This window comes from Piliocolobus tephrosceles, chromosome 20, assembly GCF_002776525.5.
Source record: "Piliocolobus tephrosceles isolate RC106 chromosome 20, ASM277652v3, whole genome shotgun sequence".
Classification (NCBI taxonomy): Eukaryota; Metazoa; Chordata; class Mammalia; order Primates; family Cercopithecidae; genus Piliocolobus; species Piliocolobus tephrosceles.
In genome coordinates, this window is record NC_045453.1 from 18722038 (window position 1) to 18786813 (window position 64776).

At 51.5% G+C, this 64776-nt stretch overlaps 3 protein-coding genes and 1 pseudogene across 6 annotated transcripts in view; 1 reads left to right on the top strand and 3 right to left on the bottom strand.

The window, feature by feature from the left end:
- PLTP (phospholipid transfer protein) overlaps nucleotides 1–713 on the bottom strand; it is a 28940-nt gene extending 28227 nt beyond the window's left edge. The window contains exon 1 of the mRNA XM_023197079.2: nucleotides 606–713. The gene's annotated coding sequence lies outside the window, so the exon portion shown is untranslated. The remainder of the gene's footprint in view (nucleotides 1–605) is intronic.
- Nucleotides 714–10407: 9694 nt separating this feature from the next.
- On the top strand, nucleotides 10408–24065 carry PCIF1 (PDX1 C-terminal inhibiting factor 1). The gene is made up of 17 exons (XM_023197047.2): nucleotides 10408–10594; nucleotides 13549–13716; nucleotides 15082–15224; nucleotides 15316–15440; nucleotides 16573–16710; nucleotides 16907–17037; nucleotides 17153–17307; nucleotides 19148–19295; nucleotides 19392–19475; nucleotides 19720–19819; nucleotides 20914–21076; nucleotides 21742–21914; nucleotides 22060–22146; nucleotides 22231–22415; nucleotides 23114–23207; nucleotides 23305–23480; nucleotides 23566–24065. Exons 3-17 carry the CDS (start codon nucleotides 15101–15103, stop codon nucleotides 23795–23797), a joined length of 2115 nt encoding a protein of 704 aa, XP_023052815.1. The 5' UTR covers nucleotides 10408–10594; nucleotides 13549–13716; nucleotides 15082–15100; the 3' UTR covers nucleotides 23798–24065.
- Nucleotides 24066–24667: 602 nt separating this feature from the next.
- ZNF335 (zinc finger protein 335) lies at nucleotides 24668–48982 on the bottom strand. 4 transcript variants are annotated; one of them, XM_023197044.2, is made up of 28 exons: nucleotides 48871–48982; nucleotides 47958–48208; nucleotides 45877–46117; nucleotides 44711–44788; nucleotides 44147–44452; nucleotides 43907–44047; nucleotides 42067–42213; nucleotides 39874–40126; nucleotides 39609–39786; nucleotides 38252–38364; nucleotides 36744–36762; nucleotides 36499–36615; nucleotides 36332–36408; nucleotides 36091–36251; nucleotides 35092–35324; nucleotides 33718–33811; nucleotides 33487–33581; nucleotides 29547–29806; nucleotides 28418–28529; nucleotides 27969–28343; nucleotides 26467–26609; nucleotides 26233–26387; nucleotides 25992–26095; nucleotides 25826–25903; nucleotides 25499–25582; nucleotides 25349–25414; nucleotides 25185–25266; nucleotides 24668–25095 (listed from the first exon to the last, which is right to left on the bottom strand). In XM_023197044.2, exons 2-28 carry the CDS (start codon nucleotides 48156–48158, stop codon nucleotides 24968–24970), a joined length of 4041 nt encoding a protein of 1346 aa, XP_023052812.1. In that variant the 5' UTR covers nucleotides 48159–48208; nucleotides 48871–48982; the 3' UTR covers nucleotides 24668–24967. The 4 variants fall into 4 exon arrangements, with proteins under 4 accessions (XP_023052812.1, XP_023052814.1, XP_023052813.1 ...); XM_023197046.2 differs by lacking the exon at nucleotides 48871–48982 and having other exon boundaries at nucleotides 24668–25092; nucleotides 47958–48698; XM_023197045.3 differs by lacking the exon at nucleotides 48871–48982 and having other exon boundaries at nucleotides 43907–44044; nucleotides 47958–48697.
- A 4106-nt stretch (nucleotides 48983–53088) lies between these two features.
- Nucleotides 53089–54021, bottom strand: LOC111530047 (annotated as a pseudogene).
- Between the last annotated feature and the right edge of the window lie 10755 nt (nucleotides 54022–64776).

The window sequence follows — 64776 nt, forward strand, 5'->3', positions numbered from 1 at the left end:
TAAACATCCTGGCTCTTGGCCACTCCGACTGAAGTGCAAGAATGAGCATCATGGCCGGGCGCGGTGGCTCACGCCTGTAATCCCAGCACTTTAGGAGGCCGAGGCAGGCGGATCACAAGGTCAGGACATTGAGGCCATGCTCACCAACATGGTGAAACCCTGTCTCTACTAAAAATACAAAAATTAGCTGGGCGTGGTGGCGTGTGCCTGTAATTCCAGCTACTCAGGAGGCTGAGGTAGGAGAATAGCTTGAACCAGGGAGTTGGAGGTTGTAGTGAGCCGAGATGGCGCCACTGAACTCCAGCCTGGCGACAGAGCAAGACTGTCTGGGGGAAAAAAAAAAAGCGCATCACAGGGAATGGGTGGGAGAGTGGAGGGGACCACCACAGGTGGCCCCACCCCTATTTTGATATAACCAAACGCCACGAGGGATGCTAAGCACTAACCCAGAGCAAGGGCTGAATTTGGACTCCAAGGTCTTGGTAAGACCTGCACCTCCCTTGCTCCCTGGCTGTGCTCAGGTTGACTGGCTCTCCAAATACACCCGCCCTTTCTATACCTCCAGGCCTTGGCACAGGCTGCGCCTTCCCCTTTTCCTCGCCTACCTGGAAAATCTATTCTTCCAGCAAGAGTCTGTTCATTGTCATCTCCTCTGAAGCTTTCTCCTTTGTGTGCACACCACCCGCTGCCCCTGCCATCCCTCCAGAGCCCTTATCTCCCAGTGGCGGAGATATCTCCCAGTGGCGGAGGGTTCATGTATATGTCTGCCTCCCACACTGCTCTGCGGGCTCCCTGAGACAAACCGTCTGTCTGTCTTACTTATCGCTTATTCTCAAGAGTCTAGGACAGGCCAAGGGAAGAAATGGAGAGAACAGTACACCACATCAGACGCTTTCAAGGCCAGGAAGACCAATGGAGACGCCCCCATTGCTCTCATCTATTCTTGGCCTAAATGGCTTCTCTCATCTGGTCCCAGAATGGCCCAAGAGCCACTCCCTGTGGGAACCACAGTTTGGGGTGGAAGCCTCCTTTCCGCAGCTTTCCGGGGGCCCGGCCCACTTGCCTTGGAAACTCCCTTCGCGTGATTTAAACCGCAGTGTAGGGTCTATGGGTAGCTCAAGCTCAGCCCAGGCGGAGGCAACCCGGAGTGGGATCCAGCTAGAGTCTCCCTTCCCCAACTGCCAGGACCTCAGGGGATGAAATGTGTGGCTCCCTCTCAGCAGCTGCTTGCTGTAGCGGCAGAGAACAAGGGGGTTAAGCGATGTGGCATCCTGAGCTGGTTGTTTATGTTTCTGCTTTAGAGTGGAGGCTGGGCTTGGTCCTGAGTTGAGGCAGGGGTCCTCAGAGACCCTCGCAGCTAGTGACCAGCCAGGAGTGGTGACATAATTTTCAGGGCTAGGGCCGGACGCGGTGGCTCACGCCTGTAATCCCAGCACTTTGGGGGGCCAAGGTGGGTGGATCACCTGAGATTGGAAGTGTGAGACCAGCCTTGCCAACATGGTGAAACTCCGTCTCTACTAAAAATACAAAAATTACCTGGACCCAGTGGCACGTGCCTGTAGTCACCTCTATTGGGGAGGCTGAGGCAAGAGATTGCTTGAACCTGGGAGGGGGAGGTTGCAGTGAGCGGAGACTGCACCACTGCACTCCAGCCTCGGTGACAGAACAAGACACTGTCTCAAAAAACAATATTCAGAGCTCAGGGAAAAATGAAAATGTGGGACTTTTGTTCAAAAATTATTAAGATTTTTAACGGTGACAGTTGAACATTAAACCAAACCTTTCTTTTTTATTATTATTTTTATTTTCATCTTGTTTTTATTTTTTGAGACAGGGTCTAGAGTACAGTGGTGCAATTATGGCTCACTATAGCCTTGAACTCCTGGACTCAAGCAGTCACCCCCTGCCTCAGTCTCCCAAGTCGCTAGGACTGCAGGAGCACCAGTGTGCCCAGCTAATTTTTTTTTTTTGGTAGAGATGGGGCTCTATATTGCCCATGCTGGTCTTGAACTCTTGGCCACAAGCAATCCTTCCACCTTGGCATCCCAAAGTGCTGGGATTACAGGCATGAGCCACCACACCCAGTAAGCATGGGCCTTTCTAAATCTATGCAGCCAGCCCTGGTGCCAGGCAGAGGAGCCCAGCTTATCCCAACCACCTCTCTCAGCCCAGACCTATTGTCTACCCATGCTTCTCAGTTCAAAAAGTAGCTGGAGAGATGGAAAGCCTCAGGATCTTTGCTCAACTGCTCATCTTTATATCGGGAATAAAAGACTCCAGGCTACTGACAGAGGCTCAGCCACAACAGGCAGCTCACGCTTTTCTCGGCATCCCATAGGGTACTGTTGCCTTGGTGTTCCCACCACAGAAACCAGAGCCTGGAATAGAAACGGGGATACCTGGCCAGGCACAGTGCCTCACGCCTGTAATCTCACCACTTTGAGAGGCCGAGGCATGCAGATTGCTTGAGGTCAGGAGTTTGAGGCCAGCCTGGTCAACATGGTGAAACCCCTGACTCTACTAAAAGTATAAAAATTAGCTGGGCCTGGTGATGTGTACCTGTAGTCACAGCTACTCCGGAGGCTGAGGCAGGAGAATCGCTTGATAATCGGGAGGCAGAGGTTACAGTGAGCCAAGATCACACCACTGCATTCCAGCCTGTGCGACAGAGTGAGATCCTGTCTCAATAAATAAACAAACAAATAAATAAAAAACAGGCTACCTGAAAAAGCCACCTAGACTTCAACCCAGTGTGGTCTGTTCATGGTCATCAAATATTTACAGAGGGTCAGGCACAGTACTGCGCATGGGGTTACAAGGGTGAACAAGCCCCAACCCCCACCCTTAAGCAGCCCACAGCCTAGTGGATGAGGAAAATTGACAAACATTATGAGCTTAGGCCATCGTGGGAGTACAGGAGAGGGAACCTGTCCTAGCCTGGGTAGAATGAAGTTCAGGGAAGGCTGCCTGGTGGAGGCAACATCTAGGCTAAGACTCGAAGGCTGAATTAGGCCAAGAGGGGAAGAAGAGTAATGGCAAACAGCATATACAGACTCAGGAGCTGGACACAGTGGCTCATGCCTAAAATCCCAACACTTTGGGAGGCTAAAGCAGGAATATTCCTTGAGGCCAGGAGTTTGAGATCAGCCTGAGCAACACAGTAAGATCTTGTCTCTACAAAAAAAAATTTTTTTCATGAGCCAGGTGTGGTGGTGTGTTCCTGTAGTCCCAGGAACTGAGGTAAGAGGATCACTTGAGCCTAGGAGGTCAAGGCTGCAGTGAGCCTGTACAAAGGGAGCTTGGGCTCAAAAACGAACGAAATAAAGAAACAAAAAACCAAAAAGACAAAGGATCAGGGTCATGAGAGAACCCGGCACATTTAGGGAAATTATGAAGTAGTCCATGGTAGCTGGCACTGGATCAAGAAGAGATGGTTTGAAGGTTCAGATCATGAATAAAATGAATGTGTGTAAAGTGCCTGACGCTGTGCATAGTAAATATTCTGCCATGGTAGCTCATTATAATTCTAGTTTTGTAAGCCAAATTAAGGGTTTGGGATTTTGTCCTGTAGTCAATGGGGAGACATTAAAGAGTTTTAAGCCCAGAGTGACTTGATGAGACTTGCCATATAGCCAGATCCCTGTGGCCCCTTGGTGGATTATGAACTAGAACTCAGAAGGCCAGTTTGGAAATTAACAGGTATGGCCAAGCACAGTGGTTCACGCCTGTAATCCTGGCACTTTAGGTAGCCGAGGCGGGAGAATTGCTTGAGCCCAGAAGTTAAAGACAGTCTGGGCAACATAGTTACCACATCTCTATCTTAAAAAAAAAAAAAAAAGAGAGAGAGGCTGGGCATGGTGGCTCACACCTATGAACTTAGCACTTTGGGAGGCCGAGGCAGGTGGATCACCTGAGGTCAGGAGTTCAAGATCAGCCTGGCCAAAGTGGTGAAACTCTGTCTCTATTAAAAATACAAAAATTAGGCAGGCGTGGTGGCACTTGCCAGTAATCCCAGCTACCTGGGAGGCTGAGGCAAGAGAATCACTGGAACTTGGGAGGCAGAGGCTGCAGTGAGCTGATATTGTGCCACTGCACTGCAGCCTGTGTAACAGAGTCAGACTCAATAAATAAATAAATAAAGCCAGGAACGGTGGCTCATGCCTGTAATCCCAGCACTTTGGAAAGCCGAGGTGGGCAAATCACTTGACGTCAGGAGTTCGAGACCAGCCTGGCCAACATGGAGAAACCTTGTCTCTACTAAAAATACAAAAATTAGCCGGGCGTCGTAGCGCGCGCCCGTAATCCCAGCTACTTGAGAGACTGAGGCAGAAGAATCACTTGAACCCGGGAGGCAGAGGTTGCAGCAAGCCGAGATCGTGCTACTGCACTCCAGCCTGGGCGACAGAGTGAGACTCTATCTAAAAAAATAAACAAAAATAAAAATAATTTTTTAAAAAGAAATTGAGAGGTATGGCAGGTGGGAGATTTCACTTAGATCCCTTAACAATAGAGTAGATATACAGTGGAAAACAAAAAAACAGCAATGAAAATGAACTCACCATAGCTATATGAAACAACATAAATGAGTTTTCCAAGTGTACTCTTGTGCAAAAGAAGCCAGACACAAAATAATACTGTATAATTCAATTTATATAAAGTTCAAGGAACAGGCAAAACTTCAGTGTTTAGGACACATTCTCAGGTGGTACAACTCCAAAAGCAAGGAAGTGATTATCACAAAAGCAGTTGGAACAGCAATTACCCTGCAGGGGCCTTCTGCTTGAGTGTTCAGTACCACGGCATGGGTGATGCTAACCCAGGTGCTCACTTTTTGATAAATCATTCGGTTTTACATTTATGTTTTGTGCACTTTTCTATATGTGTGCTATTCTTTTTTTTTTCCTTGAAACGGAGTCTCGCTTGTTGCCCAGGCTGGGGTGCAGTGGTCTGATCTTAGCTCATCGCAACCTCGGCCTCCCAGGTTCGAGCGATTCTTCTGCCTCAGCCTCCCGAGTAGCTGGGACTATAGGCATGCGCCACCATGCCCGGCTAATTTTTTGTATTTTTAGTAGAGACGTTGTTTCACTATGTTGGCCAGGCTGGTCTCAAACTCCTGACCTCGTGATCCGCCTGCCTCGGCCTCTCAAAGTGTCGGGATTACAGGCGTGAGCCACCGTGCCCAGCCTATTTTGTATTTATTTTTTTGAGACAGGGTCTTGCTCTGTAGCCCAGACTGGAGTGCAGAGGCGTGATCATGGTTCACTGCAGTTTTGACCTCCTGGGCTCAAGTGATCCTCCTACCTCAGCCCCCTAAGTAGCTGAGACTAGAGGCATGTGCTTCCACACCTGGCTAACTTTTGTATTTTTTGTAGAGATGGGGATTTCACTATGTTGCCCAGGGTGGTCTCAAACTCCTGGACTCAAGCAATCCACCCACCTCCACCTCCCAAAGTGTTAGAATTACAGGCATGAGCCACTGCACCCAATTATTTTTTTTTTTGAGATGGAGTCTCGCTCTGTCGCCCGGGCTGGAGTGCGGTGGCTGGATCTCAGCTCAATGCAGGCTCCGCCTCCCGGGTTTACACCATTCTCCTGCCTCAGCCTCCTGAGTAACTGGGACTACAGGCACCCGCCACCATGCCCGGCTCGTTTTTTGTATTTTTTAGTAGAGACGGCGTTTCATCGTGTTAGCCAGGATGGTCTCGATCTCCTGACCTTGTGATCCGCCCGCCTCGGCCTCCCAAAGTGCTGGGATTACAGGCTTGAGCCACCGCACCCGGCCAGCACCCAATTATTTTTAAGACATGATCTCTGTCGCCCAGGCTGGAGTGCAGTGGCACCATCGTAGCTCATCGCAGGTTCGACATCTGGGGCTCAAGTGATCCTCCCACCTCAGACTCCCAAGAGGCTGAAACTACAGGCCCATGCCACCATGCCCAGCTAATGTTATTTAAAAAATGTTTCAGAGTCTTGCTACATTGCCCAGCCTGGTCTCTAACTCCTGACCTCAAGGTATCCTCCCACTTGGCCTCCCAAAGTGTTGGTGATTACAGCCTTGAGCCACTGTGCCAATCTATTATACGCCATTCTTTTTTTTTTTTTTGGAGACAGAGTCTTGCTCTGTCACCAGGCTGGAGTGCAGTGGTGCGATCTTGGCTCACTGCAGCTTCTGCCTCCCGGGTTCAAGTGGTGTCCCTGTCTCAGCCTCTGGAGTAGCTGGAACTACAGGTGTGTGCCACCACGCCCGACTAATTTTTTTGTATTTCAGTAGAGATGGGGTTTCACCATGTTGGTCAGGATGTACTCCATCTCCTGACCTCATGATCCACCCGCTTAGGCCTCCCAAAGTGTTGGGATGTTGGGATTACAGGCGTGAGCCATCACACTTGGCCCCATATGCTATTCTTTTTTTTTTTTTTTTTTTGAGACGGAGTCTTGTTCTGTTGCTCGGGCTGGAGTGCAGTGGCCGGATCACAGCTCACTGCAAGCTCCGCCTCCCGGGTTTACGCCATTCTCCTGCCTCAGCCTCCCGAGTAGCTGGGACTACAGGTGCCAGCCACCTCGCCCGGCTAGCTTTTTGTATTTTTTAGTAGAGACGGGGTTTCACCGTGTTAGCCAGGATGGTCTCGATCTCCTGACCTCGTGATCCACCCATCTCGGCCTCCCAAAGTGCTGGGATTACAGGCTTGAGCCACCGCGCCCGGCTTGCTATTCTTAACAATAAAAAGGTTTTAGAAGTTTGTCTTCGGGAGGCTGAGGTGAATCACCTGAGCTCAGGAGTTCAAGACCAGCCTGGCCAACGTGGTGAAACCCCGTCTCTACTAAAAATACAAAAAAACCAAAAAAACAAAAAAACACTAGCCGGACGTGGTGGCGAGCATCTGTAGTCTCAGCTACTTGGGAGGCTGAGGCAGAAGAATCACTTGAACCTGGGAGGCAGAGGTTGCAGTGAGCCGAGATCGCGCCACTGCACTCTAGCCTGGGCGACATGAGCGAGACTCCTTTCCAAAAAAAAACTGGGCTGTGTGTGGTGGCTCATGCCTGTAATCCCAGCACTTTGGGAGGCTGAGGCAGGAGGATCGCTTAAGGCGAGGAGTTCAAGGTTACAATGAGCTAGGAGTGCACATCAGTCTGGGAGACAGACTGAGACCCTGCTTCTAAAAAAAAAAGCAGCAGGGGTGGTAAAAGCCAGCTCTAAGGTAGCCATTAGGATGGTGAGAAGAAGTTGGTTTTTGTTTTGTTGGAGTTTTGCTCCTGTCACCTAGCCTAGCGTGCAATGGTGTGATCTCAGCTCATTGCAACCTCTTCCTCCCGGGTTTAAGCGATTCTCCTGCCTCAGCCTCCTGAGTAGCCGAAATTACAGGCCCTTGCCACCATGCCCAGCTAATTTTTGTATTTTCAGTACAGATGGGGTTTCATCCTGTTGGCCAGGCTGGTCTCAAACTGCTGCCCTCGGGTGATCCACCTGTCTCACCTCCCAAAGTGCTGGGATTACAGGTGTGAGCTACCGCACTCAGCTGAGAAGAGGCTGGTTTTGACTACATGTGGAAAGTGAGCAAAGGGAGAAGATTAGGCATGTATCAGGTGAAAAGCAGTGCTGAACACTGTGAGGTAGAGAATCCTTTAAGATACTGCACTATCCAGGCCAGGCGCGGTGGCTCACACCTGTAATCCCAGCACTTTGGGAAGCCGAGGTGGGCGGATCACCTGAGGTCAGGAGTTCGAGACCAGTCTGACCAACATGGAGAAACCGTCTCTACTAAAAATACAAAATTAGCCGGGTGTGGTGGTGCATGCCTGTAATCCCAGCTAATCGGGGGCCTGAGGCAGGAGAATCGCCGGAACCCTAGATGCGGAGGTTGCAGTGCCATTGCACTCCTAACTGGGCAACAAGAGTGAAACTCTGTCTCAAAAAAAAAAAAAAAAAAAAACATTGAACTATCCAGGGCCACTGTGTCAACTCAGGCCAGTCATTACCCTGAATCCAGATCCCTTGTTCACAAAACAGGGAGGCCAGTGTGGGTTAATGGAACCAGCCTTGCATTTTGGTGTTGAGAACTCTGGGCTTAAAATGCCAGTTTTCTTGTTACTTGATGGCTGTGTGAACGTGGACAATGACTTAACCCGTCCCTCACTCCAACCTGTTTGCTCCTGTGCAGATCTGAGGTAATAATTCACAGGATTCCATGATAAAACAGAAGACTAGGCACTTGGGATGTCTGGTTATCAATTAAGATAATCTGAACAATGAATGAGAAAATACTTTCAAAACATAAAAGAATAGATAAAAGGCTGGGCGCAGTGGCCTGTAATCCCAGCACTTTGTGGGCAGATCACGAGGTCAGGAGTTTGAGAGCAGCCTGGCCAACATAACGAAACACCGTCTCTACTAAAAACACAAAAAAAATTTAGCTGGGCATGGTGGCGTGCTCCTGTAATCCCAGCTACTTGGGAGGCTGAGGCAGGAGAATTGCTTGAACCCAGGAGGGAGAGGTTGTAGTGAGCCGAGACGGCGCCACTGCAACCCACCCTGGGCTCCGGCGATTACAAAAAAAAAAAAAAAAAACGGATTAACAATTACTACACGGTTTTTAAACTTTAGTGAAAGCGCGGACTAGCTGGGGGGCATGGGCTTGGAAAACTGGGCATTCCGTACGTCAAGAGTGACCGTGTAGTTTACTGTCCAAAGCAAGACTTTTGAGACAGGAGTCTCGCTCTGTCGCCCAGACTGGGGTGCAGTGGCGCTATCTCGGCTCACTGCAACCTCCACCTCCCTGGTTCATGTGATTCTCCTGCCTCAGCCTCCTGAGTAGCTGGGATTACAGGGATGCACCACCACACCCAGCTAATTTTGTATTTTTAGTAGAGACAGGGTTTTGCCGTGTTGGCCAGGCTGGTCATGAATTCCTGACCTCAGGTGATCCACCTGCCTCGGCCTCTCCAAGTGCTGGGATTACGGGGGTGAGCCACCACACCCGGCCCAAAGCAGGGTACGTCTGAGAAATGAGGCAATATTAGTAATTATGCCAGCACAGGAGGCATAAATCAAAACTGCCACCCCACCCTGCCAGAACTTAGGGCCCAGGAGTCTGGTTTCCCATCAGGCCTCTTATCTGAACTGGAAGCTCTGCGAGGGCAGGAACTGCCGTTCCTATATAGGGCTTATTTCTGGAGAGCTCAAATCTACTTAAAGCAACGCTCACACCACTGTGAGACGATCACGTCTAACACTGATTCATCACTTAGGAAGAGACAAGTATTGTGCTGAGGACTCCACATGCATCACCTGAGTTAATTCTCACCAAACTTTTATGAGGTAGGCGGATTTATTATCTTCCACTGAGGAAACTAAAATTCAAATTGGTTAACTCCGTCAAGGCCACACATTTTGGGTGGAAGAGCAGGGATTGAAATCAGATGAGTATCTGAACCCTTGTTCTCAATTACTACTCATACCAGTGCCTCCGTTTTTGTTGAGCCTCCCCCTGCCTGCCCCCACGCTGGCGTGCAGCCGGGACCACAGACATCCCAGAGGCTGCCCAGCCGGGGCACCTACAGCCAGCCCCTGGCTTCACACAAGCGCCGGTCTGACAGCAGGTGGCAAGCTTGTCCTCTCAAGCTAGCACTGGAAGGGCTGCTTACTGGGGAGGCCGGAGATGGGTGGAGCTACCATTCTGACGCCAGCAGGCCCCTACCAAAAAGAATCCTGCAGGGAGCTGGATGAGGAGCACCTCACAGCTGCCAGTTCCCTGCCAGGCTACCCTCTGTAGCCGGTTTGAGGGCTCAGTGAGGCTTTGAACTGCAACTAACGGCCACAGATGTCAAAGTTGGAAAGGCCCTACGATGCATTTAGTTGATTTCCCAACTTTGCCCAAAGCCATCTCTATTACTTGCCCCCCAAGGCTGGTTTAAGTTGCTTCTACTCAAGAGCATTTACAGCCTGAGTTCGATGTGTATGTAGCCCAGGCATGGGGCAGGGCTGCACAACATTCCGACAGCATGCAGCACAGAGGCCCAGAGAGGGAAGGAGACTGGCCGGAGGCGGCAGAGCCGCGCGGGTGCCAGGACCCAGGTCTCCGCTACGTCCGGAGCCTGCGTCACCAGGACTCCTCCCCTAGGCCGGGGGCCCAGCCCGAGACCCCAGCTGGTTCTAAGACAGCCCCACGCCCCCTAGTGCGCACGCTCAGTAAGACCCCGCCGCGCACCGCCCACATCCGGCCCCTGCGTGTGAGCTCGCGGGGGAAACTGAGGCGAGGGCGTGCCAATGAATTCATTCCTTCCTCAGTCCACCCGCAGGCCTACAAAGCTCTCTTCCCATCCTCAGCGCCACAAGACACAGCAGGGACGGATGGGAAGAAGGGGAGGGGGCCGAAAGCAAGGTGGGTGCGAGGAGTCAGCCGATCCTGCCACACTCAAGATGGCGGCACGGCAGTGGCGAGGTCCCTCAGAGGCGGTACCAGCGCATGCGCAGCGCGGAGTCCCGGCCCGGGACACAAGATGGCGGCAGCGGCGCTGGGGAGGGCGAGGCGGAGGCGGCAAAACGGGCGGTCGAGCAGAACGTGTAGCCGCGTCCCCTCGAGTCCGCTCCGGGCAGGTAAGAGTCCCAGGAAGCCATGGTCCCGCAGCGAGCCGCGCCAGGGTCTGGGGATCCGAAGCTGGGCGGCGGCGGCCCCTCCGGCGCTTTCTGCTCGGGGCTGCCTCTTGCCCCATCTCTGTTGCCGCCGCCATCTTAGACCCGCGGGTGGGCAGCCGCGCCGGTGGCCGAAGTGAGGGAGGTGGGCCCGAAGAGCCCGAGCGGAGCGGCCTCTAGGGCCCCTCCGCTGCTGCTGCCGCCGCCGCCACCGCCTTTGTGTCGGGCTCCGACTCTGAGTCGCCTCAGCCCGGGGGCGGGAGCGCGCGGCGGGGCGGGGGGCGGAGCCCGGGAGATGGGCCGGCGCGCGCGCGCGCCAAACAGCCCACCCTCGCTGAGGTGAGGGGAAGGTGCGCGCGCGCGCGCGCTGGGATTTGCCACTTTTCGCCCTCGCGCCTGCGCACTTTGTTCACCCTTTTGACTCCTCCCTACTGGGCCGGAGAATTCTGATTGGTATATTGCGGAGATGGTTCCGCCCCACCTGCCTCCAATCCCGGATTCGGGCTCTGGCTTCTGGTGGGTTCTTCGGGTTGCGCAGATACAGTTGTTTATCCTTGAGTAGCGGTGATTCTCAAACTGCGGTATGCGTGGGGGTCGGGAAGCCACAGGATAAATAAAAATGTTATCTTAAGAGCAGTTATGTCTTACTGGGAGCGCACAATGCTGGACTCTACACATAACGGTCGAGTGATTCCGGTTTATAAGCCGGGAAGCAGAAGGGCCTCGAATCCGGGTCTGTCCAACCCCAGGGCTGGTACTTCGGTCACAGACCTGCTGCACTCAAGTCACATAGGGAATTAAAAATGGTTTTAATCGCAAAAAATGGCTAAATTTTTTCAAATGGTGTGAAAAAATGAGTCATCCTGTCTCCCAGTCATTCTTAGGGTGCGTTTTAAAAATACAAATTCTTGTGTGCCTCCCCTCCGTATTTCTGGCTCCTGAGATGCTCAGTGAGGCACAGGCGTCTTAATTTTTTTTTTTTTTTTTTTTTACAAACTCCGAGATGATTCTGATGCACAGCTGGCTTTGGAAATACTGCAGTGTCCCCATTTAGCCTCACACTAAGCTGTGCCGCTTGTGCGTATTCTGCGAAGTTCATGTACCCACTACATCAATATCACAGGATATTTCTTGGGAAAAACGTTTTTCAATAAAGGCGAACAAGATGTGTCATATAAGGCGTTTGCATGTTTTTATTTTTGCAAGACGTTCAGAGCGTGTCTTTTCATTTCCTGTGGGAGGCTTGGGATTGTGTTCCCCAGATCAGTGATATGTGTGTTTGTTGATTTTTCTCTGGTCTAAGGGTATTTTATTTTTTAAGAGACGAGGTCTTGGCCGGGCGCGGTGGCTCACGCCTGTAATCCCAGCACTTTGGGAGGCCAAGGTGGGCGGATCACCTAAGGTCAGGAGTTTGAGACCAGCCTGGCCCACACGGAGAAACCCCGTCTCTACTAAAAATACAAAATTAGCCAGGTTTGGTGGCGCATGCCTGTAATCCCAGCTACTCAGGAGGCTGAGGCAGGAGAATCGCTTGAACCTGGGAGGTGGAGGTTGTGGTGAGCCGAGATCGCGCCATTGCGCTTCAGCCTGGGCAACAAGAGTGAAACTGTCTCAAAAAAAAGATGCACTAAAAAAAAAAATGAAAAAAAAAAAAAAGAGATGAGATCTTGCCCTGTCACCCAGGCTGGAGCACAGTGGCATGATCATACCACTGTGTGATCATGTGCAGCCTCGAGCTGCTGGGCTCAAGTGACCCTTCCACCTCAGCCTCCTGAGTAGCTGGGACTGCAGGTGCATTTTTTTTTTTTTTTTTAATTTGGGCCTGGCGCAATGGCTCACACCTGTAATCCCAGCACTTTGGGAGGCCCAGGTGGGTGGATCTCTTGAGGTCAGGAGTTCGAGACCAGCCTGGCCAACATGGTGAAACCCCCGTCTCTACCAAAAAATACAAAAAATTTAGCCAGGTGTGGCTCATGCCTGTAATCTCAGCTATTCAAGAGGCTGACACAGGAGACTCGCTTGAACCCAGGAGGTGGAGGTTGCAGTGAGTTGAGATCATGCAGTGTACTCCATCCTGGACGACAGAGTGAGACTGTCTCAAAACCAAAAAAAAGTTTTATTTGTCGTAGAGCGGGGGGGGGGGGGGTCTCACTATGTTGCCAAGGCTGGTTTTGAATTCCTAACCTCAAGAAATCCTTCCATCCCGGCCAAGTTGCCGAAGCCACCGTGCCCAGCCTAAGGGTACTTAAATTGGCAGGACTGGCTACAGTTTGTGGGGCCCAGTGTGCAGAATGAAAATGTGAGCTCCTTGTTAAAAAGTTATTAAAAATTTTGCCGGGCGCGGTGGCTCAAGCCTGTAATCCCAGCACTTTGGGAGGCCGAGGCGGGCGGATCACGAAGTCAGGAGATCGAGACCATCCTGGCTAACACGGTGAAACCCTGTCTCTACTAAAAAATACAAAAAACTAGCCGGGCGAGGTGGCGGGCGCCTGTAGTCCCAGCTACTCGGGAGGCTGAGGCAGGAGAATGGCGTAAACCGGGAGGCGGAGCTTGCAGTAAGCTGAGATCGGGCCACTGCACTCCAGCCTGGGCGACAGAGTGAGACTCCAGTCCCAAAAAAAAAAAAAAAAAAAGTTGTTAAAAATTTTAAGACAGTGACAGCAGAGCCTGAAACCAAGCTCAGGGCTTTCCTGAATGTGGGTCCCTGTGCAGTCGCGCAGGTCACGTGCCCATGAAAGCAAACCTATTGGTGAGAAAGCTCAAGAGGTATCATTTTCATCTCCTGTATTCCCTCATCCCCTCCCCCGATATATCCTGCCCTGGAGGCCCCCAGCTTGCTCTTTGTTTTTGCCCCTCTTGTCCCCGCCCTGCAGCATCCCACAGGTCTGTGACTATCTATTTTCCTATTTGCTTTCCAGCTGCTGATGCAAGGAATCCCCTGGGCCCCCGTCCACTTCACTGCTGACCAGCCCATCTGTCTGTGCTGAGTCTTCCTGCAGGCCTTTCCTCGCCTCTGTGGGACCCTGTGGGGGTCCATCCGGCTGGAGAAGAAAAGCCTCTCATGCTAGCATTGCAGACCTCAGAGGGTGAGAGAAAGGGGGACTTCATTCAGTCTTGAAACCTGTGGGCTCAGCCCCCAAGGCACCAGGAATTCTTCCTGCCCAGAGAATCCAGGCAGCTTTGTTTTTTTCATACCTTGGTCAGTGGTTCTCAGCCTTTTTGTTATCAAGGCCCTTTTTGTTGTACATTAATGTCCTGTTGCCCCCTGCATTTTTATCTGCCATACTGTACTGATGGAGTAACCATTCACTTTTCCCTTTCTAAATTAATGAAGAAGTCTATGACGGAGTGTACAATAAAATCAGTGTCCCAATGATTCCTCTGATGCCATCAACAACCAATCAGAGCTTCTGATCAGCATGAGATAATCAGTGTGACCACAATGAGTTGATAAAATTTCAGCATGAAAAGATAACTGATGTTTAAGCCTGCCTTTGTGGTCTTGTTGTGGGTAAAAATTTGATTTCTTTCGGGAGGTGTGACCTACTGAAAACAAATTTAGCACCATCAAGTCTGTCTTAGCTCCCAGTTGTCTGACAGCCCCAGGCCAGAAGCACTTTGGCTTCTGAGGCTCGTGCTGGGCATGCTTTGGGTGGGAGAATAGGGAATACAGATCTGAAGGAACTGGCCTCCTTGCTGGTACTTACAGTAAATGTTCACCTGGGGATTATGAAGGAGTCATTTAGATCGTCCTTCTCAGTTGCATTGGTTATTTTAGCAACAGCTGCTTCCTACCATGTAATGTAAAATAAGGTGACCAATTAGATTCCATGCCCTTCCCTAGTGTGCTTTGTTCCTTTTAGATTTTACTGGATAGGAGCAGTAAAATCCCATCTCCTCCTGAAAGTTGTTACTATTCCTTCTTGTAGGAATCGCTTCTCAAGGGCAGATCTTGTTCTATCTTGTTTGCTGCTCTTGGTGCTTTGTAAATATTCGCAGAATCAATAGTGCTTCTGTTGGGTCCAGGTCCTATGCCTGAGCCCAGGAGAGAGCTGAATTGGACCCAGTTCCTATTCCCGGGAGTTCTGACAGTTTAATGGGGAGACAAACCCAGCTGATAGACCAGACCATCTGAGTGCTATGACGGAGGTGTTGACGGCCCTGAGGAGGAGCTCTGACCACCTGACCTGGGGAGGGGAGAGTCAAGGAAGGCTTCCTGGAGGATGTGAACACAGTAGCAAGCTAGGCAGAGGAAGCAGCAGGAGTGCACCCGTTCAACAATTGGAATTGCAGCTTAGATCCCAGGGTTGCTGTGTGGCACCATGCTGGCTCTCCAGGACAGGACCTGATTGGATTTCTCCACATCCGTGGGTGGTCACTGGGGCCCTGGGTGGATTGTAATTGGCGGGTGAGGGGGTGGAGCTGACACTCTTCGGTCCTCTGTGTGGCAGGTCCTTTGTGGGTGCGGAGATGGCCAATGAGAATCACGGCAGCCCCCGGGAGGAAGCGTCCCTGCTGAGTCACTCCCCGGGTACCTCCAATCAGAGCCAGCCCTGTTCTCCAAAGCCAATCCGCCTGGTGCAGGACCTCCCAGGTACTGAGGGGGAGCAGCAGTGGGGTGGTGGGGTAGGAAGGGCACCCTGGGAGTAGCCCTGACCCTGGCTGGGCCCCATGCCTGTTTGCAGAGGAGCTGGTCCATGCAGGCTGGGAGAAGTGCTGGAGCCGGAGGGAGAATCGTCCCTACTACTTCAACCGATTCACCAACCAGTCCCTGTGGGAGATGCCCGTGCTGGGGCAGCACGATGTGATTGTGAGTGCCAGCCTAGGGTGGGGGGTCTCAGAGTGGCTTCTGGCACCTGGGCCTTCCCCAAATGTACCCTGAGGAGCCAGCCGTTCAGTGCCCAGCCCTGTGCTGGCACCTGCAGATACAATAAGCAAGACACACACAGTTCCTGCCCTCATGGAACCTACACTCAAATGGGGTAGACTGACAAGTAAACAGATGATTGCACAGCTGCTGCGCGGTGGGTGCTGTGCCGCAAGGCAGGAATGAAAAAGGCAGACGTGCTCCCTCCGGTGGCAGAGCACCCATGGGCTACCAGGAGACAGTGGGATGGCAGCTGTGGTCTGTGTATGAGGAAGTGTTACAGTACATCTGGATCCTGACCTACTCTGGGGAAGGCGAGGAGATGGAAAAGGCCCTGAGAATGAGTGTTTAAGGCGAGAGGCGAGTGAGTGTGGGGAGGAAAAGAACATTCTAGGATCTGACATGTCAGTATGACAGGGGAAGTACAGGCATGGGCTGTCTGGCGGGAACATGGGCTTTTGGGTCCTTCTCAGCTGGGGCAGCATGTCTTTACTGGGCACAGTCAAGGTGGTTGGCATCTCCATTTTGCATGTGAAGACACTGAGGTTCAAAGATGGGGAACCACTGGCGCAAAACCTCACAGTTAGTAATAGGCAGAGCAGGACGTGCATCTGATGTCAGTTCAGGGCCGCACTACTCACCGCACTACTCACTTCTCTGGGTGTTACCAAGAGTCCCATCTGCAGGGCTTTGCTTTTTACAACAATAAGCAGTGTTTGAGCTTTTCCTTTATTCCCTTCATTCTGTTCTTGAGGAAAATAATGTGTAATGTGTACTGATCTCATGCCAGATGCCATGTTAAGCAAGTCATGTTCACTGACTCATTTAATCTCAGTGGTGATGTAGGGCTTAGCATGGCCATTCTGAAGGTAAGAGAACTGGAAGGGAAGTAACACACCCTGTCGCAGTTGCAAGTTGCAGGCAGGACTGCAGCCCAGTGTTCTCTGCCTGTATCCCAGCCCCTCTGCTCTTCTCTAAGGAGTAGGAGCAGGGGTGGGAGGGCCTGAGGATTCAAAGTCCTGGGACTCCTAAGCCGCTGGCCCTGGTTGCAACTCTGCTGGTCTCCCTCCACCAGTCGGACCCTTTGGGGCTGAATGCGACCCCACTGCCCCAAGACTCAAGCTTGGTGGAAACCCCCCCGGCTGAGAACAAGCCCAGAAAGCGGCAGCTCTCGGAAGAGCAGCCAAGCGGCAATGGTGTGAAGAAGCCCAAGGTGAGTGTCTGCGGCCAGGAACCGGCTGCCGAGCAGCCAGCTCAGATGGGCAGCCCGCAGGCTCCCTGCAGGGGCTAGGCATCGGCAGGCCAGCCAGGAGGGGGGCCCGGGACACAGTTCACCAGGTGTGCACTGTATTGGATGGAACCTCTCTGGTGAATCTCCTGACTTGACACCTTTGTGACTTTCACTACAGATTGAAATCCCAGTGACACCCACAGGCCAGTCGGTGCCCAGCTCCCCCAGTGTCCCAGGAACCCCAACGCTGAAGATGTGGGGTGCGTCCCCTGAAGATAAACAGCAGGCAGCTCTCCTGCGACCCACTGAGTGAGTCCCCGCTGATTGGCTTAGGGGCACCCATTGCTAGCGTCAGCCTGTCTGGGACTGTGGGGTGTGGTGTGGGTGGCCAGGCCATCCTCATCACTCCTCTCTGTGCCCCAAGGGTCTACTGGGACCTGGACATCCAGACCAATGCTGTCATCAAGCACCGGGGGCCTTCAGAGGTGCTGCCCCCGCACCCTGAAGTGGAGCTGCTCCGCTCTCAGCTCATCTTGAAGCTTCGGCAGCACTACCGGGAGCTGTGCCAGCAGCGAGAGGGTACCTGCCTCTGGGCTGCGGCCTCCTTTATTTCCACCCACCTTTAGCAAGAGCCAGGCTTGACCAGGCCAGCTTGGGAATGGCGAAGTGGGGCCCAGTGGTGAGCCATGATCACGCCAATGCACTCCAGCCTGAGTGACAGAGCAAGACCCTGTTTCAAAAAAACAAAGAGCTTAGGATTCTATGACAAGGATTAAGTAAAATGGATAAGTATTAAAGAAACTGTAGTTTTTAATTTTTAAATTTTTTTTTTTTGAGATGGAGTCTCGCTCTGTAGCCCATGCTGGAGTGCAATGGCACCATCTCTGCTCACTGCATCATCCACCTCCCAGGTCCCGGTTCAAGCAATTCTCCTGCCTCAGCCTCCCGAGTAGTGGGATTACAGGCGCACACCACCATGCCCAGCTGATTTCTGTATTTTTAGTAGAGACGGGGTGTCACGGTGTTGGCCAGGCTGGTCTTGAACTCCTGACCTCGTGATCCACCCGCTTCCGCCTCCCAAAGTACTGGGATTACAGGCATAAGCCACCACACCTGGCCAATTTTTTTTTTTTTTTTTTTAAGAGACAGGATCTTGCTATGTTGCCCAGGCTGGTTTTGTACTCCTGGGCTCAAGCCTTCTGCTTGCCTTGGCCTCCCACAGTGCTGGGATTACAGATGTGAGTCACTATGCATGGCCTAGTTTTTAATTTTTATGATTAGTAATAAACCTATTTAACTTTGCTCAAAGATAGAATCCTCTGGCCTCTCCCCCCCCCCCGGTTTTTTTTATATTATATAATACTTTTCTTTTCTTTTTCTAAGATGGAGTTTCACTATTGCCCAGACTGGAGTGCAATGGCACGATCTCGGCCCACTGCAACCTCTGCCTCCCGGGTTCAAGCGATTCTCCTGCCTCAGCCTCCTGAGTAGCTGGGAATGCAGGCACATGCCACCATGCCCAGCTAATTTTTGTATTTTTAGTAGAGACGGGTTTTTTCCATGTTGGCCAGGCTGGTCTCGAATTCCTGACCTCAGGTGATCCACCCACCTCGGCCTCCCAAAGTGCTGGGATTACAGGCGTGAGCCACTGCACCCGGCCTTTTTATTCTTTTCTTTTGAGACAAGGTCTTGCTCTGTCACCCAGGTTGGAGTGCAATGGCGCAACTGCAGCTCCGGTCCCCGGGTTCAAGCGATCCTCCCACCTCAGCCTCCCGAGTAGCTGGGACACCCAGCTAATTTTTTTTTTTTTTTTTTGAGATGGAGTCTCGCTGTGTCTCCCAGGCTGGAGTGCAGTGGCCGGATCTCAGCTCACTGTAAGCTCCGCCTCCCGGGTTTACGCCATTCTCCCGCCTCAGCCTCCGGAGTAGCTGGAACTACAGGCGCCCGCCACCTCTCCCAGCTAGTTTTTTGTATTTTTTATTAGAGACGGGGTTTCACAGTGTTAGCCAGGATGGTCTCGATCTCCTGACCTCGTGATCCGCCCGTCTCGGCCTCCCAAAGTGCTGGGATTACAGGCTTGAGCCACCGCGCCCGGCTCGCTAATTTTTTTTTTTTTAGCAACACAGGATCTTACTGTGTTGCCCAGGCTGGTCTTGAACTCCTGGGCTCAAGCGATCCTTCCACCTTAGCCTTCCAAAGTGCTGAGATTATAGGTGTGAGCCACTACACCTGGCTAGATACTTATTAACACTATGAAACTAGTGATTCTTAGAAAATATTTTGGAAAATGCAGCCTAGAAGCTTCTGAAGTGGGACTGTGTCTTGTTTACTGCTGAATGTGGTGCTTCCTGTATGTACCAAGCTCCAAGTGGGACTGCTTGATTAAATCCAGGCCTTCAGCAGCTCTCCTGTCCTGCAGGCATTGAGCCTCCACGGGAGTCTTTCAACCGCTGGATGCTGGAGCGCAAGGTGGTAGACAAAGGATCTGACCCCCTGTTGCCCAGCAACTGTGAACCAGTCGTGTCACCTTCCATGTTTCGTGAAATCATGAATGACATTCCCATCAGGTACAGCCCCACAGCTGGGGATGACCCTGGGCCATTTGGTTTCTGTGCCCAGTCATATATAGAAAGGCTCTAACTCTGCCCACTGTCTTAACACAGGTTATCCCGAATCAAGTTCCGGGAGGAAGCCAAGCGCCTGCTCTTTAAATATGCAGAGGCCGCCAGGCGGCTCATCGAGTCCAGGTTTGCCTCTGTCTCCGGCCCCAGGCAAGATGGGTCTGTGATCAAAGTGGGAGGTCATAGGCCATCTTTCCCAGTCTCATGCAGGGCTATCATTGCTCTTGGTGGCAGAAGTGGGGCCAGCTCCCAAAGGCAGAACAAGGGCTGCGATGGAAGCTAGGGGTTGATGCCCAGGGAGCCCATGGAAGTGGGATGAAGAGGGTGGAGCTGAGCCATTCCTTTCTTCTACCCTCCCCTTGACTGGCAGGAGTGCATCCCCCGACAGTAGGAAGGTGGTCAAATGGAATGTGGAAGACACCTTTAGCTGGCTTCGGAAGGACCACTCAGCCTCCAAGGAGGACTACATGGTGAGTGGGTCCCCGGGTGAGAAGGCCAGTTTTAGGGCTCTGTGGCCACTTCCTCTAGGAAGCCTACTCTGCCTGTCCAGGCTGGGCAAGGCCTCCCCCAGCGGCCTATTCTTGTGGAATATGGCAGATGTTTGACGTTCGTCAGTCCCCAAACTCATGATTGTGGAGATGTTTCTTAGGCTCCTGGCTTTCTCCCACAGAACATTTCCATTAACAGTCTTAATGGAGTCTTATGCTTGGCCACACACCACAGGTATCTGCCTTTCAGCCTAATGAATGTTCTGCATCTCCCTTGAGTAGATTTTTGGAAACAGATTGACAGCCTGCTTTTTCTTGGGTGTGTGTATTCATATCATAGTTAAGAGCTACCATCAGATTCAATTCCCTACTCTTAATGTGTCCAAAACAATTCTGTTTTCTGGCCAAAACCTATCACTTCTTAAACCTCTCCACCAGCACTAGCAATGGGCTTTCTTTTCAGGACCATATTTCACAAGAGACAAGGTTTCGCACTTCACGATAGTAACTGTGTACTTGACACGTAGAGAGTGACAAAGGTAGGTGTACTCACTAGCCAGAGTGACTCATTCTCACTCTTCAGTTTTACACGTGATTCAGCAAAATTACAAATCCCGACAGTCATCTTTGCAAGTAGCTAAAAGCTCAAATCTCAAGTCTGCAGCAGCCAAACACTCTGTTGTAATTGTGTCTTTCCCCAATAGACTGCAAACACCGTAAGCTGGGACCATGCTGGTTTGTCTGTTTCTCCAGTAATTACCGTGGGATCTAGCAGTGTAACCCCAACAAAAGCTACTGGCATTTATTGTACACTTACTGTATGCCAGGCACTTGGTAAGCCCTTAAGGGAAATGATTACATTTAATATTCAAACTGCCCTGTTAGGTCGTGTCCCCTTGGCACTTGAGGAATGATTCAGAGAAGCCAGGGGATATGTCCAAGTGACACAGCTAGTCAGTAGCAGAGCTGGTTTCAAAACAAGGACTGCTGGACTCCAACAGCCCTGCGGTTACCTGCCAGCCCAGCTGAGCCCCTTTGGCCTCCACTAGCGCCCTGATCCAGAATATCTCCTCTAGGATCGCCTGGAGCACCTGCGGAGGCAGTGTGGCCCCCATGTCTCGGCTGCAGCCAAGGACTCCGTGGAAGGCATCTGCAGTAAGATCTACCACATCTCCCTGGAGTACGTCAAACGGATCCGAGAGAAGCACCTTGCCATCCTTAAGGAAAACAACATCTCAGGTAGGGGAAAGGTGGAGGAGGAGCCAGCTGTGATGCCATCAGGTCTATACCCTGATGGAAGGCACAAGTGAGGCTGAGCCTCAAGGCGAGGGACTGGTTTGGGGCAGAACCTGCTGTGTCCTTTGGCTGTACTTCTCTGGGAAACAGAAGTGATAAAGGGAGAGCCAGATGGTGGTGGTGAAAGATAAGAGTGGGAGTCGTAGTTAGGTGTACCTGAATTGACATCCATTCTCTGCAAGCCTCACTAGCCCCAGACTGAACTATAGCACCTGGTGGTAGGATTGTGTGAGTACTCACAGGTAACTCAGGTAAACCGTGTGGTCCAAAAAGATCCCCAAATAAGGAATCATCACTATTACGATGATGGCGATGCATTTCTTGTACTTCTGCCCAGCAGCAGGACCCATAGGCCTGAGCCTTCTTGCCTACCAACCCAAGGCATGGCATACGGGGGCCTGCTTCGGTACTGAGCGTGTTGACACCTGTTTCTGCCCCAGCCAATTGCCTGGCTGGTTTCTTTTTATGGCTTTCATTCCCTTTCTACTGAACTGGGCCACAGTATACTGATGTGTGGAATGGGACTTCCCCTCTCAGTACAAAGCATGTGGTCCAGTGGCTGCAGCGTGAGAATGAGTATGGTCCCTCACTGCTCTCCCTGCCCACAGAGGAGGTGGAGGCCCCTGAGGTGGAGCCCCGCCTAGTGTACTGCTATCCAGTCCGGCTGGCTGTGTCTGCACCCCCCATGCCTAGCGTGGAGATGCACATGGAGAACAACGTGGTCTGTATCCGGTATAAGGGAGAGATGGTCAAGGTCAGCCGCAACTACTTCAGCAAGCTGGTAAGAGCTGCGGGGAGGAAGTCCCTAGCTGATGGCACGAGTCAGGGCCTGGGATCTTTCCTGAGCAGAGTCCCCGGCAGGAGGCCAGTGATGAGGACATGAGGGAGCACTGCTGAAGGCCACTCCTGTCTGTCCCACCCCACAGTGGCTCCTTTACCGCTACAGTTGCATTGATGACTCTGCCTTTGAGAGGTTCCTGCCCCGGGTCTGGTGTCTTCTCCGACGGTACCAGGTACAGGCCTGGGGCAGCAGGGAGGGCTCCCCAGGAGGGAACAGGGAGGGCGAGCCCCAGGCGCTGACTGTGGCCACTCCGCAGATGATGTTCGGCGTGGGCCTCTATGAGGGGACTGGCCTGCAGGGGTCGCTGCCTGTGCACGTCTTTGAGGCCCTCCACCGACTCTTCGGCGTCAGCTTCGAGTGCTTCGCCTCACCCCTCAACTGTTACTTCCGCCAGTACTGTTCTGCCTTCCCCGACACAGACGGCTACTTTGGCTCCCGCGGGTGAGGGCCAAGGGCTGCCCTCTACCCAGGCCAGGGAAGTGGTCCTCTAGAGCACAGGGCCCACCTCTGCTGGCTGCTTCCTGGGCTGTAGTGTCAGGCAGGCTTGGGTGGAGTCCCTGCCTCCACCTTTTACCAGCTATGTGATCTTGGACATGTTGCTTAACTTCTGGGAGTCTGAGCTTTTCTGGCTCTGTGGGCAGGCATGTGACACCACTAGCTGGCCTCTGGGTTTCTCAGTGAGTCAGCTCAGGATGGAATAGGAATACGTGGTCCCGGGCCCTGAGAGGAGTGAGAAGTGGGGCCACAGACCTCAGAGGCCTTACAAACTAGGGGTGGGGGTGAGCACAGGTGAGAGATCATAATGCTGTCTCCAGAAGGAAGAATGGCCAGGACCTCCAGAGGTCCAGAGCTCAGCAGCTGAGGATCCTGGGTGCAGCTTCTGCTGTGGTGGTGGTGGGCTCAGAACTGGATTTGAATGCCAGCTTGGTGAACATGGGCATCCCAGCCTGAGCCTCATTCACTGTCTTCATTCATTCAGTGGAGACGGTTATGCCTTGTGCCCCCAGTGAATTAGGGTGAACGCTGGCTTCTGGACAGGCCATCTCTTCAGTGTGGCTGCCTAGGATTGAGGATGGCACCTGTTTCTGGTTGAGGGTCTGGGTCCTGATGGGACTTAAAATGCTCACTCCTGTCCCCAGGCCCTGCCTAGACTTTGCTCCACTGAGTGGTTCATTTGAGGCCAACCCTCCCTTCTGCGAGGAGCTCATGGATGCTATGGTCTCTCACTTTGAGGTGGGTGCACTGCCAGGGTGAGGGGTGGGCAACAGGGCAGGACTGCCAGCCACCTGGGAGGCAGCCCCTGACGTCCACCCTGTGTCCCCTTCCACAGAAACTGCTTGAGAGCTCACCGGAGCCCCTGTCCTTCATCGTGTTCATCCCAGAGTGGCGGGAACCCCCCACACCAGCGCTCACCCGCATGGAGCAGAGCCGCTTCAAACGCCACCAGTTGATCCTGCCTGCCTTTGAGCACGAGTACCGCAGTGGCTCCCAGCACATCTGCAAGAAGTGGGTGCCAGGGAGGGCAGGGGACGGGGGCTAGGCTGGCCAGGCCAGGCCCAGCCCCACCCTGAGCCATTGCCTTTGCCCGCAGGGAGGAAATGCACTACAAGGCCGTCCACAACACGGCCGTGCTCTTCCTACAGAACGACCCTGGCTTTGCCAAGTGGGTGCCAACGCCTGAACGGCTGCAGGAGCTGAGCGCTGCCTACCGGCAGTCAGGCCGCAGCCACAGCTCTGGTTCTTCCTCATCGTCCTCCTCGGATGCCAAGGACCGGGACTCGGGCCGTGAGCAGGGACCTAGCCGCGAGCCTCACCCCACTTAACATACCCTGCGGGGAGGAGGAGCCCCAGGGGTGCTGGTCTGGACTGCTGGGACTCAGGCCCCTGGGCCCTGAGAGGGACCCCGCTGCCACTGACATAGGAAGATTATGGTTCTGCCAGGGCTCCCCTCCCTGCCTGTCCCCAACTCCTCCCCTCAAACTCCCTCTAAGTCCCATGTATATAGGTCCTGATGCCTTCCCAACCCCGCCCCTCATTCCTGTTGCCACCTTGTTTCATTTGTAAAAGGAAATACAGAAACCCCCCCAAGAATGTGTGAGGGTCTTGAGGGCAGAGAAGGCTGAGGCAGCTGGAGCTAATTCTGGGACCACACTCCCCTCCCTCCAGCAGCTCCTTCTCATGGTCCCTGGACCTTCACTCTCCAGCTGGGGCTCCCACACAGCTGGGTCCCTGGTGGCCTCTGTCTGGGCTCAGCAGGTCCGAAGAGTCCAAGGCCCTGCATCCCCTAGCTCCAAACTCCCCCAGCAGGGCCTGCATGGATACCCCTGGGGATTAGAGGACTGGGAGCTGTGCCTGTCCCCAACCCAAAAGCCAGACTCGCTGGCCTTGGATCCCCACAGTGAGCAGCTGGGTGTGCCTCACAGTCGAGGATCAGGAGAGCAGCCTCAGGGGACCTGTAGGCACACAGCGCATGCTCCCTAGGGCCCAGGGAGGAAGCAGGTATGAAGGTGCTTGCTGGGCTCTCGCTGGTTCAGCCACCTCTCTCATTGCCAGGCCTCTGCAGCAAGGGTCTGCCCTGCTGGTAGATCACCGGACTTAGAGGGGCAGGGCAGGGCAGGTCATGCTGTGGAGCCAGACAGCCTCCACCTCAAAAGATCTGGCCTGGTTCAGGCTGCAGCAGCAAGCAGACAAAGTAAGCTGTTCAGGACTGGACTCCAGTCCCTTTATTGAGACTGAGAGGCCAGTGGGTCCACCCAAACAAAAATAAATTTCTATCCCAAAGCCTGCCTGCAGGCTAGGGCACCCAGCACGTCTTGGCCGGGGCCCATGGCTGCCCCTAACCCCAACAGCACAGGTCTGGCTCCCTAGGAATGAGAGGATGCTGGCTGTCCAGTATCTGGAGATACTAAATGAAGAGGGAGGTGAGTCCTGGTGGTCCCCTACCCCCAGGAGTGCTGGCCTCAAATCCATGATCTGTGTTGGGCCCTCAGGGCTCAGTCATCGGCCAGGGTGATGACGTCGTACTCGATGCCCTGGTGCTGCAGCTGTTGAATGTGTTCAGGCACTGCCTCCTCTGTGCCAAACAGGCCTTGGGCTTGGGCCATGGCAGCATCAGCCACTGCTGCCAGGGGAGGGGAAAGTATGGTGAGCTGGAGGCTCAGGAGCTGGGTCCAAACCCAGCCCTGTGCTCCTCAGGGTCCAGCTCCATACCTGTGACGGCCGAGTGTGCTGCAGCCTCAAGTTGAGCCTGTGTGACAAGCTGCTGGCCTGGGGACACAGGCACATACTGGATCTGGAGGGGAAAAGCTGATAAGATACTGGCCTGCAGAAACCCTGCCAGTGCCCCAGGTCTCCCTGTCCTCCCAGGGCCCTACCTGGGACTCCTGAAGGAACGGGGCTCCTTGTTCATACTGGATGTGTGTGATCTGGCCCTCCTGTACCTGCAGAGAGGAAGCCAAGCTGTGATTCCGGGAAGAGGTCATGCAGCCCTTCACACCCCACCCTCATCCCAGGGTGTGGTCTACCTGGATGTGATGGCCCTCGGGGACCACAACATATTCCTGGGGGAGCAGGTGCTGGACACCATCCTGGGAGATGATATACTGCACCTGTGGGCGGGGGGAGGGTGGCAGTGGTGGCAAGGAGGCAGGTGCTGAGGCCTCGCTCTCCAGGAGCTCAGCTAAGAAGGCAGAGTGGAAGACTAGTGACAACCACCAGCAACAATGCAGTTGTTGGCAAGCATGGACCCCAGGAGGGGTGGTGTGGAAAGTATCACTCCTCCCCGATGTGGGTCTTTGGTTGGGAGGGTAGGAGGTCACAGCTAAGGGCACCAGCAGTAGCTAGCAGCTCACCTGGTTGTCGGAGGTCACCAGGTGCTGTACGGTCTGGCCATCTGCTGTGGTGATCTCTTGGATGTAGGTGGCTTCCTCCTGCCAGGACCAAGCCAGCTCTAGCCTCATTTCTCTATCCCAACCCCTGCCTGTCACTGGCCAGAGGGCCCCCAGTCCTGACTCTTACCTGATTGGTCACTGTCTGTTCCTGGGCAACGATGATATGTTCCTGGCCCAGTGCCTGCTGTAGCCGCTCTGCGCCCAGGACCCCGTGACTGGACTGGAGTGCAGCTGGGCAAAGAGAAGAGGATGCTCACGTGAGGTCCAGGGAAACCTGCAATGCCCCAGCCTCTACTGTGCCCAGAGGTGCCTTTTGGGGCAGTGGCCCAAGTCTCTGGATCTACCCTGTGGCCCCAGGGGCAGCTCACTGTGCAGGGTGGCCAGTGTTTCGTCATCACTGTTCAGGATGATGGTCTGGGTTGGAGTCTGGGTAGCAGCCCGGGCTGTAGGGGTTCCTGACTTCCTCCCATCAGGACTGTGCAGCCGCTGGATGTGGAACTTGAGGTGCCCGTTACGGTTGAAACTGAAGGGGATAAAAGGTGGCTCAGCTTAGCTCCATCATACATGCCCAGCGGTCCCCACCCATCGGTATGTGGCCTCACCGCTGCCCGCAGAGGTGGCACGCAAAAGGCTTCTCCTTGGTGTGAGTCAGCATGTGCCGCCGCAGGTCCTTCTTATTCTTGGAGGCGAAACTGCACTGGCTACACTGGTGGGGCCGCAGGCTTGAGTGCTGCGCCATGTGCGCCTGCAGAGAGGGCAGAGTTGGGGGCATCAGCTGGGTCAGGACAGATGGCAACAAATCCCCAGATCCCTGCCGACAGCTGATCAGGGAAACCAGGCAAAGTGGACCTGGGAAAACCAAAATCCTATGTACTAACAAGAAGCTGAGTAGAAAGGCCAAGCCAGATCCACATCTGGTGCTGCTGTGTCCTAAAAGTGAAAGGCCATAGGTTCCATCATTATTAGGTCAATTGGAAAATTTCAGTTTACCCATATGTAACTTAGAGGTTGGATGAGGGGACTTGTGGAGGTCCCGTCGGTAGAAACGGGTTTTCTCCATGTTAGTCAGGCTGGTCTCAAACTCCCAACCTCAGGTGATCTACCTGCCTCGGCCTCCCAAAGTGCTGGCATTACAGGCATGAGCCACCGTGCCTGACCCGGGCCCTGATTTTCTAGGGTTGAGGCCTGCCTGACGGAGCCTCCACCTCTGCATCTGTAGGGGTGGGGCTCTAGGCCCTGCTTCCCTCTCTGACCTCTGGGGAGGATGCAGTGCGTGACTGGATCTGAAAACTGGAAATCCTCAGGCAAACAGGGAGGCCCCAAGCTGGGCTGTGAACCTGCCCACTAGCCTCCATGGTGGCTCCCCAACTACCTCAAACTTCTGTGCCCTCAGTATGCTAGACAAGTGGTCCCCAATCTTTTTGGCACCAGGGACTGGTTTTATGGGAGATAATTGTTTCACAGCATGTGCAGGGTGATGGTTTTGGGATGAAACTGTTGCACCTCAGATCATCAGATACTAGTTAGATTCTTACAAGGAGTGTGTGATCTAGATCCCTTGTATGCACAGTTCACAATGGGGCTGTGCTCCTATGAGACTCTAATGCAGCTGCTGTGACAGGAAGTGGAGCTCAGGCTAATGCTTGCCCACCTGCCGCTCACCACCTGTGTGGCCTGGTTCCTGACAAGCCATAGATGGCTACTGGTCTGTGGACCTGGGTTGGGGACCCTTTTGTAGACGTTCAAGTCTCCCTAGCCATGCCTCTGTCTCACACCTCTGTGCCTTTGCTCCTGGAGGCCCAGCTTGGCCATCCCTCCTGTGGCATTTTCCCCAGCACACTCAAGTTCAAATGACTTGCTCTCTGTCCTGCACCCTTGGTTCACACTTGGAACACTGTCTGGCATTAGTCACATTGTGTCTGGTTTGCCTCCCCACCAGACCAAGCTCCCTGAGAGCTGGGACCTTGCCGAGTCATCTCTGACCAATCTCATCCACTCAGAGGGGGGCAAAGGATCTGGTTTGAAAGGGCACTCATTAAAGGTTTGTTATACAAACGTGTGGCCCAATGAATGACAGCAGAGACACAGGAGCGCCAGCACCTACCCGGACCTCGGGCCACTGGCGGGCACTGAAGGGGCAGTCGGGGCACTTGAAGGCACCAGGCCCAGCATGGGCCCGCTTGTGACTCTCCATCTCAGCTCGGCCAGGGAAGGCCTCGGCACAGATCTTGCAGGAAAACTTCTTTGATGCTGCAGTGGCTGCACACGGTGGTGAGGGGGGCACTGCCAGGCCCAGGGCTTTGCTGGTTGCAGGAGGTGGGGAGGCAGAGCTTGGGGGGTCCCCTACATGGTGGGTGTTGGCTGGAGATGGAGGCTCAGGGCCATCTCTGGGCAGCCCCCCACACTGCAGCAGGGGCCATTTGGCACCAGAGGCCAGAGCATCTGGACTTGGGAAGGAGATGGAGCCATCTGCGGTGAGCTGTGGAGAAACGGAGCATGAGGTGCTGAGAAGGGGAGGGAGGTAGGGCAGTGGTTGGCATCCCCAAGCCTCACCTCAATGTGGTGCAACTGGGTACCATCAGTAGCCATGATATAGTGGGTGCCAGCTTCTTTTAGGGTGTCACTCACAACCACAGTCTGGGCTGCCTCTCCTGAGGGCTCCTCGCTGTGGGCACGGAGAAGGTTCTAGGAGAAGATGGAGGGCCACAGGAGCCCCCTTCCCCAAGCAACAGGCATCAACTGAGGGATGATTGTCACCAAAGATGGACTCAAGTCAGAAGGGCCCAGGGTTCAACTGTGGCTGTGCCGTTACCAAATGACCCTCTACCGTCTCTCTTGTAAATGATTACAACTCAATCATAGGTCCTTCTCAAAAACTGGTCATCCTTGTCCTCCTCGGTAAACATGGCAAGGTGGGGGGCACACAGTGAGGCAGAGGGGTCCAACCCAAGTCTGGCCAAGTTGAGCAGGACAGAGGGACCAGGCCAACCAGTAGCAAATGGTGAATCCACTACCAGGAGCTAGTGGAAGAGGCAAGGCTAACAAGGACCTGCTGCCTAAGAGCAGAGAGCAAATGCTGAGACTGGCCACCCAGGTGCTGGCCAAGGGCATGGGCCCGGGCATCCTGACTCCCAGCACAGCTGAACAATTTGGCACTTGGATTCAGGGCTTCCTCAGATGGCCTAAGAGTTTGGTGAACATAAACATGCCTGCCCAAGCTCATTCATTGTAGGGAAGCCAAGTGCAGGAGCCAGGCCTCAATGCTGGTAAAGAGGCCTGAGCTGCTTCGGAATGTCAGAACTGGAGAACACCTGGGATCGCTCAAGAAGAGTACTTGGCATGGGAACCAAAGGGACCAGGGTTCAAATCTTACCTACTGCGTGTGTGGTTTCAGGCTGGTCACTTAACCTCCCTGGCCCATTTCCTCATTTGTAAAACAAGGGAAATCTGGATCTCATGGGAATGGCTTAGGTCCCATCATGACTGCCAAGTGCTTGGAACATTTAAGTGGCTAAAAAATGGTAGCTCTTGACCTCCTGAGAAGGGTAGACTCCACCACCAATCACTTGATGTGTATTGGGATTTTTGCCTCCTGCCAACTAGGCTTGGGTGGGGCCCAAATCGAACTGACCAACCACACCTACAAAAAGCTGAAAGGGGCCTTGCAGGCAGCAGGTCTCACCTGTAAGGTGTGCCAGGAGCTGATGTCCCCTCCTCCATAGGGGGTGCCGTGATGACACTGTAGCCAGTCCCACCAAATGGACCAGGTGCCAGGGTGATCTGTGGTAGGTCAGGAGGGCCTAGCTGGCTCTCGGCTGCCGCACCGCCCCCTGGCTCTGCCACATGGAGGGTGACCACCTGTGGAGTGGCACCTTCAGGGGAGGGCTGCCCACCAGGGGATGCCAACCCTGCTTCCACGTCCTCCGACTTCACCACGGCCACCTGCAACAGCACCAGGGGGCAGGATGGGAGGCATCTGTGGCAGAGAAGCAGGTATGCAAGATGCCTCTCCCATCTCAGTGTCCCAGATGCACCCACACACTCTAGTCAGACCAATACTGCCACCACTCATTTGAATAATCCAAGTTCTTTCTAAAATATACTCTGGCTTTCCAAATCCCACTCAGCAACTGGAAATAGACCAACAGGAATAGGGCAGAGCAATTGTGCCCCCCACAAACATTCGGCAATGTCTGGAGACATTTCTTACCACAGCAGGAGGGGGATGGTACTGGCATGTAGTGGGGAGAGGCCAGGGATGCTGCTGAACATCCCATAATGCACAGAACTGCCCCACCACACAATAGTATCTGCCTTCACACAATAGTATCTGCCTCAACATGCCAATAGTGCTGCAGTCAAGAAATACTGGGGATAACTGACACTCAGAAAAAAAGCTCCAGTATACATCTTATTCTATAGTCGGCTTCAAATGGGTTGAAGATTAAAATGTAATAAATAAAACTTTAAATACATTAAAAAAAAATGTAGGTAAGTATTTTAGAATTGGGGTAGGGAGATTTTTCTAATCATGACAGAGAAAGATAAAACCTAGAGCAAAATTAACCATAAAATGAAGCCAAAAAACAAAGAAATTGGGGTTCGGGGATATTTAACAACTCATAAAAGGTGGACTTCCCTCATATATGGAGCTCCTGCAAAGCAATAACTAAAAACAACTTAACAGAAAAACACATGCAGGACACAAACGGGTACTTTAGAAAAGGAATACAATGGTCTCTGAACACACAGAAGTTCAATATCATTTACGGTCACACAACTACTTTTTCTTTTTTTTTTTTTTTTTTTGAGACTGGGTATTGCTCAGGCTGGAGTGCAGTGGTGTGATTATAGCTCACTGCAGCCTCAACCTGCTGGGCTCAAGTGATCGTCCCACCTCAGCCTCTCAAGTAGCTGGTACTACAGGCATTCATTGCCACACTTGGCTAATTTTTTTTTTTTTTTAAGAGACAGGGTTTCACCATGTTGTCCAGGCTGGTCTCAAACTCCTGGACTCAAGTAGTTCTCCTGCCTCGGCCTCCCAAAGTGCTGGGATTACAGGTGTAAGATTGGTAAAGATTTACAAAGACAGGTCTGGCGTGTTGGCTCACGCCTGTAATCCCAGCACTTTGGAAGGCCGAGGCAGGTGGATCATGAGGTCAGGAAATCGAGACCATCCTGCCTAACATGGTGAAACCCCATCTCTACTAAAAATACAAACAAAAAAAATTAGCCAGTCTAGGTGGTGTGTGCCTGTAGTCCCAGCTACTCGGGAGGCTGAGGCAGAACAGTGTGAACCCGGGAGGCAGAGGCTGCAGTGAGCCAAGATCGCGCCACTGCACTCCAGCCTGGGAAACAGAGTGAGACTCTGTCACCACACCCCCGCCCCGCCAAAAAAAAGATTTATAAAGATGGATAATACCCAGTGTATTGGCATGAATGCAGGAAAATATACCTACTGGTGGCCATGTATACTGGCATATCTTTTTACAAGGCTTTGCACCATACCCTCTGACCCACTAATAATTCTTGTAGGTTTTTTAAAAATACTACAAAAATGTTGGCTGGGCAGGGTTGCTCACGCCTGTAATCCTGCACTTTGGGAGGCCAAGGCAGGCGGATCACTTGAGGTCAGGAGTTTGAAACTAGCCTGGCCAACATGATGAAACCCTACCCCTACTAAAAATGCAAAAAAGTATCCGGGTGTGGTGGCATGCACCTGTATTCCCAGCAACTCAGGCAGCTGAGGCAGGAGAATCATTTGAACCCAGGAGGCGGAGGTTGCAAGGAGCCAACATCACGCCACTTCACTCCAGCCTGGGTGACAAAGTGAGACTCCATCTCAAAAAAAAAAAAAAAAAAAAAAAGTTTATGAGCACTGAAAATGTATGTACAGTGAAGCACTGCTTGAATTAATATAAAATGAAAGAACCCAGCCAATAAAGGACTAAACTATAGCTGAGAACATCCATGTGATGGAATGATACAGAGATGCAAGATGGAGATCATAGGAGAATGAGGGTAACTGCAGGTGCTGGCCAGGCCATGCATCACACGCTGTTAAGTTAAAGATGATGCTGAGAAGCAGCAATAATGTGATCCCAATTTTTAAGGAACAAAGGTCTAGGTGTTAGTATGAGCATGAACAAAGCCCTGAAGAAATTTGTCTGAACCCATTTACTGGGTATCTGAGGGGAGGGGAGAAATGCCAAGGACTTTCACCTTCTACTGAAACATTTTCTAATGTTCATTTTGTTTCTCTTTTTCTTTTTTTTTTACATGGAGTTTTGCTCTTGTTGCCCAGGCTGGAGTGCAATAGCGCAATCTCGGCTCACTGTAACCTCCGCCTCCCAGGTTCAAGTGATTCTCCTGCCTCAGCCTCCTGAGTGGCTGGGATTACAGACATGTACCACCACGCCCGGCTAATTTTGTATTTTTAGTAGAGACGGGGTTTCTCCGTGTTGGTCAGGCTGGTCTTGAACTCCTGACCTCAGGTGATCCACCCACCTTGGCCTCCCAAAGTGCTGGGATTACAGGCGTGAGCTACCATGCTAGGCCCGTTTTGTTTCTTTTACAAGCATGTCCTTTTGTAAGCAGAAAAACTCTACCACATGAGATTGGCATGGGAACAGGAGATAAATCAATAGAACAGAACTGAAGCCTAGAAACAGATTCCTACGTATTTGGGAATCTAGTATATGAGAAGGAGGACACTTCAAACCACAGGGGAAGATACCACATAGGATGACTTCTGGAAAAAAAATCGATCCCTACCTTTCTGCATACATCAGAAATAAATTCCAGGTGGAGTAAGATTTAAGTGTAAAAAAAAAACCCTAATATATAATATAATATAAATGAATGCTTATATAATCTTGGGATACAAGCTGGAGGAGTCTTTCTAGGGATGATACCAAAGGCAAAACTATAAAAGACTGATAAATTTTCCTATCTAAAAATGTAAAACTTCTATACGCCCCTAATTGCCATGAACTAAACTCTGTGAAGATTTCTGGAATTTACTATTTTAAAAACACTCTCCATCTTCTCATGAGGCTAAGAAACAGGAGGGGCTAATAAACTTCTCTCTGCCTTGGAGACCAGGCCACATGTGAAGTGGGGGGCGGGGAGGGGCAAAGGTGCTGAACTTTGGGGAGGTGCAGGAACCAAGACCCCTGGAACTCGAGAGAATGGTCTGATCTAGAGGAAGCCCTGGGGTCTGCAGGCTGTGGGAGGTGTCCTGGAATGAGGGTACTCTTTTGGATGGAAAAGCTAGTTCAGACCCCTGTGGGGGCACCCACAGGCACATGGTGGCTGCAGAGGCGGGAGGAAGACAAAACAAGAACAGGGCCCAGATGCCACAGAGGCAGTGTGTACTGTTCCACCTGGCAGGTCACCAGTGATTCCGGAGAATGGACGGGAGACCCCGTGGCCTGCCTGGCAAAGCCTGTTCCTCTCTGTGTTTGCCCACCAGACTTCAGCGGATCTGTCTCCTCCACTACCCTGGAGTTCCCAAGGGCGGGGCAGCTCTGATACACTGCGGTCCTCTAGTCCCAGTGTCCAGTGCAGGGATGGGTACCTGCGGAAGCTGGGAAGGAGAGCAGGTTCCCAGGTAAACTCACCTGCAGGGCTGTGCCCCCCAGTTCCCGCTGGGCACTCATGTTCAGCAGAAGATCCAAGGCTGTCTGCGTGGCCATCGCTGTCGACTCCTCGGCTCCTGGGTGGGGTGGGATCTAAGCCTGACAAAGTGCTAGAAAACTGGCACCCAATACCACCCCCTCTCCATCTTCCAGCCGCCACCAGCACGCCTGCCCCTGCCCCACTCAGAGCTCCTGTTCTCCCACAGAGCTCACCTTGCTGGTAGATGATGGTGGCACCGCCCAGGGTGTCAGGACAGAGCAGTGAGGGAGCCTCGGATGACTGGAAAGGTGTCGCCTCTGGGGGTATCTATGGGGTGGACATATGGCCACGCCTGAGAGGGGCTGGCCCAGATTCAAGTGCCATTTACCAAGCACCTCTGATCTGCCAGACATTTTACATCTGTTGGCTTGTTTTATCTTCATAACCACTTTTTTTTTTTTTTTTTTTTTTGAGACGGAGTCTCTCTCTGTCATGCAGGCTGGAGTACAATGGCACAATCTCAGCTCACTACAACCTCTGACCCCTGGGTTCAAGTGATTCTTGTGTCTCAGCCTCCTGAATAGCTGGGATTACAGGTGCCCACCACCATGCCCAGCTAATTTTTATGTTTTTAGTAGAGATGGGGTTTCTCCATGTTGGTTGGCTGGTTTCAAACTCCTGATTCAAGTGATCCACCCGCCTCGGCCTCCCAAAGTGCTGGGATTACAGGCGTGAGCCAGCATGCCCAGCCCATAACCACTTTTCAAAATATACTAGCTCAGTGCTACAGATGAACCCACTAAGGCTCAGAGAGGTGAAGTGGCTGGCCAAGAATCCCACTCCTAATACATAGCAGGGTGAGGGCCTGAACCCATGACTGTGTGATTCCAGGGCCTGCGATCTACCAGCATGTCATGTGGTCCATGTTTCTGGGGATACTGTGTCTGCTCACGTGGCACAGACTGCTAGCTACCTATCCTGAATCCATCCTCCTCTTCCTTCTTGCTAACAGAACTCTGATTTTTACCAGGGTGGCAGTGTACCCAGCTCCAAGACATTTCTCAGCCTCCCTTGCAGCTAGGTAAAGTGTGGCCACATGACTAAGCAATGATCTTCAGGTGAAGTTCATGAGGAATGATAGATAGATGGCAGATATCCTTTTTGCCTCTCCCCATCCCTTCCTCCTGCTTCCTGCCTGGGATGTGGCTGGGAAGGCTGGTGCTCTTGCAGCTATACTGGACCATGAGGCAACTACAAAGATGAAAGTCATATGCCTAAGATGACTGGGCAAAGATACGGAGAGCTTATTCCCTTCTGACTGTATAATCACCACACCAGCCCTAGACTGCTGACCTGTGGAATTTTCGTATAAGACAGAATAAAAAACTATGATCACAGTTAAGTTACTAGTATTTCCATTCTCTATGACCAGCACTAGAAAGCCACCCTTATACTCTAAGCTTAGGGCTCGCATATGTGTGACTCAGCGAGTCTTTACCACAGTCTCAAGAGGCAGGTATTATTTTGTTGCACCTCAATGTGCAAATGATGCTGGGGTTGGGAGAAGCGGCCTCACTCTGTCATCCTGACCCATGCCCTGACCTTACCTCAGGAGGTCCTGGGGAGCTGGGAGGTGGTCCAGGGGCCACACTGTGCTGCTGCTTCAGCTCCTCAATCTGCTGCAGAGAGAAGAAGGGGCGACGGCGGGAGGGGGGCTCCTCAGGGTGGCGCCTCCCCCATTCCTCGAAGCTGCTTGCATGTCGGCACCGTACGTGCAGGCGTAGGTTCTTCTTGTGCCGTGTGCTGAAGTGGCAGTACTCACAGGCGAAGGGCTTGGCCCCTGGAGGCACATGTTGGGGCAAGCTTAAGTCTGTCCATCCCTAGCCTACCCGCTCCAGGAATCCTTTCTTGATCCTAAGGATCTCTCCAACTGACTCACTTCCACAGATTCATTCCCATATGTTGGCAAACACATGCCGCTGTCTGTTCTGGTAGCCCAGGACAGAAATGAATCAAGGCTGCCCTCTGCACTCAACAGCCTTCCTGTGCATGCCTATTTGCAAGGTCATGTAACTACAAGCTCCTCCTGTGGGTCATCACAGGACTCTGGCTAACGGAACCCCTGGCTCCTTTTCTCTAATCGCCCCTAGTGTGCTGACCACGTAGCTAAGCACCAAAGAAACAATGTTTGCAGTGCAGCTTCCGTGGGCCAAGCCAATGGCATTGCTTCTGCAGCTTCATCTGCCAAGACAGGGCCTAGAAGAGCCTCCTCTCCAGCCCCAGTGCCAGCACACACAGGGCTCAAGGAACAAATGGAGTTTACTTTCATCATAGTCACATGGCAGGCACTTCTGATTCCCCCATTTCATAAATATGGAAGGCTCAGAGAGGGCAAGTGACCGGCCCAGAGCCATCCAGAGAAAACTGGCCAAGCGGGAACCCAGGCTCAGGTTAGGGTAAATACGCCCATGGGAAATTCTCTTTACACTTGAAGCACTTGGGCTGTTCTGTGGCTACCGAGGGGGAAGAGGATGGGAGCTAAGCCTCTGATCGGGGCAGAGGGAGCTGAGGGCTGGTGAGTGGGACTGGGGTGTGCCCAGCCTGACCTGTGTGCTTGACAGCCACATGGGACAGCAGGAAGTCCTCTCGGAAGGTGCGGTAGGGACAAAAGCTGCATTTGAAGGGCTTGTCACTGACGTGGGACAACTGGTGGTTCAGCAGTGCCTTCTTGTCTTCACAAACGAACTCACAGAACTCACACTTGAACCTGGAGGCAGTTAGAGGGAGGGAAGCTCAGTGATGAGCTGGGGACTGCTCCCATCCCCAAGGGCCTCTGAGGGGATGTACCTGCGGTTGGCAACAGCCTGGATGTGTGTGAGCAGGTGCATCTTGAAGGTGTAACGCTTCTTAAAGGACTTTCCACACTGTGAGGGGTGGAGAGCAGTGAGATGGCCATCACCCTCCATTGCCCAGGGAAGGCCCTCCTCCCAGCCCCAGCCCTGGCTCCCACCCACCTTGTCACACATGTGGGGCTTCTCAGTGCTGTGCGTCTTCATGTGCTGCGTGAGTCTTTTCTGCATGGGGTACACACGGCCACACACAGGGCAGGGGAAAGAGCTCAGCTTTGGAGTCTAGGAAGGCGTAAGAAGGGGCCAGTTGGAGAAAGAAGGAGAGGAGGGAGGATAAAACCTCCCCTCTTGTCCCCACCTCCACAAACCCCCAGGCAGGCTCCCCTCCCAGGCCAGCACCCCAGACTCACCGGATCTGGCCTCTTCTTCCTGGGGGGAAAAGGCCGAGGAGTTAGACCAGGGCTTCCCCAAACGCACTCTAGATCCTCTCACACTGAACAGACCCAGTCTCAGCTCTGAGCCTACTCCCTGCCAAGGCCCCTTTCTTTTAGAACAGTGCTTCCCCAGCTGGAGTTCACTGGGGAAAATGCTAAGAGGCACGCTGAAAATAACATATTCTGCACTCAAATATATTTGTGAAATGGTACATTCTTTCTATCAATCACAAAATGTTATCTGCATATTAAAAGCTCTAAGGATCAGTTAAGGCCAGCGGTTTGAGACCAGCCTGGGTAACATAGCAAGACACTGTCTCTACAAAAAAAAATTAGTAAATAATAAAAAATTAGCCGGCTGTGGTGGTTAGCACCTGTAGTTCCCAGCTACTCCGAACGCTGAAGCAGGAAGATCACTTAAGCCTGGGAGGCCGAGGCTGCAGTGAGCTGTAATTGTGCCACTCCACTCCAGACTGGGTGACAGAGTGAGACTCTGTCAATCAGTCAATAAAAGCTCTAAGAAATTCTGCAGGAAAGAGGTGTTGAACAGCTTGGCAAGCTGGTGATCCTACAGTAATCTTACTTGGCCACAGAACCCCCCTTTTTTCTTTTTTTTTTTTGAGACGGAGTCTCGCTCTGTCGCCCAGCCTGGAGTGCAGTAGCCGGATCTCAGCTCACTGCAAGCTCCGCCTCCCGGGTTCACGCCATTCTTCTGCCTCAGCCTCCCGAGTGGCTGGGACTACAGGCGTCCGCCACCTCACCCGGCTGGTTTTTGTTTTTTTATTTTTTTTAGTAGAGACGGGGTTTCACCGTGTTAGCCAGGATGGTCTCGATCTGCTGACCTCGTGATCCACCCGTCTCGGCCTCCCAAAGTGCTGGGATTACAGGCTTGAGCCACCGCGCCCGGCCTCCTTTTTTCTTTTCATTTTAAAAAAAGAAACCTCAAAGCATCTTGGGCTGGCTTTTCCACACACACAGCTGGAGCTGTCCCAGGGGATCTGTCTCCAACCTCTGCTCACAAACCACCTCTCATGAAGCCAACTCCTACCTGAAGCTCCAGATCGAATTATAATCCTGTGAGCAATCATTAGGCGCCTAAGAACTTTGTTTCTCTCTCTCAGGTGCACTCTCAGCCCTGCGAGAGATAATTAGGATCTGGAGTCCGGAAGATCTTGGATCATTTACTGAACTCCTTTAGGTACATAATTTCCTTCAATCTCCTCAACAATTGCCCCCATTTGATGAGAAACTAAAGCTCACAAGAGGTAAGAGGCTGAGCTGGGGACCTCAAAGTCCTCGTACTGTCCTGTTCTGAGCCAAATGATCTGGGGTGAACTGCCTTTCTGCTCATGCCTGTAGCGTGCAGCAAATAGGGCTGGCTCAGAGCAGCAGTGCAGTAAGTGGGAACCATGGTTATCCCGGGCCTCCACTGCCCCACTCAACCTGGCGTCTCTTGCCCGGGTCCCTCCCACCCCCATACTGACCGGTCTCGGCTGTGCACAGCGGCGTGCCGAATGACGTCCTTCCGGTAGACACTGGTGTAGCTGCACTCGTCACACTTGTAGGGTTTGCTGCCCACGTGGTTGAACATGTGCTCCTGGGAGACAGACAAAACGACAGTGGGCTGGGGCTTGGCCTCCTCTCCCATCCCCGTCCCTACCTCACCTGTGGCCACAGCCTTAGGGTTGCTGCAGGAGCAGCTCACAGAACACAGGCGTGTGGACAACACACCCCGATGCAAGGGTCAAAGCCTAGGAAGGCCCAAGGACTCTCCCCAGCGAGAGCACCCACTCCGTGCTGGCTCACTACTTGACAGAGGAACTGACTCAGGGTGGAGGGACCTTGTGATGGCAGAGCTTGGAGCTGAAGCCAGGCAGCATGGCACCACAGCCTCCACCCCTCCCACTGTGTCACAGGACATCTTCTCTGCAGAACCCAGAGAACAGCCCAAAGCACAGCATGCACAGAGCACAGGGGCTCGCTCTGACCACCATGCCTGAAAGTACCCTCTCCCACAGCTGCCAACTTGCACGTTGGCCAGGCCGAGCCACGGTTTCCTGGGTCAGTAAAATGGGACTATGGACACCTACGACCTCACTGGGCCACAATAAGGATTTAATTATCCAGTTACTGCATAAAAGGCTCAGGGCTGCTGCAGGCCACGTGGTAGCTTGCATTAAGGAGAAAAAGGAACCGTGGTTTCTTTTTTTTCCCCCGCTCTTGTTGCCCAGGCTGGAGTGCAGTGGCGTGATTTTGGCTCACTGCAACCTTTGCCTCCCAGGTTCAAGCGATTCTCCTGCCTCAGCATCCCGAGTAGTTGGGATTACAGGCATGCACCACCATACCCAGCTAATTTTCTATTTTTAGTAGAGACGGGTTCCTCCATGTTGGCCAGGCTGGTCTCAAACTCCCAACCTCAGGTGATCCACCCACCTCAGCCTCCCAAAGTGCTGGGATTACAGGCGTGAGCCACTGCTCCTGGCCTAAAAGGAACGCTTTTCTTGAGACACATGACTGCCATCTGCTGGAAATCTTTCTAACACATGGACTCAGATGAAAACAGTTTTACGGTGTCTGTGGTGGCAAAGATATGCTGCCGCTGTGCACTGTGCTGCCTGCAAAACTGCCCGCTGCAGCCCTTCCCAGCACCTCCCCACATTCCTGCAGGCTCTGAGGAGCTGAGCATTCTTCAGTGCACCAATGAGCCAGACACGCATCCTGAAGAGCAGCAGGACGGTGAGCCAGGATGCTCTGTGACTCCATTCTCCTCAGTGGCACCAGCTGGCCTCTGCTTGCCTTCTTCACCCTCCCATGAGCCCCAAGCCTCTTTGGCTCCCGCACCTTGAGAGAGGACCAGCGGCGGGAACGATAGCTGCACTGCAGGCACTTGAAGAGCTGGGGATCGCCAGCCTCATGGGAGTTGACGTGGAAGCGCAGGTCCTCGTGGGACAGAAAGCGAGAACCACAGATGCGGCACAGAAAGGGCCTCAAAAGCGGTTTGGGCGACTTGTAATAGTACCTGTAGGAAGAGGGTGTTGGGGAAAGGTCTGGTGGGGTTGGTGGCTTAACCACACACCTGCCCCACCCTCACTTCTGCTCCACATACTTGCGGTATTTCTTGCCTAGGAAGCGCCTGGAAGGTCGACCACGGCGCCGGGGTGGAGTGTCATGCTCATCCGGGCAGCAGGGGGCTGCGTTCTCTGCATCTGACTGGCTCACACCAGCTTCCACAGGGGTCCTGCTTGCCTTGCCCATGGTCACCAGGTGCCCTGGGCCTGAGGAGCTGGGAGCCTCGGGATCCTGTGGCTCTGGAGGGCTCTGTCCACTCTGGGAACTCACTAGAGGCTCTCCTTCCACACCTGTCATGGACATGCCAGGTCACAAGCCAGCCACTGACACACCAGGACAGACGTGGACAAGTGGGCCAGAGGCCAGCCAAAATATCCTCCCACCCACTCATCATAGACCACTGATGGGTGCTTCGAGTCACATGACACAGACAGCCTCTGGTTAGAGGGCAGCGTGGATCCTACCGCCCAACAGCCAACATTCTGTCAGCATGGTAGGACCTGGCCTGGATTAGAGCAGCGGCGAGAGCTGGGACCTTCCAGTCAGGAGACCTGGGTTCCAGGCACAGCTGTCACTGATGTGCTGTGCACCCACAGGCAAAGCCATTCCTCTCCCGGAGTCTCATTTGCCCCATTTATCCAAAGGAGGCCAGAATGGCAGCTCTGGTGGCTTCGCAGAACATTCTAAGGCTTGGAAAGCAATAGCAGTGCTTTAACACCCGCATGCCCTAGGGAGGTCAGGCAGCTGGAGGGCTGATGGGAGGGAAGGAGGGAGAAGACGTGACTTCTGTGCTTGCAAACCATTTGAAGTTTGGACGATCTAAATCAGTTACCTCTTCAAAAACATCGACGGTATTTAAACATTAAATATGTACTAAAAAAATTAACAATACAGACAATGCAGGTAACATTCTGTTTCTTGACTGGGTTATATAGGTGCTTGGTTACACAGATGTGTGCACCTTGTGAAAACTCATTGACCTAGGCAGAATATGTGTAACTTTCCATACATATATGCCTCGGTAAAAAGGCCTTTTTGAAACAGAGACTAAAGAATAAAATAGGCCAGGTGCGGTGGCTCACACCTGTAATCCCAGCACTTTGGGAGGCTGAGTGGGCGGATCACCTGAGGTCAGGAGTTTGAGACCAGCCTGGCCAATATGGTGAAACCCTGTCTCTACTAAAAAATTAGCTGGTGTGGTGATGGGCGCCTGTAATCCCAGCTACTCGAGGCTGAGGTATGAGAATCGCTTGAACTTGGGAGGCGAGGGTTGCAGTGAGCCAAGATCATGACACTGCACTCCAGCCTGGGCAACAGTGAAACTCCATCTCAAAAACAAATAACAATAATAATATAACAATTCTCCAACCATAAACAGCTGCCATTGTACTCTTTTGTGTGTATTTAACCCTTAAGCAATCCTAACAGGCATGCTGCTATAACCTCCATGTGGCTGGGCGCGGTGGCTCAAGCCTGTAATCCCAGCACTTTGGGAGGCCGAGACGGGCGGATCACGAGGTCAGGAGATCAAGACCATCCTGGCTAACACGGTGAAACCCCGTCTCTACTAAAAAATACAAAAAAAAACTAGCCGGGCGAGGTGGCGGGCGCCTGTAGTCCCAGCTACTCAGGAGGCTGAGGCGGGAGAATGGCGGGAACCCAGGAGGCAGAGCTTGCAGTGAGCTGAGATCTGGCCACTGCACTCCAGCCTGGGCGACAGAGCGAGACTCCGTCTCAAAAAAAAAAAAAAAAAAAAAAAACCTCCATGCATAAATAAAGGGACTGGAGATTTAAGCTCCAAGTCACACAGACTGCAGGTGGCAGAGCCGGTGCTCACACCACGGCTGGGTCCTTCCTGTCCCCCAGCCATTAATGCTCTGAACCAGGGCTCCTCTGATAGTCCCAGGCCTCAGACTTACTTCTCTCTTCTTATTTCAGTAATATTTAAAATTTATCTTATTCATTCCGTGATAAAGATCCAAATTTCTCTTTTGCTATGACAAATTGTGGTGAAAGGCATTTCCGTAAAGTTGAGATAGATTCCTGAGTCAGGGTTTCTTGAGCTTGAGTCTTTGAGGGCTTTCTCCTTTCTCAGGAGGCCTGCAGGTGAGCTGGTTTGAGACAGCTGCCCTGCAGGGCACACTTAGTCCCCAGAACTCCACAGAGACAAGCAGGGAGTGAGGCCACTCCTTACCCACCCACATGAGCCTCTCCCAAGACCAAACCTCACCATCTGGGAGGTCTGAGATCTCCAGGCGGGGCAGCTTCCGGGGTCGGCCAGGTCTCCTTCGGGGCCTTGGGGTACTGGGGGTGGGGCGCTGGAGCCGAAGCTGCCGGCCTCGGGGCTCATCCTCAGCTGGATTATAGTCGCTATCCTCTGTGGGGGACAGTAAAGTTGGTGAACAGTGGCGGGACCTGTCCTTTCAGCCCTAACTCCCTCCCCAGCTCACTTCCCCACCCCTGTGTACACTCCTCCTCTGAGCCCACAGTGATGCTTCCTCCAGAAAGCCCTCCTGGTCTCCTCTGGCTGATTTGGTGTTCCTGCTCTGAGCCCCTGAAGTTCTTTCTCTACCCTTCCTGGCACCTACCACTAGCTCATAAAGCACCTTCATGTGAACAGGGAAAAGGCACCCCTTCCTCCAGACAGTGTACGGCCAGTTAGAAAAAAGTTTAAATAAACATTAAAGTCCACAAACTCTATGGCGGCCCTATCCAAAACAGCTGCCACTGGCCATATTGAGCCCTTGAAATATGCCTAGTCCAAACTGAGATATAATTAAGTGTAAAATAATGAATTTCAAAAAATTGGTATTAAAAAACTCACCAACAATTTTATTTATTTATTTATTTTTTGCATTTTTAGCAGAGATGGGGTTTCACCATGTTAGCCAGGATGGTCTCAATCTCCTGACCTCGTGATCCGTCCACCTCAGCCTCCCAAAGTGCTGGGCTTACAGGCATGAGCCACCGTGCCCAGCCAAAACACCAATTGTTATAATGACAGCATACTGAAATATTTTAGGGCCAGGCACAGCAGCTCACACCTGTAATCCCAGTGCTTTGGAAGGCTGAGGTGGGAGGACTGTTTGAGGACAGGAGTTTGAGACCAGCCTGGGCAACTCAGCAAGACAATTTCTTTTTCTTTCTTTCTTTTTTTTTTTCAAGACAGAGTCTTGCTCTGTCACCCAGGCTGGAGTGCACTGGCACGATCTCGACTCACTGCAAACTCCACCTCCCAGGTTCAAGTGATTATCTTGCCACAGCTTCCCAAGTAGTTGGGATTACAGGTGCCCACCACCACACCCAGCTAATTTTTTGTATCTTTAGTAGAGACAGAGTTTTACCATGTTGGCTAGGCTGGTCTTGAACTCCTGACCTCATGTGATCCGCCTGCCTTAGCCTCCCAAAGTGCTGGGATTACAGGCGTGAGCCACCACGCCCAGCATTCCTCTTTTTTTCGTTTTTTTAAGACAGCCTCGCTCTGTCGCCCAGGCTGGAGTGCAGTGGCACAATTACAGTTCACTGCAGTCTTGACCTCCTGGGCTCAAGTGATCCTCCCAAGTAACTGAGACTCCAGGCACATACCACTCCAGCCTAATTTTTGCATTTTTCGTAGAGATGGGGGTTTCGCCATGTGGTCCAGGTTGGGCGACCCGTTTCCACAAAAACTAAAAAATTAGCGAGGCATGCTGGCAGGCACCTGTAGCCCTAGCTACTTGGGAGGCTGAGATGGGAAAATGGCTTGAGCCCAGGAATTCAAGGTAACAGTGAGCAACGATCATGATGCTGCATTCCAGCCTGAGCAACAGGGCGAGGACCTTCTTCGCACCTTTATTTGTATTCTATTTCTGTGGTGCAATTGTGAATAGGGCCCCCTGTGCTCTTTTCCAGTGTGCAGCCTGCACAACTGTACACAAAGGTCCTGGTCCCAGAGCACAACCTCCTCTGTCTTATACTGGAGGGACCTATGGATGTGTCTATGCCAATTCCCCTTTCCTGGCCCTCCAAGTGAAAGCTCAGTATGTCTAGATGGGCATAGGGATGGCAGGCCTAGAAACCTGGTGGCCTACCCTCCAGGTCATCAATGGCTCCAGCGTCTACAATGTCGTCATCGTCCTCCTCCTCCGGTCCCTCTTCCTCTTGGGTCTTGGTGGAGGTGCTCCACTTCCGTAGACGTCCTTTTTTACCAGATGCTGCTGTGGCTGCTGCTACTGGGGGTGGGGGGAGGGTATGACAAGCTTGCCATGTCTGGCTCCCAGCACCCCACCCCCACTCATCCAGTCCAAGCAGTTAGGCTGCTACTGAGGCACCTGGACGGAAGTGGCGCTCCCGCATGTGGCGCAGCAGTGTGGCCTTGGTGCTGCTCCGGTACTGGCACATCTTGCACTTGAACTGCTGCACCACCACCACCTCCATCATGGCCTCCAGGCTCTGCAGGTCTGGTTCTTCAGCAGCAGAGGCTGGAGGCAGCTGCACCGGGGAGCTGGGCCCACCCTGTGCCTCCTCAGGTGGCTCCAGGCATGTGGATGTGGATGTGGGGCCATCTGCCAGGGCCTCAATGGCTGCCAGGCTGTGGGCCAAGGTGGAACTGGACATTGGTGATGTCATGGGAGCTCCTGGGGGTGGGTGAGGCCATTGGTGGGCGGTTAAATGGAGGGCAGCACTGGCCGTGAGCTGTAGCTACCCCTCCTAGGCAGACCCAGGGAGTGCAGAACCAAATTCCTCACCAGAGGCCACCCCATCAGTAGGAAAACTGAGACCCAGAGCAGTGGATACCCTGCCAGGGCCACAGAGGGAATCCGCAGCAGAGCCCGTCCTCATCTATCCCCCTGCCCACCGCAGGTCTTCCCTGATTCTGGCACCCGGGGTCTTACCATCATCTGGGCCCTGCAGGATCAGGTACCTCGTGGTCTCGGCCCCGCCATCCTCGGCACTGGTCACAGTGATGCAGCCTGGGCAGAGGTGGGGAAGGGTCACACCTCCTGGGGAGGGGTTCCCAGCGCCAGGCCCACCCCCATGGGCCCCACTTTGGTCTGTGAGCAGGGCTGGTCCGCACTCATTCTGGCTCCCATGGTGACTGCAAACCAGCTGTGTCGCCCCTGAGCCTCAGCTGACTCCCTTGGCAGGGCTGTCTGGAGGTCTAGTGTGACATGCTGACTCAGCAGCTGGCCCACACTTACACAAGATGCCACAGCTACACCAGCTGCCCAGGCTTTGACCACCAAACCTGAAACGTCCTCCTTCCTCTCCAAACTTCTCAAAGTAAAGGACTAGCTCGTGCACCACTTTCGTAGGGCTGGCTTCCCAGACTATCCCAGGGCTTTATGAGGTACTATAGTCTCTATAAATATCATTAACAAAAAGTGGGTACAGCACCATGTGTCACGGCTTATGTCTGTAATCCCAATACTTTGGGAGGATGAGGCAGGAGAAGTGCTTGAACCCAGGAGTCCAAGAAAAGCCTGGCCAACCCAGCAAAAAGGTGGTGTGCACCTGTAATCCCAGCTACCCTGGAGGCTGAAGCAGAGAATCCCTTGAGCCCAAGAGTCTGAGGTTGCAGCACACTATGATTGCACCACTGCTCTCCAGCCTGGGTGACACGGCTCTGGAGTCAGACTGTCTGAGCTCATGGCCCGACACCCCACACTGCTTGCTGGTGACAGTGGGTAAGTTATGTATGTCCTCAGTGCCTCATATTTTTCATCTGGACTGTGAACATAACATTCTTTACCTTTTGGGGTTATTGGAAGGATTAAATGAACTACTGTATGTAAAGTCTAGAACAGTCCCGGGCACAAGGTAAGCAATAACAGTTTATATTATTTATTGAGAGTCTGTCATATGCCAGGCGCTATGCTGAGAACCTTATCGTGTTGTCTCATTAAATCCTCATTTACCACCATGAGACAGGGGTGACTGTTTCCACTCTGCACATTCCGCATGGGAAAGTAATCTGCCTGAGTGCATGCAGCTAGGGTGGGAACAGCTGGCTGCAGGACACTGCAGGAAAACCCCTGTGGGGCTCCTTTGCCCGACTCACTCTGGATGAGGTCGGGCCCGATGGTGGACTCGATGATCTTGTCGATGGCTGAGCCCAGGTCCGAGGAGGAAGCTGTGCAGTCGGACACCAGCACGTTGGGGTCTGGGAGTGCACTAGAGTGCACAAGTGCTGGGGGACCGCCTGTCACCCCTGCCACTGGTCCATGGGACACAGACGATGAATCAGGGAGGTAGCCATTAGGCAGGGGGTCTGTGCTCGAGCTGCTCTCGGATACCTCCTCCTGAGGGGCATGAAACAGGGAGGTAAGAAGTTTAGCAGCAGGGTATGGGGCAGGGCAGCCTGCCAACTCCCACCTGCTAGACAGAGCTCTCTGGCCCAAGGACATGGTCAGTGGAGCCACTCATGCCCTCAGCCCCACTGAGGACCAGTGACAGAGGCCCTCCAATCACAGAGTCCCCCAGGAAAAAGTCACAGGGTCCCTGGATCTCATCACGGGATACCCCAAAATAAGGGAAGGGACTCCTAAGCCACAGCCAGGGGGAGCTATTGTCATTGGGCTTTTGCATAAATCATCCCCTCTGCCTGAAACTCTTCCCAGCATCACCCTATGGCTAAATCTTACCCAGCCTTCTCACCACCATTTAGCTGGTACCTCTTCTAGGAAGTCAATGCTGACTTTGAGGCCAAGTCAGGACTTCTTCACCCTCAGTGCTGCAGCTGCCTGTGTCCCCAGCACCATACCACTGTGGGGTTCATCGTGCCTTGTAACAGCTTCCCTGCCAGACTGTGCCCTCCACAAGGGCCTGGAACAAACTTGTCTTTTCCCCTGCTGTATCTCTAGGGCCCAGCACATGCTGAGCACATGGTAGGCCCCCATCTCTGCTGAACTAATGAAACCCCAGGACCCCAAAGTGATGACCACTGCTGTGCACTTCTATCACGTGATATACTGAATATGACCATTATCTTGCAAATAAGAATGGCTAATACAGGCCGGGCGTGGTGGCTCAAGCCTGTAATCCCAGCACTTTGGGAGGCTGAGATGGGCGGATCACGAGGTCAGGAGATCAAGACCATCCTGGCTAACACGGTGAAACCCCGTCTCTACTAAAAAATACAAAAAAACTAGCCGGGTGAGGTGGCGGGAGCCTGTAGTCCCAGCTACTTGGGAGGCTGAGGCAGGAGAATGGCGTAAACCCGGGAGGCGGAGCTTGCAGTGAGCCGAGATCCCGCCACTGCACTCCAGCCTGGGCGACAGAGCCAGACTCCGTCTCAAAACAAACAAACAAACAAACAAAGAATGGCTAATACGTATTGAGTGCTTACAATGTGCTGAGCACTGTTTTAATTATTAGCTTTGCATATGTTAATTTATTTCATCCTCACAAAAACTCTATGAGGCAGGTCTATTTACCATTCCCACTTCACAGATGAGGAAACAGAGCTAGATGTTGGGTAGCTTGCTCAAGATCACACGGTTTGGAAGTGGCACAGCCAGAAGGAGATGGTTTACAAAATGTTTGCAAGAGGATGTCTGGTGGGAGCTCACAAGCACCTTTGAAAGCAAGTATTTCTGCTCTACTTTAGCCAGGAGACTGAGGCTCAAAGAGGTCTCCCAGTAAACTGGAGGCAGGACCCGGTCTTAACCCAGGACACCTGCCCCCCCCCCTTTTTTTTTTTTTTTTTGGTAGAGATGAGGTCTCGCTATGTTACCCAAGCTGGTCTCCAACTCCTGGGCTCAAGTGATCCTCCCACCTCAGTCTTCCAAAGTGCTGAGATTACAGGCAACGAGCTACCACGCCTGGCCTAGACATCTGCCTCTCAAAGTGTGAGGACTGTGGGTACTATAGTAGCTAAGACCATAGCCTAGATTTGAATCCTGGCTCTGTCTGCACTCTGTACCCCGGCATCCTTTTCTGTAAGATGTGGAGAAAAATGGTATGTGTCTTAGAAGGTATGAAGCCCCCATTTTAGGGGCCTGGCTTGGTGCCTGGCTCACAGGAAACCAGAAACACAAAGTATTAGCTACAAACAAGCCTTGCTGACTGTTTCCTCTCGGCTGTCAGGCACTGACGCTCGCGGTCCTTACCTCCACCCACGCCGTCTAGCCCGGTCCATACCTGAGAGCGGCTACCGTGGTCCGAGCTTTGCCCCACGCCAGAGTCATCGGCCTCTGCCTGCCCCGGGGCGGCTGCGGCGTCGCTGCTGTCGGCCGACACGGCTTCCGAGGTGCCCACACCCAGGCCGCTCTCAGAGGGCTCCTCGGACCGGCCAGGCCCAGGGGCCGCGTCGCTGCTGCTCTCCACCTCGTTCTCCTCCATCGGATCAGGGGGCTGCCTGACAGCGTGGCGTAGTGTCTGGGGACTTCACTCTGCGAAGAGAGGTGACCGTGGCTGGAACAAGTGGGCCATCTCCCCAGCCCCGGCAACCGCAGCCCACCCAGCTGCACCCCTGCGCCCATTCTGCAGATGCAAAGACTGAGTCTCCGACGGGGCGGGGCTTCCTGGTGTATTGCGAGGGGAGCTCGGGAAAAACTTGACGGAGAAGCTGTGCTTCCCAGGCTAAGGCCCTTCCCGTGAGGGTGGTCAATGGCTGGTAATCTTGACCCTTTCCCTCGCCCCCACGATTCTCGTGGAGCGTTTCTCTCTGTGAGTCCTATCCGGACTCCGTGGTTCAGCCCTTCAGCCCCCGCGTCCCCCCGGGTTGCAGGGTCGGTGGTACAGCCCGCTGGCCCCCTGGGTCAGTGGTTCGCTCCCCCTCGGTTCCCCTGTGGAGGGGGCTGACAGCGACGGTCTCGGGGCCTGGCGACTTGGGGCTGTCCCCGGCGCTGCCTGTGCTCCAGGCCCGACGCCATCTTGTGGTGGCGCCGGGTTTCCGCTCAGGCAAGTGCGAGAGCGACTAAAGGGCCTGGGACCCCGGGGCCCTGTTCGGACAGCCCCGCCGGCCCGGGAACTCGCCTCCGGGTAACCTCGCAGTGTGACCTCACTCCACGGCAGGGTACGGTGGGGCCGCCTGACTCTACCTGAAGCTCACCTGAGGCTTTCGTAGCCACGTTCCTCTCTGACTCCGGCATCGACGAGGTCGCCATCCTCTTTCCCCCGCTGCGGAGGAACCCATCGGCCTATTGTAGGCCGGAACTACTTCTCCCGCTGCTCCCGGGAAAGACACATTTCCAGTGTTCCGGAAGGTCGCTTCGAGGCCTCAAAGCCATAATCGGGTCTGAAGAGACTCTGGGATTTTATACGTCGGCTAGTATTTGGCATGGGGCCCACTATGGGTTGGGGACTACTTTATCTCCTGGCGGAGTGTTACATAGGAGTGGTTGTGACGTCATTCTGGGTCCCTTCCCTGGGCCGCAGGGTTGGGCGCGGCGAATGCGGGCCCAGCTCTCTTGGGGCGTGGCTCGCGATGGCTTGGCCGCGCCCCTCCTACAACAGCCCGGAAGAGCGATGGCCGAGGGTGGCTTTGGCTTGGCCCAAGAGGAGTTTATGTTTTCAGTCATTTTACTTGACTCATGACCTATTACTTAGCGCGCTTCTGCAGCCCAGTCGATCTCTGTCCGTTAGGTTTGATGTGTTTTGTTGGGAAGGGAATGTATAATTATTGTTGTACAGATAGGGAAACAGGTCTGGGTATGGGAAGGGCTAGTCCAAAATCACATCCAATGAAGGGGACTCAGGAGCCAAGTAAGGATGGCAGGGGTCGGGGAAATGGAGGAAGTTAATGCTTGTCCCTTAGGTTTGTATACATATTTGTTAACATTAATAGAGCTGAGGCCGGGCGCTGTGGCTCTCACGCCTGTAATTTCAACACTTTGGGACGCCAAGGCGGGAGAATCGCTTGATCCCAGGAGTTGCAAACCAGCCTGGGCAAAAGAGCGAGACCCCATCTCTACAAAAAATAATAATAATAATAATTAGCCAGGCATGGTGGTGCGTGCCTATAATCCCAGTTGCTCCGGAGGCTGAGGTGGGAGGATCGCTTGAGTCTGGGAGGTTGAGGCTGCAGCGAGCCGTGATCACACCACTGCACTTAAGCCTGGGCAACAGAGCCAGACCCTGTTTTAAAAATTAAATAAATCCAAGTTAACTACCTATCCTTTAAAAGTGGAGAAAGAAAAAAACATTAATTTAAAATCTGCTGCCCTTAAGGTATGTCCTTCCTCCGGAATGCCTGAAATGCTACCTTCTGTTAATTAAGACTTTTTTGGCCGGGCGCGGTGGCTCAAGCCTGTAATCCCAGCACTTTGGGAGGCGGAGACGGGCGGATCACGAGGTCAGGAGATCGAGACCATCCTGGCTAACACGGTGAAACCCCGTCTCTACTAAAAAATACAAAAACTAGCCGGGCGAGGAGGCGGGCGCCTGTAGTCCCAGCTACTCGGGGAGGCTGAGGCAGGAGAATGGCGTGAACCCGGGAGGCGGAGCTTGCAGTGAGCTGAGATCCGGCCACAGTACTCCATCCCGGTCGACAGAGTGAGACTCTGCCTCAAAAAAAAAAAAAAAAAAAAGACTTTTTTTAGCAGTTTGCAGTGGAAGAGCACACGAGGGAATAAGGCGCTCTGGTTTTTGTCCCTAAGTCTCTGTAGTTCCATAGGCTATTTTCCTTAATTGAAAGATACAAATTTTGGGGGGGAAAGTCTCAAAAAAACTCTTAAGCAGGCTGGGCGCGGTGGCTCACGCCTGTAATCTCAGCACTTCAGGCGGCTGAGGCGGGCGGATCACCTGATTTCGGGAGTTTGAGACCAGCCTGACCAACATGGAGAAACCCCGTCTCTACGAAAAATACAAAATTAGCCGGGCGTGGTGGCTCATGCCTGTAATCCCAGCTATTCAGGAGGCTGAGGCAGGAGAATCGCCTGAACCCGGGAGGTGGAGGTTGCCGTGAGTCGAGATCACGCCATTGCACTGCAGCCTGGGGAACAACAGCAAAACGCTGTCTCAAAACAAACAAACAAAAAACTCCTTTTTTTTTTTTTTTTTTTTGGGGGGGGGGACGGAGTCTGGCTCTGTCGCCCAGGCTGGAGTGCGGTGGCCCGATCTCAGCCCACTGCAAGCTCCGCCTCCCGGGTTTACGCCATTCTCCTGCCTCCGCCTCCCAAGTAGCTGGGACTACAGGCGCCCGCCTCGTCGCCCGGCTAGTTTTTTGTATTCTTTAGTAGAGACGGGGTTTCACCGTATTAGCCAGGGTGGTCTCGATCTCCTGACCTTGTGATCCGCCTGTCTCGGCCTCCCAAAGTGCTAGGATTACAGGCTTGAGCCACCGCGCCCGGCCACAAACAAAAAACTCCTAAGGAGAAAACCTATTAAAAAGGAGAAAGGGGCCGGGTAGGGTGGGTCACACCTGTAATACCAGCTCTTTGGGAGGCCGAGGCCAGTGGATCACTGGAGGTCAGGAGTTCGAGACCATCCTGGCCAACATGGTGAAACTCTTGTCTCTATTAAAATTACAAAAATTTACTGGGCGTGGTGGCACGCACCTGTAGTCCCAGCTAGTCAAGAAGCTGAGGCAGGAGAATCGCTTGAAGCCCAGAGGCAGAGGTTGCCGAGATTGTGCCATTGGGACAAGAGAGTAACTCCATCTCAAAAAATAAATTAAAAAAATAATAAAAACGACAAAGGGTGCTTTGAGCTGTTATTTGTGTGCACTTGTGTATGAGGGAATTGATCTGGTCCTTTTCTTAGGTAAAGTTTTCTTTCCTAGGTTCCCCTTTTGGGTTGAGGGAATAGAACAGGAGGCCCCTGGATAGGTTAGGACCCTCATCCCCTGTCCCTTGCAACCAGCAGGAGCAGACCCCAGAGCAGCTCTGAAGACCTAGGTCAGCACTGGCATGATGACAGGTTAGTTTCACTATCTCCAGGCAGTTTTCCCCTGTGGACCCCATTCCTCAGCCCTGCAGAGGCATCTGCCCCCCATGCCAGTAGGGTAGTAGGGTGCATCCTACATCTGACCAAGTCACCTCTCCCAAGGTTGGGGTGCTCAGAAGTAGCCCCACAGTACCCTCATTCCCCTTCCCACTGAGACTTAAGCCTCCTAAGAGGTAGAGGCTGCAGTGAACTATGAGTGCGCCACTGCACTCTGGCTCAGGTGAGAGAGTGAGACCCTGTCTATTAAAAAGAAAAAAAGCCGGGCGCGGTGGCTCAAGCCTGTAATCCCAGCACTTTGGGAGGCCGAGATGGGCAGATCACGAGGTCAGGAGATCGAGACCATCCTGGCTAAGACGGTGAAACCCCGTCTCTACTAAAAAATACAAAAAACTAGCCGGGCGAGGTGGTGGACGCCTGTAGTCCCAGCTACTCGGGAGGCTGAGGCAGGAGAATGGCGTAAACCCGGGAGGCGGAGCTTGCAGTGAGCTGAGATCCGGTCACTGCACTCCAGCCCCGGCGACAGAGCGAGACTCTGTCTCAAAAAAAAAAAAAAAAAGGCTCAACCCTAATCTTGGCCTTTGCCACAGTGTCACAAGATTGCAGAATGTCATGGTAGAGATGGAACAGCCTCATCATGAAACTGAAGAGGAGCCCAAGGCCCAGAGGGGGAAAGCTAATAGCCCAAGGTCTCATGACTCCTTGGAAACATATCAGAACCCTCCCATCATAAAGACAAGCAGGCAAATCCTTGTATTCTGCCCGTGAATCCAGGATTTGTTCCTCCAGAGTGTGCAGTCTAGTTCTGGTGTCAGCTTTATTTTTTTGTTTTCTCTTTAAAATTTGTTTTGTCTTTTAAAACATTTTTGTTGTTGTTGTTGTTGAGATGGAGTCTCGCTCTGTCGCCCAGGCTGGAGTGTAGTGGCCGGATCTCAGCTCACTGCAAGCTCCGCCTCCCGGGTTTAAGCCATTCTCCTGCCTCAGCCTCCCGAGTAGCTGGGACTACAGGCGCCCGCCACTACGCCCAGCTAGTTTGTTTGTATTTTTTCAGTAGAGACGGGGTTTCACCGTGTTAACCAGGATGGTCTCTATCTCCTGACCTCGTGATCCGCCCGTCTCGGCCTCCCAAAGTGCTGGGAAAAACATTGTTTATAGAGATGGAGACTAGGTATTTTGCCCAGGCTAGTCTTGAACTCTATGGCCCTAGCTTAGAGAGACTTACAGAAGCAGTGAAGGGGCTCTGGGTCAGAGGACATTAAAGTGAACCATTGAGAAAAATGTACAAGAGCCAAGAGGGAAAGAGGAGAGAAGATGCCAGGCAGTGTGTGTGCTTTCCTGAGTCATGGTTTGGTTTTTTTTTTTTTTTTTTATTTGCTTCCACAGAGCTTTATTTCCATTTGGTCCAAGGCTTGGAAGAAGGCTCCAAGGTAATTAAAAAGCTGCCTAGTGACTGGAGGGAGAGGCTTAGGCAGAAGCCCTGATACTTTGGGAGGGGACTTAAGGGTCCCAGTCGTGCTTGAGGGTGGGTGAGCCTTTCCAAGAGAACCTCGCCCAGGCCAGCTTGGGGGCCGGCTACCCTGGGAAAGTTGGTCAAGTGGTCGCCCATCATGATGAGTTTCACTTCCTCATCTAAGAAGTGACTCTCCAGGAAGTCACAGAGATGGAGGTCTGTGTGGGTAGGACTCAGGGCTTGAAGATCCAAAAGGGGCCTGGTTCAGATTTTTCTCCAGGGCCATGGCAGCTTCCGTGGCATTCAGGGTTTTTAAATTGTATTTTATTTTACTCACCCAGGCTGGAGTGCAGTGGCGTGATCTCAGCTCACTGCAACCTCTGCCTCCCAGGTTCAAGAGATCCACCTCAGCCTCCTGAGTAGCTGGTACTACAGGCGTGCGCCACCACACCTGGCTAATTTTTTTTGTATTTTTAGTAGAGATAGGATTTCACCGTGTTGGCCAGGCTGGTCTTGAACTCCTGACCTCAACTGATCTGCCTGCCTTGGCCTCCCAAAGTGCTGGGATTACAGGCATGAGACACCATGTCCAGCCATGTCCAGGGTCTTATCTATCTCAGTTTGGGCCAGCTTCTGGATGTCCTGGAAGAGAGTGTAGCTGCTGTGCTGGTTTTGCATCTTCAAGGCACTCTTGCGCTTCTCCTCAGTCAATTCATGGAAGAAGTGGCCCACGCCCTCCAGAGCCACATTGTCGCAGTGTAAATAGAAGCCCAGAGAGAGGCAGATAAGGAGGCCTGCATGTGCAAATTGTCCAGGTGGTTCATGGCGCCTCCACCAGGTGGAATAATTCTGACGAATCTGGGAGCTCATGGGTTGGTAAGAAGGAGCTAACCACAAACAATGGTGTTGGTTGGACCCAGAAGCAGGAGGTGGCTGAGAAGATGGTCCCTGAGGTTGCACGTGGAGAGGAGATTGATGGTGAGAGGCTGGAAGAGAGGAAGTCCCAGGATCTCTTCCGTCCAAACACTGTTCAAGCAAGACACAGATCCATGGGACTGCCAAACGTGACTCCGCTGCTGAGTCATGGTGTCTTAAGGAAGCAGGAGTTGTTAAATCATCTTCCACTGTAGAGAGGCGGCAGCTGAGGCTCAGAGAGGGGAAATGACTTTTCCAAGGTCATGCAGCCAGGAGGATGGAGCTGGTATGTGGAACCAGGTCTGCCTCATTCCATAGTAATCATAAACTTATGCCGGGTGCGGTGGCTCATGCCTGTAATCCCAACACTTTGGGAGGCCAAGGCGGGAGGATCACTTGAGGTCAGGAGTTCAAGACCAGTCTGGCCAACATGGTGAAATCCCGTGTCTACCACAAAATACAAAAATTAGCCAGGCATGGTGGCGCATGCCTGTAATCCCAACTACTCGGGAGGCTGAGGCAGGAGAATCCCTTTAACCTGGGAGGTGGAGGTTGTAGTAAGTTGAGATTGCGCCACTGCACTCCCGCCTGGGTGATAGAGTGAGGCTCCATCTCAAAAAAACAAAAACAAAAGCAAAAAAAGAAATACCTTAAGTTACTCTGTGCCAGTCACCATTCTGAGTGGTTTATTTACATTCATTTATTTATCCTCACAACCACCCTATGGACCTACGAAGTGGTTGTCATTATTATCTCCATTTTACATATGAGGAAACTGAGGCACAGAACAATAAAAGAATCTACCTAAGTAAAGGATGGAGCTAGGATTGAAAACTAAGCAATGTGTTAGGCTGGGCGCGGTGGCTCACACCTGTAATCCCAGCACTTTGGGAAGCCAAGGCAGGCAGATCACCAGAAGTCCGGAGTTCTATTGCCGGAACTGGCCAGCAGTCCACAATGCAGCGGGGCTCTCTCTTTGCTCTCAGGCAGATTGGCAGGTCGAGAAATAATAGACACACACAAGATAGTGAAAGCTGGGTCCAGGGGGGTCACCGCCTTCTGGTCCCGCGGTGCCAACAATACACTGGATATGCCAGCATTTATTACTAAGCTTAGTGAGGGCAGGGGTAGGTTAGTGAGGGATTTAGGGTCATTTGATTATGAGGTGAGATGGTCACATGGGGATGAAGTAATTCTTTTTTTTTTTTTTTTTTTTGAGACAGAGTCTCGCTCTGTCGCCCAGGCTGGAGTGCAGTGGCCGGATCTCAGCTCACTGCAAGCTCCGCCTCCCGGGTTTACGCCATTCTCCTGCCTCAGCCTCCCGAGTAGCTGGGACTACAGGCGCCTGCCACTTCGCCCGGCTCGTTTTTTGTATTTTTTAGTAGAGATGGGGTTTCACTGTGTTAGCCAGGATGGTCTCGATCTCCTGACCTCGTGATCCGCCTGTCTCGGCCTCCCAAAGTGCTGGGATTACAGGCTTGAGCCACCGCGCCCGGCCGATGAAGTAATTCTTTAACATAACATCTGTATGCAGAAGTACAGTATACAGAGATAAGAATTTACAATACAGTGTGTGCATCAATAATTTCTAACAGAGCCTTAAAACAGGAACAGCAGTAACAGTTGCAGCAAAAGTTGGTTACAAACAATTCATAGAAACAGGACTTGATGTTTGATTTATAACAGAACATGGAAACAGGAACACAGTCTTTCCATAACTTATGATTAGCAAGATATTAATCAGCAGTAACAGTTGCAGCTAAAGCTGGTTACAAACAATTCATAGAAACAGGACATGAAGTTAGACAAGTGGTTAGACCAGAATTTCTCAGAAGGGAGTATGCCTTAACCATAAAGAGGCCTAGAAGAGCCGCGGCAAGATGAGGGCGTTTATAGCCCTATCTTATCCATATGGACGAGCGCCCGCCATGCATCCGTTTATAGACTTTCCACAAGGGTCGCATTCCATTCCCAGAGCTATGAACATCTGCTTTTCTGGAATAGGAGTCTTGGTGATGTGAAACCTCTCTGACTGCACGTCCTTTCATAGGCTCTCTGCAGGGGGAAGCACATCACACGCCATTGGCTCATTCTGGCAGTCCAGCCTGGCATTGTCTTTACATAACCCTGCATGCAATTTTGTGTTTACAAAAAATTACAGGAGCATTTCATATTTTATTCCATAGCAATAGTTTCAGGGGGTCTCCCTACAGAGTTCGAGACCAGCTTGACCAACATGGAGAAACCCCGTCTCTGCTAAAAATACAAAATTAGCCAGGTGTGGTGGCGCATGCCTATAGTCCCGGCTACTCGGGAGGCTGAGGCAGGAGAATTGCTTGAAAATCCAGGAGGCGGAGGTTGTGGTAAGCTGAGATCGTGCCATTGCACTCCAGCCTGGGCAGTGATTTTTTTTTGACCTTTTTAACATAATGATAGTGTAAAGACAGGAGCCTTACAACTTAGGCAAAGCATTTTCATGCAATCCTTCTTCCATCTCCTTAAAATATGTATTTATTTTACATATAGACTTTTACACTAACTATTGAAAAATAGAGTAGACTCTGCTACAGTTTCCCCTGAAAATTTATAAGAAGTGTTGAGATTGTTAGAAGGTAGTTTTTAAGTACAGGTGCACCACCCTAAAAGACTTGTCCATCGTCAATAAAATGATAGCATTTGTGAAATTATTATTCCTTTTCAGAAATACTATTTCTCAAATCTCCTGGGAATTTGTGGCATAATAAAGCACATTCAAAGTTCTAATGTGTTTATGAGCTCATTTTCAAAATAGTAAGTTTGTCATCTTTAAAATGAACATGACTTGCTTCCTGATGCAATTAGTTGAATTATTTGAAGATTGCTATAGAAATCTTTATTTCATCTTTCTAGAGTTTTTGGCAATTTTATTATACAATAGTTACCGTTAGAGAAGGGGGAAAGGGCTTTTGGGTGTGTATTTGTAGGTACTAAGAGATTTACTAAATATAGTAGATTAGCACTGTCACACTTGTTCAAGTAGTTTCAAATGTAGAAAATTAAGTATCAGAGGCAGGTATATAGAACAATGTAGTCTTTTTTTTTCTTCAATTTTAAAAATTTTAAATTGTGGTGGAAGCAATGTATTCACAAGGTGAAAAACCTACCTCAGTTACATGTTGTTTGTGTTTTCTGGATTAATCTGGATTTTATAATTAGAAATAAAAATGTAAGATTTTGAATCCACTTAATAATTCTTTGAAAATAATACAAGTCAGTGTAATAGAGAAGCTTTCATATATTCAACACTGTGAGACAAAACAGCAGAGACCTTGGATTTGATAATTGATCTGATATCCTGGACAGTATTCATATGTACAGTGATAGCTATCTTTCTTTGGGGTTTTTTTGTGTGCATATGTGTGTAGTTTTATGGTTCTGAATTGGTGACCAGTAAGTTCCATGTAGTGCCGGCACTTATTTAATAACTATTCATGATATTGTTAATAACTTGCTATAGGATTCAGGCATATATTTTTAGCATAAGAAGCCAAATACACTAGCTTGTCATTGGAGAGAATATATTAAGTGAGAAAAACATTCAGGACTCAGAACTTTAACATGTTAAAGTTAGTGCTAAACATGGTCAGATTGGGTCTGAGCCTATCCTAATATGTAATCATAAAGCTTGACTTTTGCACTGGAACTATGCTTTCATAAATAAAGGATATCCCATGGGATTGTAATCGTAATCCCAATTATAGTCTCTAAGATTGTAATTGATATTATCTGAGAAGTAGTGTGACACCTTTCTTTTGTTGTTACATTAAGCTGAAAACATAATACTAATAAACAACTAACAGTTTGCTTATCATGCACATCAACTAAGGCAACTTCCCCCATGTTAAGTTTCTCCTGGATTTATGGAAGTTGGTTGTTTCCCAGTTTAAAAACTTGAACTGGTATTACCTAAGAAAACCTGAGTCCATATTGTTTTTATTTTACTTAGCTAGAATCTCATAGCGTGTTAAAGTCATATCCTTAGCCCCACTAAAAATAACTATGTCTATGTGAGAGGAATATTGTAAGTGGGAGCTGTATTAAATACTATTATAGGTGTTACAGAATCTTTAAATAAATGGACATGGAACAATCTTCCATCTAGTAGTATACGATCTACGTAGTGCATGTCAGTAGCACAAAATGCAGTCTTAGTTAGCATTAGCCTGTTTAATCTGAATAGTTTACTTAAAAGTACTTCTTTGTGTTAATTATTGAGCCATTGTTTTTAGACCTAGTTAATAGGTTCTATTTAATTTGCTGCAACATTTATTGAATGGTGGAGTGAAAGAACTGATGCATACTGGGAAATATCTTACCATTTTCTTTTCTTTTTTTTTTTTTTTTTGAGACGGAGTCTTGCTCTGTCCCCCAGGCTGGAGTGCAGTGGCCGGATCTCAGCTCACTGCAAGCTCTGCCTCCCAGGTTCACGCCATTCTCCTGCCTCCGCCTCCCGAGTAGCTGGGACTACAGGAGCCCACCACCTCGCCCGGCTCGTTTTTTGTATTTTTAGTAGAGACGGGGTTTCACCGTGTTGGCCAGGATGGTCTCGATCTCCTGACCTCGTGATCCGCCCGTCTCGGCCTCCCAAAGTGCTGGGATTACAGGCTTGAGCCACTGCGCCCGGCTATCTTACCATTTTCTAAAGATAATGTTACATTAGGAAAAGAACACTTTTAAGGAATTTATAGCAGTGATGAAATGAATTAAGTCTATATCAGATACAGCAAACTGTTGATGGTATTTATTTATTTATTTATTTATTTATTTATTTATTTATTTACTTGAGACGGAGTCTGGCTCTGTCGCCCAGGCTGGAGTGCAGTGGCCAGATCTCAGCTCACTGCAAAGTCCGCCTCCTAGGTTTATGCCATTCTCCTGGCTCAGCCTCCCGAGCAGCTGGGACTACAGGCGCCCGCCACCTCGCCTGGCTAGTTTTCTGTATTTTTTTTAGTAGAGATGGGGTTTCAGCGTGTTAGCCAGGATGGTCTCGATCTCCTGACCTCGTGATCCGCCTGTCTCGGCCTCCCAAAGTGCTAGGATTACAGGCTTGAGCCACCGCGCCCGGCCCTGTTGATGGTATTTAAATATGACTTCAAGTTAGTATTTCTGTATATATTATGGATTACTGGTTTGCTTTTAGATATGTAAGTCTGTTCTGATCTGCAGTTCACATATTGTGTCTGGTAATAATAGAATGTTAGTGATGATCACTTGGTTGACATTGATTAAGTTTTGTTTTGTTTCCTCCTCTGGATACCAAATAGGTATATGCTACTTTTTTGCTGAACTTATTTCTTGGAAGATTTGGCTATGCTATTCAGGGTTTTTATTCTTATGTTTTTCTTCTAAACTTAAGTAGCATCCTGCTGCTACCATATTAAAGCTAAAATTTTAACTTTTGTGGAAGAATCAGCTAATTCAGGTAATCCAAATATTTGTGGGAAAACATCTGAATAATTTATTGAACACATTAGTATTGTGTAGACAGCTTTGATTATTCCCATTGCATAGGTTTTTATTGTGGAATAGTCAACTTAATATAGATTCACTTTTAATTTGCATGTATAAAGTAATACTCAATAAAAAATTTTCATTTATTAAAAAAAAAAAAGAAAACTAAGCAATCTGGCTCTAGACTCCATACTTTTAGATTGCTGTACCATTTCTCATCATGATGCCTGACTCTTAGGGGATACTTTGTCTTCTCCTGAGTCAGGCCGGATAGTTACTATTTTCCTATTTTACAGATGAGGAAATTGAAGCCCAGAGAGGGGAACTGACTTGCTCAAGATCACACAAATTTTCTGGTGTAATGGAAAGGGCTATGAGCTCAGGCCAGATCTCCTGAGGCAGATAATAATCACACTAGCAGTTATTTATTTGTTTATTTATTTATTTATTTTTGAGACGGAGTCTCGCTCTGTCACCCAGGCTGGAGTGTAGTAGCGCAATCTCGGCTCACTGCAAGCTCCGCCTCCCGGGTTCATGCCATTCTCCTGCCTCAGCCTCCTGAGTAGCTGGGACTACCGGCGCCCGCCACCTCGCCCGGCTAATTTATGTTTGTATTTTTAGTAGAGACGGGGTTTCACCGTGTTAGCCAGGATGGTCTCGATCTCCTGACCTCATGATCTACCCGCCTAGGCCTCCCAAGGTGCTGAGATTACAGACGTGAGCCACCGCGCCCAGCCTATTCATTTATTTTTGAGAGGGAGCCTCGCTCTGTTGCCCAGGCTGGAGTGCAGTGGTGCGAACTCGGCTCACTGCAACCTCCACCTCCTGGGTTCAAGTGATTTTCCTGCCTCAGCCTCCCAAGTAGCTGGGACTACAGGTGTGTGCCACCAAGCCCGGCTAATTTTTTTTTTTTTTTTTTTTGAGACGGAGTCTCGCTCTGTCACCCAGGCTGGAGTGCAGTGGTGCAATGCCGGCTCACTGCAAGCTCCGCCTCCTGGGTCCACGCCATTCTCCTGCCTCAGCCTCCCCAGTAGCTGTGACTACAGGCTCCGGCCACCACACCCGGCTAATTTTTTTTTTTTTTTTTTCAGTAGAGATGGGGTTTCACCATGTTAGCCAGGATGGTCTCGATCTCCTGACCTTGTGATCCACTCGCCTTGGCCTCCCAAAGTGCTGGGATTACAGGCATGAGCCACCGGGCCGGGCCATGCCTGGCTAATTTTTTTGTATTTTTAGTTGAGACTGGGTTTCACCATGTTGGTCAGGCTGGTCTTGAACTCCTGACCTCAGGTGATCTGCCCACCTTGGCCTCCCAAAGTGCTGGGATTACAGGAGTGAGCCACTGCGCCTGGCCACTAGCAGATTGTTTGTTTGTTTTTGGCTTTTTGTTTTTTCTTTGAGACAGGGGCTCGCTCTGTCACCCAGGCTGGAATGCAGTGGTGCAAACATGGGTTGCTACAACCACTGCCTAGTGGGTTTAAACAATCCTCCCATCTCAGCCTCCCAGGCAGCTGGGACCACAGGTACGCACCATTACACCCAGCTAAATTGTTTTGTGTTTTTTGTAGAGATGGGTTTTCCCCATATTACCCAGGATGGGTGAATGTTTACTGAGCACTTACCAAGTATCAGGGGCGGCATTCAGTGTTTTGTATGCATTTTTATTTTTATTTTGAGACAGGATCTGGCTCTGTTGCCCAGGCTGGGGTGCAGTGGCAGATATTGGCTCACTGCAACCGGTCCTCCCAAGCTCAAGTGATCCTCCTACTTCAGCCTCCCGAGCAGCTGGGACTAGAGGTGCATACCACCACACCTGGCTAATTTTTGTATATTTTTTTGGTAGAGGTGGGGTTTCACCATGTTGCCCAGGCTGGTCTTTTTCTTTTCTGAGATGGAGTCTTATTCTGTAGCCCAGACTGGAGTGCATTGTTGCAGTCTCGGCTCACTGCAGCCTCTGCCTCTCAGGCTCAGGTGATTCTCCTGCCTCAGCCTTCAAGTGGCTGGGATTACAGGCACACACCACCACGTCCGGCTAATTCGTATTTTTAGTAGAGACAGAGTTTCGCTATGTTGGCCAGGCTAGTCTCCTGACCTCAGGTGATCCACCCACCTCGGCCTCCCAAAGTTCAGGGATTGCAGATGTGAGCTACCTTGCCTGGCCCTATGTGCATTTTTAAACTGCAGTCACAACAACCAGAGATATTAGGTACTCTCTGCATTCCCATGTTACAGATGAGGAACCTGAGGCCCAAGAGCAGTGACTGTCTGAGGTCATATGCTTGATCATCAGCAGAGGTAGGATTCAAACCCTGGCTTGCTGACTCCCAGTCCAATGCTCCTCATGTTGCACCAGATACCCTAGAAGGGCAGCGGGTTTGAGACTAGGCAGCCAGCAGGTGGGTCGTGGGTTCATCTCTACCTTCTCTCTTCATGCCACTGCTGTCGATGGGTTTAGCTAAACCTGTTTTTAAAAACCTATTTATAACTTAAGACTGTACCACCACGTGGGATAATGAATCCCTTAAGTTGACTTCCCATGGTGTAAATTAAGATTTCCTTTTATTTGTCCTAAATCTTTCTCTTTCAGACTTGGAGGGGGATAGGGTAGTGGGGAAAGGCACTAGGACTAGAATACTTGGATTTATAAAATTGGCTGAAGGGCTGGGCACGGTGGCTCACGCCTGTAACCCCAGCACTTTGAGAGGCCAAGGTGGGTGGATCACCTGAGGTCAGGAGTTTGAGACCAGCCTGGCCAACATGGTGAAACCTCATCTCTACTAAAAATACACAAATTAGCTGGGCATGGTGGCGGGTGCCTGTAATCCCAGCTACTCGGGAGGCTGAGGCAGGAGAATTGCTCGAACTGGGGAGGCGGAGGTTGCAGTGAGCCAAGATTGTGCCACTGCACTCCAGCCTGGCAACAGAGCAAGACTCTGTCTAAAAGAAAAAAAAAAAAAAGAAAGAAAAAGAAAAAAGAAAGAATATACGCTGAAGTCCAAACTGTGTTTGAGTATTTGTATATGTTGGTAATTCCTGACACCAGGCAGCAGGTGACATGTATGGAAACATCTCGTCTGATCATTACAAAGACATAAAGGAGTAGGCAGGGCTTGGATTTTCGTCTCCTTTAATCTGTTTTGTTTCCTGTGGTATCCCCAACATTGAGCACATTTTGGAGATACAGGTAGATACAAGATAGCTATGTGTTGTATGAATGAACCAATGAACCCTCATTTTATAGACAAGGAAATAAAGATCCAGAATATCGGGGTCTAGCCAGGAAAACAATACTTCCGCCAGATGATTCCAAAGAGGGAATTTAGGCCAGGTGAAGTGATTCATACCTGTAATCTCAGCGCTTTGGGAGGCCAGGGTGAGAGGATCTCACTTGAGGTCAGGGGTTTGAGACCAGCCTAGGCAACATAGTGAGACCCTTGTCTGTACAAAAAAATATATATTTTTTAAAATTAGCGGGCCGGGCACGGTGGCTCAAGCCTGTAATCCCAGCACTTTGGGAGGCCGAGGCGGGTGAATCACGAGGTCAGGAGATCAAGACCATCCTGGCTAACATGGTGAAACCCCATCTCTACTAACAATAAAAAAACTAGCCGGGCGTGGTGGCAGGCGCCTGTAGTCCCAGCTACTCGGAGGCTGAGGCGGGAGAATGACGTGAACCCGGGAGGCGGAGCTTGCAGTGAGCCGAGATCGCGCCACTGCACTCCAGCCTGGGAGACACAGCGAGACTCCGTCTCAAAAAAAAAATAAAATAAAAAAAAATAAAATAAAATTAGCTAGGCATGGTGGCATGTGCCCATAGTACTAGCTACTGGGGAGGTTGTGGTGGGAGGATAGCTTGAGCCCAGGAGTTTGAGGCTGCAGTGAGCTATTACTGTGCCGTTGCACGCCAGCCTGAGCAACAGAGCAAGACCCTGTTTCTGTCTCTAAACACACACACAAAACACAACACAGAGAGGGAATTTAATGTGGAGAATTACTACAAAGTTGTTTTATGGGTAGCAATAGCAACCAGGGGAAGTTGAGGCAAACCTGAGATTAGCAACTTCCTGAAGCTGCCACCTCACCCAGGGCTGGAGGTATTCATATCAAGGGAGGAGGTGGCATTACTGGAGACCAGCAACTGGGGACCCCCTGAGAGAAGCTGGAACCACAGCAGGTCTGGCTAGCAGGAGCTGAACCATGAAGGAGTCACTGCAACTGCTAAAGTTCCCCACACCCCATCCTTCCCGAAGACGAGAGAAATGGAGGAGAAAGACCCTGGCTTCTCCCTTCTTTCTCCCCAGTCTCTCACCAGGACTTTCCATTGGCCGATCCTAGCCAAAAGCCAGTTGGCAAGGGAGTCCAGGAAACATGGTTTGCAGGGATTAGCCTCTGCTGTACGGAGCAGAGCAGAAGGGCAGAGAATGGATTTGAGACAAACAGAAAAATTACCTGGCCCAAATAATCCCATGCCTAGGAGGGATTGCATTACCTATGCGCTGTCAGACAGTGCCCCTCCCCCAAGTCCAGGTGACCTTTTTAGTCTCTCTATCTTTCCATGTCGGGCTTGAGCATCACCTCTTCTAGGAAGCCTTCTTCCCAGCAAAGCTGGTATTTCCCTTCATCGCATCCCCCTAGCGTGCTCTGCCTACCTCTGTCACAGAACACACACCACCGTGACATGCTGCCAGTTACCCTCCAGGCTCCTCAATGGACAGAGCCTCCCAAAGCCAGTCCTGAGTCTGATTTGTTTCTCTGCTGGGTAGAAAATGATTGTTGAATGAGTCAGCTGTTGGAAGGATAACATGGGGCAAGGAACTCTAGAGTCAGACCAAACTGAGGGTCCACGAGTCTCAGTTTTCACATCTGTAAAACGGGAACTTTGAGGAGTAAAGGGAGAATGTGTGGCAGTGCAGTTAAGCTCATAGGCTCTGGAATCAGACCATCTGCAGTCAACCCCCAGCTCCACTTGTAGTTACTTAACTCTCTACTCTTCTGTTTCTCTCTTATAAACTAGGGATGATATTAATATTTCATGTGATATCTGTGAGGATTAAATTAAACTGTGTCGAAAGCAGTGCAAGTGCTTAATAAATGTGCCTAGTATCATTATGTGTGGTGTCTAGTCACATGCCTGAACATTGCATAGGTAAGAGGATATATATCAAACAGGGACCTTTCTTTCTTTCTTTCTTTCTTTCTTTCTTTCTTTCTTTCTTTCTT

Excerpts from the sequence above, each read along its gene's own strand:
- ZNF335 (XM_023197044.2), bottom strand. The coding sequence starts at position 48,158 with ATGGAGGAGAACGAGGTGGAGAGCAGCAGCGACGCGGCCCCTGGGCCT. Across the intron at positions 38,365-39,608 it reads GCCGCTGGTCCTCTCTCAAG|GAGCACATGTTCAACCACGT; the intron begins GTGCGGGAGCCA and ends TCTGTCTCCCAG. Across the intron at positions 33,812-35,091 it reads GCTCCCCAGGACCTCCTGAG|ATACCCCCAGAGGCGACACC; the intron begins GTAAGGTCAGGG and ends TCCACCCCATAG.
- PCIF1 (XM_023197047.2), top strand. The coding sequence starts at position 15,101 with ATGGCCAATGAGAATCACGGCAGCCCCCGGGAGGAAGCGTCCCTGCTG. Across the intron at positions 21,915-22,059 it reads GCAACTACTTCAGCAAGCTG|TGGCTCCTTTACCGCTACAG; the intron begins GTAAGAGCTGCG and ends CCCACCCCACAG. Across the intron at positions 23,481-23,565 it reads TCCCAGCACATCTGCAAGAA|GGAGGAAATGCACTACAAGG; the intron begins GTGGGTGCCAGG and ends CTTTGCCCGCAG.